At 36.6% G+C, this 72,089-nt stretch overlaps 1 long non-coding RNA gene and 1 pseudogene across 1 annotated transcript; both read left to right on the plus strand.

Moving 5' to 3' along the window:
- Positions 1-24,362: 24,362 nt before the first annotated feature.
- On the plus strand, positions 24,363-27,022 carry LOC131231415 (uncharacterized). Its single transcript, XR_009164348.1, has 3 exons — positions 24,363-26,479; positions 26,638-26,688; positions 26,789-27,022. It is a non-coding gene; the product is annotated as an uncharacterized LOC131231415 (long non-coding RNA).
- A 138-nt stretch (positions 27,023-27,160) lies between these two features.
- Positions 27,161-29,224, plus strand: LOC131230472 (uncharacterized; annotated as a pseudogene).
- Positions 29,225-72,089: the final 42,865 nt, after the last annotated feature.

Genomic DNA, 72,089 nt, shown 5'->3' on the forward strand with positions numbered 1-72,089 from the left:
TGTCAAGCTTCTAAATGGGACCAAAATTACTTAATTCAGAGACCGTTCAATATCCCAAAAGCACGATGGAACTCTTCGATCGTCATTTTTCAATATGGATTTCTAATCTTTGCAAATTGTGAGATCTAACGAAGATGCCTATTACTCCATCCTTTGATGTCATCATCTGAATGGTACTTTACTGCTCTTTCACTCCTTACTGGAATCGTCGTATTCCAAGGCCATTTGGGCATCCATAAGTGGGATCGCAGTTGTTGGCCCTCAATGTTTCCTTCATCTCTTTATCCAATCGTAACCTTATAACTCTCTCTTCAGAGGTCAAATTTTGACTATTTCAGGTCATTGGAATGGTAACTTGTCAAGCTTCCAAATGAGACCTAAATTACTTAATTCAGTGACCATTCGATATCCCAAAAGCACGTTGGAACTCTTCGATCGTCATTTTTCAATATGGATTGTTAGTATTTCCAAATTGCGCAATCCAACGGAGACGCCTATAACTCCATCCTATGATGTCGGATTTGGTCGATCTTTGGTCATTTGAATGGTAGTTTAGTGCTCTTTAATTCCTTACAAGAATCATCATATTCTGAGACCATTTGGGCATCCTTAAGTGGGATCGCAGTCGTTGGTCCTCAATGTTTCCTTCATCTCCTTGTCTAATAATAACCCTCATAACTCTCTCTTCAGAGGTCGAATTTAGACTATTTCAGGACATTGGAATGGTAACTTGTCAAGCTTCCTAATGGGATCAAAATTGCTTAATTCAGCGACTGTTCGATATCCCAAAAGCACGTTGGAACTCTTCGATCGTCATTTTTCAATAGGATTGCTAATCTTTCCAAATTGCGCGATCTAACAGAGACGCCTGTAACTCCATCCTTTGATGTCGAATTGGGTCAGTTTTTAGTCATCTGAATGATACTTTAGTGCTCTTTCATTCCTGAGTGGAATCATCATATTCCGAGACCATTTGAGCATCTTCGAATCGCAGTCGTCGGTCATGAATGTTTCCGTTATTGCCTTGTCCTATAGTAACCCTCATAACTCTCTCTTTAGAGGTCGAATTTAAACTATTTCATTTCATTGGAATGGTAAGTTGTCGAGCTTCCATATGGGACCAGAATTGCTTCATTCATAGACCGTTAGACATCCTAAAAGCACATTGGAACTCTTCGATCATCATTAGTCAATATGGATTGTTAATCTTTCTAAATTGCGCGATCCAACGAAGACGCCTATAACTTCATCCTTTAACGTCGGATTGGGTCAATTTTTGAACATCTAAATGGTACTTTAGTGCTCTTTCATTCCTGACTAGAATCATCATATTCAGAGACCATTTGGGCATCTGTAAGTGGGATCACAGTCGTCGGTCTTGAATATTTCCTTAATCTCCCTGTTCAATAGTAACCCTCATGACTCTCTCTCTAGTGGTTGAATTTTGACTATTTTAGGTCATTAGAATGGTAACTTGTCAAGCTTCCAAATGGGACATGAATTGCTTAATTCAGAGACTGTTCGATATCCCAAAAGCACATTGGAACTCCTCGATCGTCATTTTTCAATATGGTTTGTTAATCTTTCCAAATTGTTAGATCTAATGAAGACACCTATAACTCCATCCTTTGATGTCGGATTGGGTCAATTTTGGTCATCTGAATGGTACTTTACTGCTCTTTCACTCCTTACTGGAATCGTCGTATTCCGAGACCGTTTGGGCATCCGTAAGTGGGATCATAGTCGTTGGTCCTCAATGTTTCCATCATCTCCTTGTCCAATAGTAACCCTTATAACTCTCTCTTTAGAGGTCAAATTTTGACTATTTCAGGCCATTGGAATGGTAACTTGTCAAGCTTCCAAATGGGACCTGAATTGCATAATTCAAAGACTGTTCGATATACCAAAAGCACATTGGAACTCTTTGATCATCATTTTTCAATATGGATTGTTAATCTTTCCAAATTGTGCTATCCAACGAAGACACCTATAACTCCATCCTTTGATGTCAGATTGGGTCAATTTTTGATCATCTGGATGGTACTTTATTGCTCTTTTTCTTCCTGACTGGAATCATCGTATTCTAAGACCAATTGGCCATTCGTAAGTTTGATCACAGTCGTCAGTCCTGAATGTTTCCTTCATCTCCTTGTCCAATAGTAACCCTCATAACTCTCTCTTCAGTGGTCAAATTTAGACTATTTTAAGACATTGGAATGGTAACTTGTCAAACTTCTAAATGGGCCCAAAATTGCTTAGTTCAGAGACCGTTCGATATCCCAAAAGCACATTGGAACTCTTCGATCATTACTTTTCAATATGGATTGCAAATCTTTCTAAATTGTGCGATCCAACGAAGACACCTATAACTCCATTCTTTGATGTTGGATTGGGTCAATTTTTGGTCATCTGAATGATACTTTAGTGCTCTTTCATTCCAGACTGGAATCGTCGTATTCCGAGACTGTTTGAACATCTATAAGTCAGATCGCAGTCGTCGGTCCTGAATGTTTCCTTCATCGCCCTGTCCAATAGTAACCCTCATAACTCTCTCTTCAAAGGTCGAATTTAGACTACTTTAAGTAATTAGAATGGTAACTTGTCAAGCTTCCAAATGGGACAAGAATTACTTCATTCATAAACCATTCGATATTCTAAAAGCACATCGGAACTCTTCGATTGTCATTATTCACTATGGATGTTAGTCTTTCCAAATTGCGCGATCCAACGAAGACGCCTATAACTCCATCATTTGATGTTGGATTGGGTCAATTTTTGGACATCTGAATGATACTTTAGTGCTCTTTCATTCCTGACTAGAATCATCATATTCCGAGACCATTTAGGCATCTGTAAGTGGGATCGCAGTCGTCGGTCTTGAATGTTACCTTAATCTTCCTATTCAATAGTAACCCTCATGACTCTCTCTCCAAAGGTCGAATTTTGACTATTTCTGCACATTTGAATGGTAACTTGTCAAGCTTCCAAATGGGACCTGAATTGCTTAATTTAGAGACCGTTCGATATCCCAAAAGCACGTTGGAACTCTTCAATCGTCATTTTTCAATATGGATTGTTAGTATTTCTAAAATGCGCGATCCAACGGAGACGCCGATAACTCCATCCTTTGAAGTCGAATTGGGTCAATTTTTGGTCATCTGAATGGTACTTTAGTGCTCTTTCATTCCTGATTGGAATCGCCATATTCCAAGACCATTTGGGCATCCTCAAGTGGGATCCCAGTCATCAATCCTGTATGTTTCATTCATCTCTTGTTCAATAGTAACCCTCAAAACTCTCTCTTCAGCAGTCAAATTTTGATTATTTTAAGTCATTGGAATGGTAAATTGTCATACTTCCAAATGGTACCTGAATTGCTTTATTCAGAGACCATTCGATATCCCAAAAGCACGTTGGGACTCTTCGATCGTCATTTTTCAATATGGATTTCCAAATTGCAGGATCCAACGGAGACGCCTATAACTCCATCCTTTGATGTCGGATTGGGTTAACTTTTCATCATCTGAATGGCACTTTAGTGCTCTTTCATTCCTGACTGGAATCGTCGTATTCCAAGACCATTTGAGCATCTATAAGTCGGATCGCAGTCGTCGATCTTGAATGTTTCCTTCATTGCCTTGTCCAATAGTAACCCTCATAACTCTCTCTTCAGAGGTCAAATTTAGGCAATTTAAGGTCATTGGAATGGTAACTTGTCAAGCTTCTAAATGGGACTAGAATTGCTTCATTCATAGACTGTTCGATATTCTAAAAGCACATTGGAACTCTTCGATCATCATTATTCAAAATGGATTGTTAGTTTTTCCAAATTACGCGATCCAATGAAGACGCGTATAACTCCATCCTTTGATGTCAGATTGGGTAGATTTTTGCACATCTGAATGGTACTTTAGGGCTCTTTCATTCCTGACTAGAATCATCATATTCCAAGACCATTTGGGCATCTGTAAGTGAGATTGTAGTCGTCGGTCTTAAATATTTCCTTAATCTCCCTATTCAATAGCAACCCTCATGACTCTCTCTCCAGAGGTCGAATTTTGACTGTTTTAGGTCATTGGAATGGTAACTTGTCAAGCTTCCAAATGGGACCAGAAATGCTTTATTCAGAGACCTTTCGATATACCAAAAGCATCTTGGAACTCATTGATCGTCATTTTTCAATATGGATTGTTTGTATTTCCAAATTGCGTGATCCAACGGAGACACCTATAACACCATCCTTTGATGTCGGATTGGGTCAATTTTTGGTCATCTGAATGGTACTTTAGTGCTCTTTCAGTCCTGACTGGAATTGGCATATTCCGAGCCCATTTGGGCATCCATAAGTGCGATCGTAGTCGTCGGTCCTGTATGTTTCCTTCATCTCCTTGTTCAGTAGTAACCCTCAAAACTCTCTCTTCAGAGGTCTAATTATGACTATTTCAAGTCATTGGAGCGGTAAATTGTCATGCTTCCAAATGGGACCTGAATTGGTTTATTCAGAGATCGTTCGATATCCCAAAAGCATGTGGGAACTCTTAGATCATCATTTTTCAATATGGATTTCCAAATTGTGTGATCTAATGGAGACGCCTATAACTCCATCCTTTGACGTCGGATTGGGTCAATTTTTGGACATCTGAATGGTACTTTAGAGCTCTTTCATTCCTGACTGGAATCGCCATATTCCGAGACCATTTGGGCATCTATAAGTAGGATCGCAGTCGTCGGTCTTGAATGTCTCCTTCATCTCCTTGTCCAATAGTAACCCTCATAACTCTCTCTTCAGAGGTCGAATTTAAACTATTTCAAGATATTAGAATGGTAACTTGTCAACCTTCCAAATGGGACTAGAATTGCTTAATTCAGAGTCCGTTCGAATTCCTAAAAGCATGTTGGAACTCTTCAATCGTCATTTTTCAATATGGATTGTTAATCATTCCAAATTGCGCGATCCAATGAAGACGGCTATAACTCCTTCATTTGATTCAGATTGGGTCAATTTTTGTTCATCTGAATGGTACTTTAGTGCTCTTTCATTCCTAACAAGAATTGTCATATTCCGAGACCATTTGGGCATCCGTAAGTGGGATCGCACTCATTGGTCCTAAATATTTCCTTCATCTCCTTATCCAATAATAACCCTCATAACTCACTTCAGAGGTCGAATTTATACTATTCTAGGACATTGGAATGGTAACTTGTCAAGAATCCAAATAAGACCAGAATTGCTTAATTCAGAGACCGTTCGATGTCCCAAAAGCATGTTAGAACTCTTCGATCGTCATTTTTCAATATGGATTGTTAATCTTTCCAAATTGCGCGATCCAACGAAGATGCCTATAATTCCATCATTTGATGTCAGATTGGGTGGATTTTGGTCATCTGAATGGTACTTAGTGCCCTTTCATTCCTAACTGGAATCGTCGTATTTTGAGACCATTTGGGCATCTGTAAGAGGGATCACAGTCGTCGGTTCGGAATGTTTACTTCATCTCCTTGTCCAATAGTAACCTTCATAACTCTCTCATCAGAGGTTGAATTTTGACTATTCCAGGACATTGGAATTGTAACTTCTTAAGCTTCCAAATGGGACATGAATTACTTAATTCAGAGGCCGTTCGATATCCCAAAAGCACGTTAGAACTCCTCGATCATCATTTTTCAATATGGTTTGTTAATCTTTCCAAATTGCGAGATCTAACGAAGACGCCTATAACTCCATCCTTTGATGTTGTCATCTGAATGGTACTTTACTGCTCTTTCACTCCTTACTGGAATCGTCATATTCCCAGGCCATTTGGGCATCCGTAAGTGGGATCGTAGTCGTTGGCCCTCAATGTTTCCTTCATCTCCTTATCCAATAATAACCCTTATAACTCTCACTTCAGAGGTAGAATTTTGACTATTTTAGGTCATTGGAATGGTAACTTGTCAAGCTTCCAAATGGGCCCTAAATTACTTAATTCAGAGACCATTCGATATCCCAAAAGCACGTTGGAACTCTTCGATTGTCATTTTTCAATATGGATTGTTAGTATTTCCAAATTGCGCGATCCAACGGAGATGCCTATAACTCCATCCTTTGATGTCGAATTTGGTCGATTTTTGGTCATCTGAATGGTACTTTAGTGCTCTTTAATTCCTGACAGGAATCATCAAATTCTGAGACCATTTAGGCATCCTTAAGTGGGATGCAGTCGTCGCTCCTGATTGTTTCCTTCATCTCCTTGTCCAATAGTAAACCTCATGACTCTCTCTTCAGAGGTCGAATTTAGACTATTTCAGGATATTGGAATGGTAACTTGTCAAGCTTCCTAATGGGACCAAAATTGCTTAATTCAAAGACCGTTCAATATCCCAAAAGCACGTTAGAACTCTTCGATCATCATTTTTCAATATGGATTACTAATCTTTCCAAATTGCACGATCCAACGGAGACGCCTATAACTCCATCCTTTGATGTCGAATTGGGTCAATTTTTGGTCATCTGAATTGTACTTTAGTACTCTTTTATTCCTGAATGGAATCGTCGTATTCTGAGACCATTTGAGCATCTATGAGTCGAATCACAGTCGTTGGTCCTGAAAGTTTCCTTCATCGCCTTGTCCAATAGTAACCCTCATAACTCTCTTCAGAGGTCAAATTTAGACTATTTCAGGTCATTGGAATAGTAACTTGTCAAGCTTCCAAATGGGACCAAAATTACTTCATTCATAAACCGTTCGATATTCTAAAAGCACATTGGAACTCTTCGATCGTCATTATTCAATATGGATTGTTAGTCTTTCCAAATTGCGCGATCCAACGAAGACGCCTATAACTCCATCCTTTGATATCGGATTGGGTCAATTTTTGCACATCTAAATGGTACTTTAGTGCTCTTTCATTCCTAACTAGAATGATCATATTCCGAGACTAATTGGGCATCTGTAAGTGGGATCGCAGTCGTCGGTCTTGAATGTTTCCTTAATCTCCCTATTCAATAATAACCCTCATGACTCTCTCTCCGGAGGTCGAATTTTGACTATTTCAGGTCATTGGAATGGTAACTTGTCAAGCTTCCAAATGGGACATGAATTACTTAATTCATAGACTGTTCGATATCCCAAAAGCACGTTGGAACTCCTTGATCGTCATTTTTCAATACGGTTTGTTAATCTTTACAAATTGTGAGATCTAACGAAGACGCCTATAACTCCATCCTTTGATATCAGATTACGTCAATTTTGGTCATCTGAATGGTACTTTACTGCTCTTTCACACCTTACTGGAATCGTCGTATTCCGAGACCATTTGGGCATCCGTAAGTGGGATCGTAGTCATTGGCCCTCAATGCTTCCTTCATCTCCTTGTCCAATAGTAACCCTTATAACTCTCTTCTAAGGTCGAATTTTGAATATTTCACACCATTGGAATGGTAACTTGTCAAGATTCCAAATGGGACCTGAATTGCTTAATTCAAAGACAGTTCGATATCCCAAAAGCACGTTGGAACTCTTTGATCGTCATTTTTCAATATGGATTGTTAATCTTTCCAAATTGCATGATCCAATGGAGACGCCTATAACTCCATCCTTTGATGTCAAATTAGGTCAATTTCTGGTCATCTTAATGGTACTTTAGTGCTCTTTCATTCCTGACTGGAATCATCGTATTCCAAGACCATTTGGGCATCCGTAAGTTAGATCGCAGTCGTCGGTCCTGAATGTTTCCTTCATCTCCTTGTCCAATAGTAACCCTCATAACTCACTCTTCAGAGGTCAAATTTAGACTATTTGAGGACATTGGAATGTTAACTTGTCAAGCTTCCAAATGGGACCAAAATTGCTTAGTTCAGAGAACGTTCAATACCCCAAAAGCACGTTGAAACTCTTCGATCATAATTTTTCAATATGGATTGTTAATCATTCCAAATTGCGCGATCCAACAGTTACACCTATAACTCCATCCTTTGATGTCGGATTGGGTCGATTTTTAGTCATTTGAATGGTACTTTAGTTCTCTTTCATTCCTGAATGGAATCATCGTATTCCGAGACCATTTGAGCATCTATTAGTCAGATCGCAGTCGTCGATCCTGAATGTTTCCTTCATCGCCTTGTCCAATAGTAACCCTCATAACTCTCTCTCCAGAGGTCGAATTTAAACTATTTCAGGTCATTGGAATGGTAATTTGTCAAGCTTCCAAATGGGACCAGAATTACTTCATTCATAGGCCGTTCGATATTCTAAAAGCACATTAGAACTCTTCGATCGTCATTATTCAAAATGGATTGTTAGTCTTTCCAAATTGCATGATCCAATGAAGACGCCTATAACTCCATCCTTTGATGTCGGATTGGGTCAATTTTTGCACATCTAAATGGTACTTTAGTGCTCTTTCATTCCTGACTAGAATCATCATATTCCAAGACCATTTGGGCATCTGTAAGTGGGGTCGCAATCGTCGGTCTTGAATGTTTCCTTAATCTCCCAATTCAATAGTAACCCTCAAAACTCTCTCTTCAGAGGTCGAATTTTGACTATTTCAAGTCATTGGAATGGTAAATTTTCATGCTTCCAAATGGGACCTAAATTGCTTTATTTAGAGACCGTTCGATATCCCAAATGCAAGTTGGGACTCTTCGATCATCATTTATCAATATGGATTTCCAAATTGCGCGATCCAACGAAGACGCCTATAACTCCATCCTTTGATGTCGAATTGTGTTGAATTTTGGTCATTTGAATGGTACTTTAGTGCTCTTTCATTCCTGACCGGAATCGTGATATTCTGAGATCATTTTGGCATCCCATTTGGGCATCCGTAAGTGGGATCGCAGTCGTCGGTCCTGAATGTTTCCTTCATCTCCTTGTGCATTAGTAACCCTCATAACTCTCTCTTCAGAGGTCGAATTTAGACAATTTTAGGATATTGGAATGGTAACTTGTTAAGCTTCCAAATGGGACCATAATTACTTAATTCAGAGACCGTTTGATATCCTAAAAGCACGTTGGAACTCTTCAATCGTCATTTTTCAATATGGATTGTTAATCTTTCCAAATTGTACGATCTAATCAAGGCGCCTATAACTCCTTCATTTGATGTCGGATTGGGTCAAATTTTGTTCATCTGAATGGTACTTTAGTGCTTTTTCATTCTTGATAGGAATTGTCACATTCTGAGACCATTCGGGCATCCGTAAGTGGGATCGCAATCATCGGTCCTGAATATTTTCTTCAACTCCTTATCCAATAGTAACCCTCATAACTCTCTCTTCAGAGGTCAAATTTAAACTATTCTAGGACATTGGAATGGTAACTTGTCAAGCTTCCAAATGGGACTAGAATTCCTTCATTCAGAGACCGTTTGATATCCAAATAGCACGTTGGAACTCTTTGATTGTCATTTTTCAATATGGATTGTTAATCTTTCCAAATTACGTGATCCAACGAAGATGCCAATAACTCCATCCTTCGATGGCGGATTGGATCAATTTTGGTCATCTGAATGGTACTTTAGTGCCCTTCCATTTCTGACTGGAATCATCGTATTCTGAGACCATTTGGGCATCTGTAAGTGGGATCACAGTCGTCGGTCTGGAATGTTTACTTCATCTCCTTGTCCAATAATAACCCTCATAACTCTCTCTTCAGAGGTCAAATATTGACTCTTTCAGGCCATTGGAATGGTAACTTGTCAAGCTTCCAAATGGGACCTGAATTGCTTAATTCAGAGACCGTTCGATATCCTAAAAGCACATTGGAACTCTTCGATCGTCATTTTTCAATATGGATTGTTAATCTTTCCAAATTGCCCGATCCAACGGAGACGCATATAACTCCATCCTTTAATGTCGGATTGGGTCAATTTTCGGTCATCTGAATGGTACTTTAGTGTGCTCTTTCATTCCTGACTGGAATCGTCGTATTCCCAGACCATTTGGGCATTTGTAAGTTAGATCGCAATCATCGGTCCTGAATGTTTTTTTCATCTCCTTGTCCAATAGTAACCCTCATAACTCTCTCTTCAGAGGTCGAATTTAGACTATTTCAGGTCATTGGAATGGTAACTTGTCAAGCTTCCAAATGGGACCAGAATTTTTTAATTCATAGACCGTTTAATATTCTAAAAGCACATTGGAACTCTTCGATTGTCATTATTCAGTATGGATTGTTAGTCTTTCCAAATTGCGTGATCCAACAAAGACGCCTATAACTCCATCCTTTGATGTCGGATTGGGTCGATTTTTACACATTTGAATGGTACTTGTGCTCTTTCATTCCTGACTAGAATCATCGTATTCCAAGACCATTTGGGCATCCGTAAGTGGGATCGCAGTTGTTGGTCCTGAATGGTTCCTTAATCTCCTTGTTCAATAGTAACCCTCATAACTCTATCTTTAGCAGTTAAATTTTGACTATTTCAGGTCATTGGAATGGTAACTTGTCAAGCTTCCAAATGGGACCTGAATTGCTTAATTCAGAGACTGTTCGATATCCCAAAAGCACATTGGAACTCTTCGATTGTCATTTTTCAATATGGATTGTTAATCTTTCCAAATTGCCCGATCCAACAGAGATGCCTATAACTCCATCGTTTGATGTCGGATTGGGTCAATTTTTAGTCATCTAAATGGTACTTTAGTGCTCTTTCATTCCTGACTGGAATTGTCATATTCCAAGACTATTTCGGCATCCGTAAGTGGGATCGCAGTCGTCGGTCATATATGTTTCTTTCATCTCCTTGTTCAATAATAACCCTCATAACTCTCTCTTCAGAGATCGAATTTTGACTATTTCAGGTCATTGGAATGTATCTTATCAAGCTTCCAAATGGGATTGGTATTGCTTAATTCAGGGACTGTTCGATAACCCTAAAGCACGTTGGAACTCTTCGATCATCATTTTTCAATATGGATTGTTAATCTTTCCAAATTGCACGATCCAACGGAGACGCATATAACTCCATCCTTTGATGTCAGATTTAGTCTATTTTTGGTCATTTGAATGGTACTTTAGTGCTCTTTCATTCCTGACTGGAATCGTCGTATTCCGAGACCATTTGAGCATCTGTAAGTCGGATCACAGTAGTCGGTCTTGAGTGTTTCATTCATCTCCTTAACCAATAGTAACCCTCATAACTCTTTCTTCTGAGGTCAAAGTTTACTATTTCATGTCATTGAAATGGTAACTTGTCAAGCTTCCAAATGGGACCAGAATTGCCTAATTCAGAGAGACCGTTCGATTTGCCAAAAGCACGTTGGAAACTCTTCGATCAACATTTTTCAATATGGATTGTTAATCTTTCCAAATAGCGTGTTCCAATTGAGTCGCCTATAACTCCATCCTTTGATGTCAAATTGGGTCAATTTTTGGTCATGTGAAAGGTACTTAGTGCTCTTTCATTCCTGACTGGAATCGTCATATTCCGAGACTATTTGGGAATTTGTAAGTGGGATTGTATTCGTCGGTCCTGAATGTTTCCTTCATCTCCTTGTCCAATAGTAACCCTGATAACTCTCTCTTCAGAGGTCGAATTTATACTATTTCAGGACATTGGAATGGCAACGTGTTAAGCTTCCAAATGGGACATGAATTGCTTAATTTAGAGACCGTTCGATATCCCAAAAGCACATTGGAAGTCTTCGATCATCATTTTTCAATATGGTTTGTTAATCTTTCCAAATTGCGTGTTCTAAGGTAGACTCCTATAACTCCATCCTTTGATGTCAGATTGGGTCGATTGTGGTCATTTGAATGGTACTTTACTGCTCTTTCATTCCTGACTGGAATTGTCGTATTCCAAGACCATTTGGGCATCCGTAAGTGGAATCACCGTCATCGATCCTAAATGTTTCCTTCATCTCCTAATTTTATACATAACTTTCATTTGATCGAGTTGGTTCATAGTGGTCAATATTTCTCGATTCTAAGGCCCTTATTCATTGCTATAAACTATTTAAATGATTGGACATGTTTTCAATCCAAACCATTCATTCGATTGCTTCATTAATGTAATCCAAACCATCTATAGAGTTAGTCTTGTGCTCAACAAATTAATTTTTGGGTGCCTCATGTATAAAAAATCATTAGTGATTCAAATTATTCATATGATAGGCCTTGTTTTCAGTCACACAAAACTTTGAGATGAGTGCACCTATAACCTATTCACAAGATTAAAGTCATTCCTATACTTATTTGTTTTAAGTGATCTAAGCCCCTTCGTTTGATTGGAGTAAACTTAGGTCTTGTTTACTAAGCCAATGAATGAAAGTTTTATACTCTTTTGTTGGATTGCACAAGTATAAAAATTCATTATGGGAGGAGTAATCTTGTCAAATCATTGTGCTCATTTTCAACAACCCTGCTAATCATACGATTGAGAAGTTTTTGCTGATTTAAGTTGTTAATATGGTTAAGTCTGTTTCCATCAATCTACGTCATTCATCTAGTTTGCTTATTTTATGACACAACCCTTGGTGGATCTATAATTGCGGTTTCACTCATTAGAGACAATTGAATGCATGAGTCATGCACTAAGGGCCCATTTTCAATTATTCAAGCCATTAATCTCTTGTTCCATTTTTCTAGTAGAAACCGTTCTTATGGTTGGATCCCTTTGTAGTGACCTAAACCATTAATCATGTAGCTCGCTTCTAGTGATGCAAACTATTTATAAGCAGGTCCCATTTTTGCTAACCAAATCATTTATAAAGATGAGCCTATCTTTTTGAAATGCTTGGGCCATTTGAAGTTATCCAATTGAGCTAACCTTCTAAAATGCTTGGGTTGGTTGGAGTCAATCAAATCATTCATATTGCTGGCTCTTTTTAAGTGATCCAATCCCTCTATATAATTCGTGCCATTGTAGTGATCCACACCCTTCATATTATTGAGGCTATTTCTAGTGATCCAAATCAGTTAATATCCTAAGGTCCATGGTTCAACAATCCAAGCAGACTTATCCAAACCCTTTACATAATTTGACCCGTTTTAGTGATCCAAACTCGTCTTATTGTTGGGGCCCTTTTTAGTCATCTAAATTAATTGACATTTTAAGGCTTATGTTCATTAACTAAGAAAATGATCTATAGCCCATGTTGGTTGGAGTGGTACGCCGCTAATGTCAATCGTGAATATTAAGCTAAGGCCCATGTCTAGCGATTCAAATAGGTGGTGCGTTACAAAACTTGACGGATCTATAATGGTGTTTCACCCATTTGAGACAAGTAAGTGCATGAATCGTACACAATGAGCCTACTTTCAATTATCCAAACCTCTAATATCTCTTGCTCCATTTTTACTAGTAGAAACCATTCTTATGGTTGGTTCCTTTGCAATAATCCAGACCGTTAATCACTTGCTTCTAATGATGCGAGCTACTTATATGAATGGCCCCACTTTCATTAACCAAACCATTTATAGGATAATCTAACCTTTTGAAATGCTTAGGCCATTCAAAGTGATCCAATTACGCTAAACTTTTATAATGCTTAGGTTGTTTGGAATGATCTAAATTGTTCATATTAGTGGTTCTTTTTAAGTGGTCTAAATCAATCTTTAAATCATCATTGATTTATCTATGTTAAGTCAAATTGAGCGGTTGCCATTTCTCTTTTTTTAATATATAGGTTGGGAAATTTTTTTTAGCATGTTGGATGATCTTTGCAAGCTTTGAATCAACTTAGCAATTTTGCAACCTGAGGGAACTAGTTTGTTAAACTATTAATATTTTTTCAATTAAGTGATGTGTTTATTAGTGTTTAGGAAGGAATGTAACTTTTTTCTCTAATGAAACTTTGTAAGCTCGAAGTTAGCAATTTGCAACATGAGGGAACTAGCTTGGCATATTTTCTATATTTTTTAGGTTATAGTGATATGTTTATAATTAGATCAGAGGATAAAATGCACTTTGTTTCTTAATTAATCCTTTTTCTTGGCATGTTCCTAATGAAATTTGTTTCTTTTTCATCTAGTTTTGATAGGTACCTTAGCGGTTTATGACAATTGTTCTTTTATGCTTAATATATCTCCAAAAGAACTCAATTAGGCTCTTCTTTTGTCTCGTGCCTTGTCTATGGTTTTAATCAGACCAATTTTTTATTTTTAGTTTTTGGTGTTTCAGCTTCTTTGCATTCAAGCATTTTGTTAGATTTACTAAGAGAGCGATGAATCTTGTTGGTTTCCATCATATTCACCGTGTTTTTAATTCTTCTATGAGTGAGATTTTTCTTAACACTTTTCTTGTTATTAATTGATCATGGAATTATTGTTTTGAATTTTAAGGATCTTATTTGATTATATTGGGGTTTGATATGTGGAGATTCTATTCGTCCCTTTTGGTTATAATACCATGCAGTTACCATTTGTGATGGTTCAATATATGTACTTGCTATTTTTTTATACTCATCCATTATGTTTGTTTGCCTCTGCTTGTTTCAATGGTTTGCTAGTTTTAGTTAATTACGTTAAAGATACACTATTAGAATGATGTGAATAGTTTTTCATTTCTATGAAGGGGAATAGTTTCTATGATAATGTTACATTCAATTTATTAGTTGTAGTTGTAGATTGTAAGTTAAATTTTTATGGTACACTAGATTAAATTATCCAATTAGTTGAGGTGGTTAGGTGTACCTTGGGAGATGTAGAATGGCGACTTCTCTTTTTAGTGGCTTTAGTAAAATAGTCGGCTACATTCATTTATTTTATGTGACCTAATCTATTGAATATCATGCGGACCATTTCTAACGATGCAAACTATTTGCATAATTTGGTCCAATTTGAATGGTCCATCATTGATATGAGTAGGCTCATTTTATTAAATTCAAACTATTCTTGTGGTTGGCCTGTATTAAGTGATCCAAATTGCCATTATGGTTGCATTCTTTTACAATAATCCAAATTGTTCATAGGATTTAGCTCGTTTCTACTGATCTTAACCTCTAATTTGCCTGGGGCGTTTAAGTATTGGAACCTTTGCCATAATTGGGCCATTTTAATTGATTAAAACCATTCATATGATTGAGTGATTCGGTGATCCAAATGCTTCATATGTTTGGATATGCTTTTAATGATCCAAACTCTTGATATGATTGAGCTTGTTTTTAGTGATCCAAGCCAATGGATATGTTAAGTTGATCCTTAGTTGCAGGATCGCTACTCCTACTTAAAATCCTCATTTTTATATCTATCACTAGTGCTCTCACTTCCCACCTATTCATACTTGCTCACATTTTGAAAGAGATGCTTCCCTGCTCTTGCACCTGAATTTTTGTGCCACTGCGCTCATGCTTCATGCAACTATAAGTTGATCCATATCATTCATATGATTGAGGTTAGTTCTCAATGATCTATACCATTAATATAATAGGGCCCAATTCAATTTTACAAAATATTGAGATGATTGGTCAGTTTTCAGTGATCTAAGCCATACATATGGATTTCTTGTTACCACGATGCAAACCATCAATGTAATAAGGCATATACTTAACAAATCAATCAGTGAATGTCGTATGAACCAAAAGTTATTAGTGATTCAAATTTTGCTAATGATTGGGATAATTTTTAGTGGCACAAACGTTTGATGTGCTTGAACCATTTCAAGTGATCTCAACTATTCATATGCTTAGTTTTGTTTTATGTGATCCATGCCCTTCATATGATTAGAGTTGTTTCTGACATGTAAACCCCTCATTAGTTGGGGCCTTTTTTAGTGATGCAAACCAGTTGGTGCTTCTTTTTACCAATACAATAAGTTCATGTTTAATACCTAGGCCTATATTCACCAATTCGGTATGATTGTGCTTAATGCTAAGACTTTTGTTCCCTTCATATGTGAGGGAACATTTCAGTAATTGGAACCCTTCATCTGATTGGATCCAAACTAGTTGATGTACCTAGGGAATCCATTTACCAGGTCAATGAATGAATGTTTTGTACTCTTTCTTGGTTTGAACCGAGCACAGAAAATCATTTGGAGAGGAGGAATCTTGGCATATATCTTGCTAATTTTCAATAATCCAAACTACTCATGTGATGGGCTTTTGTTCAGTGATACAAGAAGTTATTATGGTAGTGTGTGTTGGGTTTCTAAACCATTCATACGATGTGGCTAGTTTTCATTATCTCAAACTTTTAATTTAATATGCATGGATCATTTCAATTGATCCTACCCATTCATGTGGTTGGTTTGTGGTGATCCAAATCCTTAATACGATTGGGGCCATTTTCAGTTTATCCAAACTCTTCATATGATTTAGGTTGTTTCTAGTGAGTCCTATGATTTAGGTCATTTCTAGCAGTGTTTTAAATATCGACGATATCGGCCGATATATCTCACGATATATCTTGTATCCCACTAGTACGATACTAAACACACGAGTAGTGCGATATATCCCACATGTTCGATCTAGTGAGCATTTTCGAATTTTGATCCTTTTATTTTCTATAAATCATGTTAAATTGGTGTCAAATTGTTACAAATCCATGATTTTTCATGTTTTGTATGAAAAATCATGGATTGGGAGCTTCAATTTTGAAATTTGGAGTGGGGCGAGTTGTGAAAAATTGAAAAAAGTAAAAAATTCTCAATTTATTGCAAGTCATTTGCAATCTGTGTCCAAACATCAAATCAAACATGTATGTAACATAATCTAGTGATTCTTCTTTTGCTTTTGAATGCATTACTTATGTTTCCAAATATCTTCTTACATTTATAAATTATATGAATAGAAATTGAATATATTTGCATCAATTCAATTAGACAACGCATAAATTAGGACCCCATACAAAGAAAACCTATTGTGTACTTGTTTTTTGAAATGTTTTGATTTATAAGTGTGAATTGATGTCTTTTTTAACAATCACCGAAGTTTCATCGAAAAATTCAACCAATTTCCCAATGTTTCCCCATGTTTCCAACAACGATGATACATTACACAATACAACCGATATATCCCATGCGATAACCGATACGTATCCGTATCCCAAGAATGCGATACGTAACGTGATACCAATATTTCAAACACTGGTTTCTAGTGATCTGAACCAAATGATATAATAATACATGTGTTCAACAATCAAATCCCTGACTAGTCACATGATTGAGTTTTTTTTCAATGACGCAAGTTGACTGATTTGTTAAGCTAATAATCTGTATCATTCACATGATTGACTATTTGTAAGCTTGTTTAAATGATTGTGCCAATTTTCAATGATCCAAACTATCCATACAATTGTTTCATTACCATGATTGTGTACATTTTTAGTGATCGAAACCGTTGGTATGGTTGGGAACTTATTTAGTATTCCAAACTGTTTATGTGATTGGGCCATTTTTAGTTCCAAACCAATTGATATGTTGTATTTTGTTTTCCGCAATTGAATCAGTTAGTTCATGTTTTGTAGCCTAGGTGGATGCCATAGACAGCGAAGTTCTTTTAGGGAGGAGGAAGCTAGACATAAAATTTGTTAACATTTTGCAATTGAATGTAGATTATTTAGGTATTCCAGTTCTTAAGTATCTATTTGTGAGCTGCTTATTCTATAGTTTCGATATTTCTTGTTTGTGATACTTGGTGCATGGGTAACCGTGCCTATGATTGATTCAAATCTCAGAGATCCTATATGTGATTGGGGCCTTGTTCAGTGTTTCGAGCCTTTCATATAATGGGGCATGTTTTAATGGTCCAATTATTATGATTGGTTTGTTTCCAATGAATGATTTGTTAAGACATGTTTTTAGTAATCTAATTGGTTGATGTGATATATCCCATGATGGATGTTGAATTGTGATTTTTCACATGTAAGAGATCGGTACATGAATCATCAACGGTGGACCATTTTCAATTATCTAAGCTAATGTTTCCTAGCCCACTATGATTGCTACAAATTGATCGTATGATTGGGTGCATTTTTAATAGTCCAAATCGTTGAAATTATTGGACTCATTTTAATTATCTAAGCCATTCTTAATGATTAGGCCTACATTTTGTGATTCAAATCGTTAATATTGTAGGGTGCCTACTATCATTATAAAAAAAATTAAGGTAGGGCCTATTTTCAATGATCTAATTAATATGGTAGGGCTTGTTTTCAATTATCCAATGGTTAATATTAATTAGGAACATTTTCACCCATACGAATATTTGATATGGTTAGGCCATTCGAAGTGATTGAAATTGTTCATTTGATTGTGCCCATTGTAAGTGATCCAAACCCTTTATATCATTGTGGCCATCTTAATGATCTGAACCAATATATGTTGAGGCCTGCGTTCACCAATCAATTTTGTTGATTATTAATAACCCTCATTGGATGTGGTAAGGACAAAAATTGTTAGTGGAGCAATCTTGACATATAATATTTTGATCTTTTATAGTTAAGTGTGGAGTGTAGCTATTTTTCTTGACTACAACGGTTGATCTAACTAGCTTATATTCAACGATCCAAATCATTAATATGATTGGCTTATACTTACTAATCCAACACTTAATATGATTGGGGTTGCTTTTAGTGACCTATGCTCTAAATATCATTAAAGTCATTTTTGGTGATGCATTATATACAATGATAGTGCCTTTTAGTTGTTCATTGTGATGGATGTTTTTAAATGGCAGTTAATTTCAATGAACGAGATGTATGAAGATATACATGAATATATTAATGAGGTCTACCAAAAATTCCAATAGGTAATACAGTATTTACAATGATAATGCCCTTTAATTGTTAATGGGGAAGAAACTATGGGGAAGATGATCAATTACCACGTCTATTCTTTTTTATATGGTCATACAAAGCTCCACCATGGGCGATAACATTCCCATACCCTTCCTAACATATGTATAATGTGTATGGGAGATGCAGAGTCAATTAATCACCTCTTCATTCATTGTGTGTTTGCTTGAAAGATGTGGGACTACTTTCTCAATGCTCTTCATACAATCTTAGGTGAAGCCAAATTTTGTTGTGGACCTTCTGTGGTTTGGCATTTAGGAGGGGTGGGAAAAGTGGGGAAAGCATTGTGGAGATTACTTTTATATAGGAGATGTTTTTAGAATAGGAGTTCGTCACATGTTGTGGCCATTAGGAAAATTAAATGTATTTTTTGGGTCGGGCTTCTTATGTAAAGCTAGTTAATCCTGCTAATCTCTCATATGTTTTTCAATTATGTAGGTGGGTTGTTTTCTTTTGCGCATTTTATGGGCTTTTATGGAAGCTCTCTCAAGAAGGGGGGGAAAAAGACAATTTGAAATGAGTCATAGCTAAATTCTTTTGTTGTTTTTAGGTTTTACTAGAAAAAATACAAAATGAAAAATAAATAGGAAGGATATGAATAAAGAAGAAATGTAAAAAAAATAAGTATGAAGAATCTAAACTAAAGATAATTTTTGAGCAAGATTTCCTAGTAAGTGAAAACTAAATGCCCCAAATTTGTTGTTGGAATGACCTTTTATCAATAAATGAAACTCCATATATAGATTAACTTCTTGATCTCTAAAAAAATGATTATTTGAAAATACCACTTATGAATAATATTTTTGTTCGAGACAAACTAATCTTCATGCTAAGTATCTTTCCTATTTTGGGATACTATTGATCTTAGTTGGGTTTGACAGTTTACACATATAGCTAATTACACCCTAAGCACACAATACACAACTTCACTAAATGTTGAATATCATTCACCTCCAATAGAAGGATAGTCAAATACATACTCAAGGATGAGCCTACCCCAATCCTTTTTTCTCATTTTACTTTGATCTTTGATAGATATGAGGTTTCGCTTCCCAAAAGGGACGGGGACAGGGACACCCTGTTGTTATTAATTTTTTTTTAAAAAAAAACTTTCCAAAACCCATCACGAGTTTGGGTGAATGGCTTTGGTCGTGGGTTTGCTCCCCATAACACTAAGTGTGATTCCCCCCTTCCCGTGAATTACCTATCATGAGTTGGGGCGAACGACTTTGGTCATGGGTATGCTCCTCATGGACACGAGTTTGATTCCCTTCCTGTGGATTACCTATTATAAGTTTGGGTAAACGACTTTGGTCGTGGGTTTGCTCCTCACAGATAAGAGTTTGATTCCCCTCCTCGTGGATTACTCAATGCATGCAGTGTTACTAGGATTTTTTTTTTTGTAATCCCCACATCTGGAGACTCGTTACACCTGACCCGACGCAGTGCTGACTCTACTCGACTCGGTACCTGTTATTGGATCAGACTTAGTCTAGATTAGTCCAGGCCAGACCTGAACTCAGATCTGGTCAGGCATGCTGGTCTTGGTACCAAGTTGAGCGAGTCAGGTCAACCCTTCAGCCCTAACTTGGTCTGACTCGACTCGTTACCCTGTTCTTCACCCTATTTAGTAGGGAAAGTTTTTGTTTTTAATTCTCACATTTGGATATTCTTGAAATTTTAACCTTCAATTTCAGTGTTCAGTATTAGGCCTACACATGTCCATTCCTTTCAAGCTTGATCCTGCCCCCATAGGCATATGCTCATGATGCTTAACGACTGAGTTCGATTTCCTCCCTATGGATTTTTCGATGCACGTAGTTGGCGGGTGATTACGTGCATTTGTAAGGAATGGTCTCACCTTAAAGGGACGGGGTTTTTTAAAAAAAAACTTCCCAAAACCCATCATGAGTTTGGGCGAATGGCTTTGGTCTTGGGTTTGCTCCCCACAAACACGAGTTCATTTCCCCTCTTCGTGGGTTACCGATCACGAGTTTGGGAGAACGACTTTGGTCGTGGGTTTGCTCCCCACAGACATGAGTTTGATTCCCTTTCCCCATGGATTACCTACTATGAGTTTGGGCGAAGAACTTTGGTTGTGGGTTTTCTCCCCACAGGCATCAGTTTGATTCCCCTCCTCGAGGATTACTCGATGCAGGTGGTGTAATAAGGGAAGTCTTTTTTTAATCCTCACATCTAGAGACTCATGAAACCCTCAATTATGCGTTCACTATTAAGCCTATGCATGTCCATTCCTTTCAAACTTCATACCGCCTTTATAGGTGTAAGATAGTGATGCTTAACGACTGAATGAGAGCTTCGTTTGTCAATGAATAATGGATTGACTCCATTGTTGGCATTACTTTATTTTTCTCTCATTTCCTATTAGCGAGTTCTGATGCACGCTGTCACTAATAGGGAGACGTAATATCTACTGAAAAATAGAGTCTCAATCTAGTAGGGTGCACTATAGCGCACTCCGGGTGGCCTAGCTTCTAGCTCTCTTGATTAGGTTGTCGTATTTTGCAATATGGGAGCTACTCATAGACCAGCAGAATTACAGGAACAGCATGGCATTTCCAGTCAAAGCCTTCAGCCCAAACTTCAATATATAGATCTCATTTTTCTTCAAAGTGGATCTATCAAGGACCAGGCTAGCCCGAACCCCCGAATGGGCTTATCATCGGGCGTTGGTTAACCTACTTTGATTGCCTTTCAGTTGTTCACTCGACCAAAAAGTCCATCTACATCCCAAATTCAAATTAGAAATCTTGCCTTGCCTCTTATCACTTCACTCCTTCCCCATGATCATTTTCAAGTTTTGGTTTGTCCTGGACGATGGGGTAAGCTCCCATGAATGTGCACATGACTTAACTTTTTATTGGACTATCTTTAATAGGCAAAATCTCACACCACTTTACACAAGGATTGATTAGCCGTGGAATCAAAGTAATAACTGTCAATCGTTAATTACGATCAAGACAAATAAGAACAGTCAGACTCTTACCCGAAGATGAAGTTAGGCTTGGATAAGGACACTATTTGGATTAGGAAGTCACTCATACCAAATGTTTTTTTTGTTTTTTTTGTTTTTTTTAAAAGCTGAAAATACTGGGGTATCATTTAAAATAGACATTTTATGCATCATCTTCAAAAGGATTCTATGCCAAAACAAACGCTAGGAAAATTTTAATGATTAAGAAATAAATTGATAAGAAGAATACCAAAGGACGATCTACACTAAAATAAAATGAATACATCAAAGCCTTTGATCCTTAGATTCCAATATTTACTTTCTATTGTCAAAGTGGCTAGGGGAAAAAATTTAGAATTCGAGTAAGAGGATTGTGGTATCTATCAATAGTGGATTAAATATTAAACTAGAATTCTATGAGCAAATTTAGATCAAATTAGTTAAAACATTGTTAGTATCGAAGTCCTCATAGGGGTAGGCGATATGACCTTGTATAAAAATTGCTTACTCTAAGTTTGATTCCCCTCCTTGTGGATTACCTGTCGCGAGTTTGGGAGTATGGCTTTGGTTGTGGGTTTGCTCCCCTTCCCGTGGATTACTCGATGTACATGGTTAGCAGGTGATTGTGTGCATTCATAGGGAATAGTCTCACCTTAAAGGGGGTGGGGACACCATGTTGTTATAAAAACAAAAGAAAATTCCAAATTCGCAAGTGTGGTATTTGTCATCATTGCTATAGCAAAATTAGAACGGTAAGAAAGAGTACAAAAAAGAGAAAAGAAAAGGCTTGAAGGAGCTTAGAAAATGAAGATAGCATAATGGGAAGTTTTTAAATACTGAACTTTACATAGAGCTTAGCTTTAAAGAGAGCTTAGAAAATATATTACTTTTGAAACTAAGGAATCCAATGGTTTGTTGGTTATTTCACATCATAATGATGTTTTTTTTTTTTTTTGGCCAATTAACTTGAAGGGCGTATAGTTCTAATAGTAAGGGTGCTTTTTTGAACTCCTTTGAAGGTTATTCTCTTTGAGAGTCCTTACGGCTCATTGGTTGTGACCTTAAGTATGTCGTAGAAAGTTGTTTATCCTGTCAGCTGAAGGCTCACTTAGTAATTGCTTCTATATAGTAAGGGTACTTTTCTGAACTCCTTTCTAATTGTGTGTTAAAATCTCATCAAGAAATATTTTTGATTTCAAGGTCAAATCAATACGGCGACCAATCTAACCTTGATGTAGTCACCTTGCTTCCTTAACTATTTGTGCACATGGTGGCAATACTGCTCTTGTTAAGCAATTGTTCATTTTTTGAATTAAGTTCATTCTCTTATGTTTTAATTTTTTTTTTCTTCCATGCACTCTCATGCTTTTGATGTTTTTCATGTGCTCTCATGCTTTTAATGTTTGTGAAAACAACTAACATCCTATAACTTGTATCACTAAGCAATTGTTTCTATTTTGGTTACGCATGTGCATCGTTTTGTTTGTTTGACCCAAATATCAAGAAGAACGAGCATCGTTGGAGCCTTTGATTCTTATGGGGTGTTTCCAAATGTTGGACTTTTGAAACTAAGGAATCCAATGGTTTGTTGGACTTTACATAAAGCTTAACTTTCAAGAGAGTTTAGAAAATATTTTACTTCTGAAACAATGGAATCCGATGGTTTGTTGGTTTTTTCACATCATAGTGATGTTTTCTTCTTCTTCTTTTTTTTTTTTTTGGCCAATTAACATGAGGGATGTCTAGTTCTAATAGTAAGGATAATTCTCTAAACTCCTTTGAAATTTATTCTCTTTGTAAAGCTGAGGATTTGAAAGTAAGACCATGACCAATCTAACTTCGATATTGTCACCTTGCTGCATAAACATTTTATACAAATGGTGGCACTCTTCTTAAGCAATAGCTTGTTTTTTTGAATTAGGGTAATTTTCTTTTTCACTTAAATTATTTTTTTCGGGCCCTTTTGTGCTCATAATGCCTATGAAACCATCATCACAACTATGATCACCCTTTCATGATCATATGGCATTTTCAACAATTGCTCCTACTATAACTTATCTGTAAGCAATTGATATGTATTGTCTTTACTTGTTTGAGATGAATCAAGAGAAGAAATAACATTTTTAGAGCCTTTAACACTTCTGGAGTAGATCATAAAGACCCAAATAAAGGGAAAAAATAAATATCAACTTGATCCAAAGCTTTTATGGCTCCCAAAACGTTTTTAATGGTCAACGTTCATTTAACACTGTTTCTTTAATGTGGTCCACTTTATATTTTGGTATACCTCAATTTTTCTCTCATAACATAAAATGATCTATAAAAATAGGTGGACATAATGGATGAAACACATACATCATGGTGGGGCCCAAACCACTAGCCATTGGCTGGTGCTCGTTGGAGTAGCCAATCCGTTTCCTCCGCGTGGCTCACTCAGTACCCCACGCATACTGTGTGAATTTTGTAGGGTCCACTGTGATTTATGTATTTTATCCACTCCATCCATCCATTTTACCAGATGATTTTGGGGCTTTAACAGAAAAATGAAGTATATATAAACCTCAAGTGGACAACACCATAGGAAATAGTGTGAATTGAACATCTACCGTTGAAAATTTCTTGGGAGCCACATAAGTATTAGATCAAGCTTGTATTTGTTGGCGCAAGTGAAGATGGTGTCAAAGTGTTTCAACTTAAATACCATATGTTGGGTTCTAAGCCTTTGTTAACTGTCTTGGGAGACTACATGGTTGATTCTTTTCTGTGGTAAGAATCATGTGAATTTGCATATTACACGATGTGTATCATTTGTTTTAATGGTATACGATAACTATTCATAGTGATAGAAAGAAATTAAGTAAGAAATACTAGTTATACATGCAAGGTATGTGATTTGATGGATGAATATAAAACATTGTGTTGTTATGGATAAGGGTGTCTCTGACCCTTATAATGCCTGGTTTGATGTATTTATCATTATATGTCATCTCTTCATATGCATTCTTTTGTTTTTGCACTAGTATTTGCGATTGCTGGAAAGGCCTCTTGATCTAACTTACAAACTTGGTGTCATCGACTAGGGGACTTCAACTGCAAGTAAATGCACTCATGGAATTTTATTTTATTTTTCATTTTTTTCATTTTGAATGATTGGGTTTGAACTTCAAAGCCAATGCTCTTTGCTAGAAGCCTCATTATGTCAATTGTGTTTTATAATGTTTACTTTTGAGGTTTGTAGCAATTTCTCACCATCACTTATGAAGACTTGTCATTCATATCCTTATGTTCGATAGTTTCTATTTATTTGTTACTATGAATAATTAGACTTCATTAAAGAAGAGGAATCCTTTAGAGAGTATGAAGAAACCCGCAACCAATAGAGGGAAATATGCCCCTTCTTGGCAAGCAAAATGTCTATGCCATTTAGACGTTATTTACCAAGCATGTTGTCTCTATAGTTCATAAAGATAACACCAAATAAAATGTTTATAGTTCTCTCTACAAAAGCCAAATGAAGTATGTAAAAAAGTAGCAACATATTTTTCAAAACATCCTTCGGGCAAGATTTTTTTTTGGAATAAGCATAAGGTAAGAGCAAAGAGCGATGGCTTCTGCTTATGCAAATGAAACACATCAACTAAACTGGAGAAAGTGGTGATTTATGTCGGTTATTTTGGCATAGCCACTTACAGTACAAAGATAATGAGTAATATTGGGCTAGGTTATTGAGAAAATGGTTAATCTCCCTCCAATCTTCCATATTTGAAACTAAGAACATTGATCATGATGGATTACAATTCAATCTTACATTATACTATGAGAAGATATTAATTGGTTCGAATACTAAAACTTCTGACTCTTTTTGCGGGATAAAAATTGTGTCAAGTTATCTTTCAAAAAAAAAGAAAGAAAAAAGAATCGTGTCAAGCTGCATGTTGCAAGGCATGCGTAACTAGCTAAGACTACAGAAGTTTTGGATCAAGCTGACATTTGTGTTTTCCCTTCATACATGTCTATGTGACCTTATAAACAGGTTGGATAGAAAATAAACATCATGGTGGGCCCTAAGAAGGTTTCAATGGCGGGCTCATTATCACCACGACTTTTTGTGGTGTAGTCCTGGATCTGCCTCATTTTTGGGCTCATGTCCTAAAATAATCTTTAAAAATGGATGAAAAGTATGGATAAAACCCATAAATCACAGAGGCCCCAGCGAGCCCCTGCCTAAATTGAATCTTGTATTTGAGATCTTGGGTGTCATCATCACAACCATCACCATGTTTATGCATGAATCGCCCTGGCCATTGGCTTTTTCTTGATACTTATTTACTTCTGCTGTTAGTTATTTCTCTCCTGAAATATTGGGCTTTTGATGAAATGTGGTTAAAATGTAGGTTTTGTTCACGTTATCTAGAACTTTAGTATTATCTAAGACCAGGATCTCGACCGGGTCCTTTTTCTCTATTTTCCCTTTCTATTCATCATCTGAATTACTTTCCATCCCATAACCACTTTTCTCCCTTTTCTTCCTTGAAAGAAGAATATCATGTGGGTTGATTGCATCGTGGAGCTATTAAATCTACTAGTTTCAAATCTAAAATTAATATAACTTGCTTTCTTAAGGTTTGTTATCGTTTTATTGTAAAATAATCATAAGAAATTGTCATCCATTACAAATGATGACTTCTGTTTGTGCTTTGACTTGGACCTTGGAAACTATGAAAGGTTCCTATATATTAAGTTGACTCATGACAACAATATCACCACTAGGAAGATTTACCAGGTATAGTTCCCATAAGAAGAAGAAAAATCTTGAAGCATATAGAGTGGAAACATTGAGATCATGCTTGGGTTTATTAAATTTGTTCTATCATTTGACTTCTTATATTTTCTAAGTTTAATCATTTTCTTTTTTCTTGGTGTATCTAGTTGATGATATAGTCTGTTATTAACAAGGAGTGAAGGGGAGATTACTTGGGGAGAACTATCTAGGTGCCTGTCCACACCATTTCTCTTACTTGTCGTTGTCTTAACATCCTTTGATGTATGATTTTGAACTTAGTATCTATTTTTTTTCTCTACCTTCCTTTAGGTTGTCCCCCACATTACAGATGTTATTCAAGAGTAGATTGAGCATGTAGCAGTTATTCTTGTGATGGTAAAGAAGGCCCAGCCGCCCAGCTGACATATGTGTCATAGAATTGGACGGAACGATAGGTAAAACTGACTTTGAAGTGCTAATTTTATGTTTGTCCTTGCATGGGATAAACAGCTCAGCATGTGGACTATCATCTTTGGTGGTATTACAATGTTGGCAATTTTTTGTGTAAGGGAGATTTTGCAACCTGATCATATTGGACCCTGATGCTTCTAGAGCTCTAGATCCATCATGCAATTAATCTTCTTCCCATTCCAGGCACTAGCAACTTTTGTCTCATTCATGTCAGTCTCGTTCCCGTTTTGAATGTCATTGGTGAACAGGTAGATAACAGTGGCTTCTGCTAGTTATTTGCACTGGTGGATACATAATCTATTCCACTTATAGGAATAAGAATTAACTCAGCTGTATGCAACCTCTTGAGTTATAACCCAGTATTGGGGCTTGACTGGTGATGCTATTGTTTTCCACCTTCAGAAAATAAAGCCAACTCATCGCAGTGTTCAGGGACTGCGAGGACTGGGATTGACTCTGCATATCTTAGCTTGTAGCAGTGCTACGGTCTCGACCTCTCTCTATGTTTCTGTTGTGCATTTTTTGTTTGTTTGTGTGTGTCAGTGCATGTAGGCACGCACATATATCGTATCTTTCATCTGATGCATATTTTCTAATGTCTTGGACAGGCACTGGATGAAAATGTCAAAGAAAAACTGTCACAGTTTTGCCATGTCCTGGTAATGTAACCAGAATATTGATATTATCACTTCTTTAAAACTGTTTTGTATTGGGTATGAGAAATTTTAACCATTCGAATACAATTTTCTTTCAGGCGGCAAACATCATCACCCTTCATGATGTTTCAAACATTTGGCACATTCTTTTGCTATTAAGGGTAGGTGATATCTTTTTCAGAGTTTGTATACATTTCTAATGAAACTTGGATACAGACGTGTGGTGGTGTCTCTTGCTTGTTAGATGAGCTGGTAGAGATAGTGTAGTGTTTGTGAGTGATCCAGGGTTCAATTCCTAATAGCTCTGTGAGGCCCACCATCATGTGTGATGGACATCCAGGCCATGCATTTGGTAGGTCCCCTCTGGGCTATTGGATGTGTGAAAAATCAGTTGTATCGAGAACTCAAGTGGGCCACACCATCTAAAACCATGGGAAATCATGCCTAAAACATCTAGAAGCACTTGATGGGGCCCATCTGAGTATTGTGATGGCCTGAAATTTGATGTGACCCCTCAACCAAGTGAGACACAATGGATGGGCTGGATGTCTAAACCACATCTCACTGGGCTCTATATACTATTAAGAAGGTTTCAATAGGCGAGCATCCACTCTCAACCGTTATCTGTGTGTGACTCACTCACCTAAGTCATGGAATGGCTTGATTTTTAAGCCCGTGGCTCATTGTGGAAGGGTGCACCTGATTGATGGGATGGATGTCTGTCACACATGGTGGTGGGGCCCACAGAGCTTGACCTCATTATATATATATATATATATATATATATATATATATATATATATATAATCAGTTTTTGCATGAGACGTGCCTAGGAGAGTCAGGCATGCTGACATGGCAGGCATATGACACAACACAATTTCAAACAAGTGTCGTGTCCTTGTTGTTTATGCATAGAGTAACGTGGAAATGAGTTGTTTTATAGTTTTACCGGTATCTTTCCTTGTGATACCTAACCACTCCAAGGATTATGTTCAACAAATTGTATATCTTCTAACAACAAGCATGTGGTTCTTTGTCTTCATAGAACCAAAAGGCACATGAGCAATTTTGAAAGTGCTGAACCTTCTATGGTTTTTCTACTGAACTCATCTCGTCTCATGTATCAACACGTTTTGCTTGGTGCTAAACTATGTCATGAATATTTACCATATGATAACATTCTCCTTGACTATGTCATTCATTACAATAGAGTTACTAGGGAGCCCATATTGGAGGAATAGACCAGCAGGGCTGAACTCTGTGACAGGTTACATGATCCTGTACGTCTCAGGCATTTTTCATGTTGGTAATCTTTGCTATAGTTTCATGTTTGGATTATTGCAAGTCAAGCACTAACATACAACAAGATCTGTAGGTCAGAATTGCCATGGTCAGAAAATATACTGGCCTTTCAGATTCTTACCTCTCTCTGTTGAAGGTGAATGCTTTTGTCACTCTATATTTCCACTTTCCAGAGCATTGAGGCAGTTGTTGTTCATGCCTTATTTCCATACGCAGTTGTCCATCCCATTTTACTATAAATTGCTGTCAGTGCGTTGGCTGTCCATCCCTTAAAATTGATTGTTTCCAGGTACCTGATCCAGTGGTTGTTGGAAGGTGTTAAAACATTGTTGGTTTTGTAAATATTATAGTAGAATATTGAGGATAGGAACCCACATAAATGCATTGCATTTATATCTAATCTAAGTAGTTTACAGCCTTTTTCATTCCAAAAGAATGACAGAAGATAGTCCGTTGTGTTCAAGTAAGTTTCACGCTTAAAATGATTGTTCTTCTTCCTTGAGAATAAATTTCAACATAGACCAAAGGAAAAGTGCATCAAGCAACTACAAGCGGAACATGATCCGTTACTCCACAAGGTTCCAATGCCTTATTAGTTTTTAAATCCTTGTTCACATATCCCTTTCATCCCATTAGTCTCACCCCTTTCAGTACCTTATCTCGCATCAAGCCCCAACAAGCCCCAACTTGAAAACATCTACCACATGAGTGGGTTGAACCTCCTACGTAATATCGTCTGAACTCCACGTCACATCCACCTCATCACACCCTCCAAAGGAATCAAATCCAACATTTTAGCATCTACCCACCCACTTGTTGAATCTATTAGGATTAGGGTGTTAAACCAACTTTTTCGCCATGAACAATTTTTCTAGGATCAACTACAGCAGGTGTATGCATGTTTGTGCTCTGTATATAATAAGAACATATACTCAATATCTAAATTAGTCTCTTTTTCTTTGTGTAGTACAAGATGATGTAGTGCTTCAGTTTCTAATTTATATGTGCAAGACCTTTTGCACGCTTCTATTGTTTGCCATAGGAAACTTATAGTGGAGTGGGTTCCAGAGACTGACTTGGAAGAAACAACTGCAAAAGAGGTTTAACGATTATAACTTCAAGCCATCTACTTATGTTTATCATAGTCACTTGAGTTGACACAATTTCCAACATTTTCTCTTTGCAGGCGCCTGATGTTTATATTGTTGCATGGAGGCCGTTGAGGGTGAGCATTTTTCTTTGGATTGAATTTTCTAATTTCATTCTTGCACTGATTTTCTTAGGATGTTGGACACTTTTATTGCCTTCATCTATCATTCACAGTTTGTTTGCTAGTCCTCTGAATAGTTTTTCAGTTCAAGGTGCAGATGGCGTTTTAGTCCTGGGGGCTTTGGTGATCGAGGGGTGCAAGGGAAAATCCTAGCTATAAAATAAGCACGAGAAAACAATAAACCATTTTTCAGCATTTGTTTAGGGATGCAAATTGCTGTGATTGAGTACTCATGTTCGTTCTTGGTCTGCAAGATGCAAACAGTACAGAGTTTGATCTATATACAAAAAACCCATGTGTTATTTTTATGCCAGAGGTGGATTTGGGTTTTATCCCCTCTCATTCTTTAAGTCTTTTATTTCTGTTGTTTTATTGCACCTAGTAAGCTGTGTTATGTAACAGAGAATCATATCATACACAAGGTTCGAAAAATCATATGGGATGGACCATGCGTCTTGGATCAAGAAGAACATATTTCGAGATCACTGATTACAAATCTGCAAAATTGTGAGGACCAACATATCACTTTATTAACTGTATCTTGTATTTGTATCCCTCTGTATGTCCTTTGTGCTGGTTGAGCATCAATGTAAGGGTGTTTTATAATCTTTTGCCAATAGGAATTATAGTCTTGATGCATCAGGACATCTATAGGGTCCTGATGTGCCCAGTCAGTAGGGTACTGATTGCAACATAGAATCTAAATATTTTCTTTGCTATCTAAAAATAGTGAAAATGTCAAGTTATGGGAAAGTGCTTCATTTTCCTTTCCTTTCCTTTCTTTTCTATTCTCACTATCTAGATAAGCCTAATTGTGCAGTGGGTCTTGAAGTCCTTGTCAGAAAGGTGAATATTGTCATTCCTTCTTATGGTGGTTGAATTATGGACCGCCAAACCACTCCAACATTTTGGGGGTTATAACTTTGACTCTTTTGTGGGGTAAGACTCGTGTGAATTTTGACTTATGTCAGTTATTTTAGCATAGTCACTTACAGTACAAAGATAATGAGTAATATTGGGCTAGGTTATTGAGAAAATGGTTAATCTCCCTCCAATCTTCCATATTTGAAATAAGAACATCGACCATGATAGATTACAATTCAATCTTACATTATACTATGAGAAGATTTAATTGCTTTGAATATTAAAACTTTTGACTCTTTTTGTTGGATAAGAATTGTGTCAGGTTATCTTTCAAAAAAACAAAAAAAAAAAAAAAGAAAAAAAAAAAGAAAAAGGAAAAGGAATCATGTCAAGTTGCATGTTGCAAGGCATGCGTAGCTAGCTAGGTATTGTCCTTGAAGCAAATAGGTTTTAAGATTTCCCCAAGTTACCATATATGAAATAAGAACATTAATTAAGTTAGATTGTTTAAGATTATAAATTATGATTATTTTGTGTAAAGCTCAATACTTCTAATATTGAATGGTTTTGTATGAATTGACAATACTTTATATGCTATATACCTTGTTTTTACTAAGAAATTGCCTAAGTGACTATCTAGTGTTGCTTGGGTATCCATGAGGCTTGATATTGGCATCAGTTAGAGGAACACAAATAAAGTCATTTGTTTTAATGGTATATGGTTGCTAGTTGTAGTGATCAAAATAAATTGAGTAATATGGATCTAGGTTATTTAGAATGAGAAAATGATTGATGGGAAAATGATTACTTTCTCCATGAACTACCATATTTAAAATAAGAACAATTGTGTTAGATTTTTTAAGATTATAAATTATGATGGAATGTTTTGTATGAAATTTAATACTTTTTTTTATTGAACTGTCATGCCTTTTCATATCCCCCTTTGATAATAAACAGCCTAGGAAAACTGACTAGGTAAACATTTCCATGAAGTTTGCCTTATTCTCAATTTTGATAAGGTGGGGGTACTATGTGTGTCTTTCTCTTTCTGTTGTTTTGTTTTGTTGAACCCATGATAATGTTCCACTTAAGTTTAAGTTGAGGTGCAAATTTTTCATATTTCATATTTTATCTTATTACATACTCCTCGACTGTATTTGGTGCAGTACACTTGCCTCTGAACGACATTAGGGAAAGCTTACAAACTCTTCAGGTACAAGATCAAACCAATTTTATTATGCAGTAATTCATTTCACAGCCAAAATTGTTGTTTGTCGTGCCACTTTGATATTACTTTTTAACTATTGATGGATTGATGAGTGGGATGCAAGTACCCTTTTACATCCCAAGGTGAGGAAAACATCAACACTTAGGTACTTACCAAATTTATAGAAATAATTTGTTCCAGTTGTAAAACAGTTCTGAATGATGTTTAGTTACTTTTTTGTATTGTTATTGTCTTTATTCAAATTAATTCTTTTGCAAATTGTATACCACGATTTCATAAAACATTGGTGAAATTTTGATGAGTTTAAACTCATCATCATTTCATTATATGCATTGTGTAATCATATCCTTTTTTGTGAATGTGCTCAAACATAAAAGGATAGAAATAATATAGGACCAAATTGCTAAAAACCAATAGAGCTAGTAATAGCTACATGAGACTGGACCCACTACTACTCCTTGATAGAATTTTATGATAATAATATTTCTTTTGTGTGCTAGCTCTAGCAAAATCATTTGTAATTAGAATTTGCTAAGCAGTGCACATGGTAGAATTTCGAAAAGTTCCAACGTTGCTGGACTTGTTCTTCGCTCGAATCCAATGAGCGTCTAGTGAGTTGACTTCAATAAGTTAAAAAGGAAAACTACCCAATTCTAGGCTTATGATAGGAATAACATTACATTAAACACTCACTTGGATTGTTGATGCTGGCTAATCGACTCCGCGCTAAGACCCTACCCGATTCAAGAGGAAGACTAGCAAGTTGACTCGAGTCAACTCAGTTGATCCTGTTTCTTCTCCTCTTTTCTTTCCTAATTCTTCTCACTCTCTCCTTTCTTCCTGGTTAAGACTCGGTAAACAAATTTTCTCTTACTATCCATCACTTGTTCTCTTTCTTTTTCATTCCGTTTTCTCTCTCTATTTGATGTGGATGGTTTCATATCACAAGGAATGATTATATATGTTCAAGGCTTTTGAAAGGGTCCTTGTGTATGGAAGAATGTCAAGTCAATGTGGTGAGTTGTTTACGCATGGATTTCACCTAGTGAAGGGTTGTTACAAGATTTCTTTTGCGCGGAGGAATCTTGGAGTGGTTGGGTGGTTGAATGATGGTTAAGAGGGCCAATGAATGGACAATTTCAATCCATGATTAGAGCACTTGCGTGAACAACCATTTCAAGCTTTTATTGAGGAAGACAATGACCTCCAATGATGTTTTTGGATCTAAGGGGTATCTCTTTAAATAGTAGCTTGTGGATCGTTTAGATGGGTCACACGAAGCTTGTGGGGCCCGCAGATCAGAGCTTTATAAACCTTTCACTAAAGGGTTTAGGTTTCAAATGCTTTCATAGTTTTGCCGCACTCGGCTATTGAATCGGCGTAAAACATAGACATAGTTTGTGTTTCCGATTCCTTGCATGGTAAGAAACACTAATGGGCAGTTTGGATTAATTTAGAATTCAAATTTTTGAAGGAAAAGATCTCCAAGATCTTCTCCTACAAAAATGCGGTTTCTATGTTGTAGGCTAACTTGAAATCGAGTTGGGTTAAGTCGCACCCATTATGTAAGATGGGGTCCACCGTGGTGTTTTGAGATATCCACATAGTCCATCAGCTTCTACGTTTTTTTGTTTGGATAGGCCTCCAAAATGGGGTAGATCTTAGGTTGCAAGTGGCCATGTCGGTGTGGTTTGGGACAAGAAATGCCTACCAGTGAAAACGTCCCTAGTGATGGCTTTTAATATAAATGGTTTGACTCATCTCCTTGGATGTGGAGTAGAGGAGAAAAGGAGAAGACAATTGATTTGACAATGTCACAAGCTTTGTCTATTTCCCTTGCATACCTCCATGGAAATTGGTGATTCACCTTAGCATTTTTTACGTTGCACATGTAAAAGAGATGCAATAATTGAGTCAACATAGTCACAAGCTTCCTCCATTTCATTTATGAATGTACATGGAAATTGTCAATCCTTGATTCATTTGATCGCGTTCTATGAATTTCTTTCGACATCAATTGGGATGTTATAGTGGATAGTGGCATGCTTAACCCATGAAGCAAGTTAGCAGAATTAGTGGCACTAGAGTCACATTCCTCACTAGACCTGGAACTCTAGGATAGTGAACCCTTGGCTATTATTTGATAGATTATCTATGCCTTCTAGCCACAGGTTCCCTAGGGAAAAACAATTAAAATTCTATTTGAAGCTTCTCATATGGGGATAGCGCCACCTTTTAAGAAACTTGTTAAGCAATCCATTGCTTTATAAAACCTCCCTAGTTGGAAGGGATAATGGCACTAGGAATTCATTCTGAGAACTTATTCTACTTGCCACGTTGCACGATCAACTAAAGGATTTTCTCCAAACTAATCCCCTCTTAGCTATTCTTTTCTTTGAAAATCCTTTTATTCCTTTCGAATCAAATGCTCTAAAGAGTGGTGTTGATGACAAATTTCCATAAGTGACCCAAAGTAGAAAACAACCAACCATGCAATCTCCTCAGCACATCTGAAATAATCTATAGGATTCCAAGCTTGTACAAATTTAAGGATTAAATTCTTTGAGAAAACCGACAATTGAGCAAATGTGTAACATTGTTTTGTTGCAAAAAACATAATGCACCAATAGGGAAAGTAGATTCTGATGCCTTGGCCATGTGTAATGAAGATAAGGAACTACATGCTTTAAAAGAGTTTGTAGGTTTCAAGTTGAATGCTCTAGAAAGTGTCAAGGTAATTATCGATGGTTTGATTGAAAATGCAAAACTTAGATTAGTTGGGATAACGCTTAGATGATGATTAATGATATACATACATACATATATCATCATCCTCGTCTCAGTCTCATCACCATCATCAAAGCATTGTACTAATTGATTGTGATCAACCACATGAATCCCTTTATGTTATGCCGTCACATACCATATCTTCAAACTATAAGTCCATCAATCATTTCCTAGTACATCCACCATTGTCCTTTTGAGCGTTAGCTTAGCCATTTTAGAGATTTTCAACTAAAACTGACTAACTCTTTCGAACTAGTGTATTCCTTATCTCCATTACACATGGCCAAATCATTTAAGTCTACTTTCTTTCCTCATCCTCATTTCGACCACGTTCATCGTATGAATGTGTTGTTCCTCGTCTTCTCACACATTCTTCTCAATCACTTCATCCTGGTTGGGCTTATGAAATAAGTGGCATGGAACATCCAATATTGTAGACCTGATGAAACCTTTGAGATGATTTTTTTTTTTTTAGCTACACATTCCAATTGTTCTTTATGATGTGGCCTTCTTGAGTTTCTATCTGGATTGATTATTAGTTCCAAGGGTCTTTAAAAATGCTATTACCATTTGTGGATGTATATAAACATCAATACAACCAAGAAGAACATGGTTGGTTTAAGTAGGAGGTATTAAGAAATGACTTGAGAAATTATGATTTAGGAGTGTGTTAGTACTAGTTAAAGGTTTTAAACGAGCAAGTGATAGTCTTAAAAGGAAATGAATGGAGCGAAGGATATTGCTTGTAAGATTTAGCGCATGGTGAATAAAGTTGAAAAGTGTTCCTCTAGAATTTTATGAAATTGCCTCAAGTACCTTTCTAAGCCACTCATCGGATAAATCCGACTAGGATGAAGTGATTGAGAAAAATGTTGCTTGTATATTTAAAGCATGGTAAATAAAGTGTATGTGTCACTCTAAAAATTTGTAAAATTGCCTTATGTAACGCCCTGAAATTCGAGGGTCGAGCATACCTCAGCTCCTGAGTTCCAAAACATCACTTATGCAACATATTTAATGATGGATGTATGTTGACTGTATTAGTACATAAAACATGGAATAGATTAAGCCAAAACACAGATATAATTTAGGGATAAGTGAAGAAAGCAAGCGGAAGACTTATAGAAATATATGTGTACAAGTGCAGATCCCTAAAGTACATATACAAACCAGTTCGTATGAAAGTGTTACTTATCGAAATTACAAGTATCAAGTTACATCATTTAAATCCCAAAAATAATCCCAGAATCCCGCGCATCAGAACAAGGCTCGCTAGAACCCGTCTGAAAACTGCATATAAGAGAAAGCAGCCTCGTCATCATCCATCTCCCGCTCTGCCTCAGAAGTCGCATCAACATCTGCAACATCAGAACCTAAGACAGAGTCTGGTGGGTGTTTAACACCGCCCCAGAACATGGAAGTGAGTGATCAACTCGGTGGAACAATAAGGCACTGGTTAACATGTTATCAGTTCAATCAAGCAGTAATGATAAAGAAGAACAATTAAACATAACCTAAGTACTCTTATTAATGCAATGATGTATGCAAAATGATGCGTGCCCTCACGCGTACACCCTCAGCATCTTCATCTTACATTACGCATGACACCACCTCAAAGTGCGCCACATCTACAAAGCACATGCAAATGCGGTGCATGTTTATGATTACCAAGTTGTTATTAGTCCATTTCATACAGTAGGATTGGGAGGATAAGGTACTTTCCTCATATCACCATCCAAACAGTGATCCATTCTAGGGTCGTCAGTCCTAGACATCTCATACGATCATATGTTTTCAGGTCATTGCAAAGGGCTCGTCACCAATCAATGCATGCCTATTATACCTTCGCTACTACACCAAGGCTCGTCACCTCAATGCGGTATCCAGGCATGCTCGAGGTCACTACAAAGGGCTCATCACCAATCAATGTAGGCCGACAGCATGAATATAGTGTCCCATACCACCATAATCAGCTCACGAGTTTAGTTGCTCAATGGTCACTACGGGGAGGCTCGTCACCCCAGCGTAGGTCGACAGCTCGACCACGGTGTCTCATACCACCATGTCCGGCTCATGAGTCTTAGCGGATCAAGGTACCATGGTTAATAGGATTTCACTGGTAAGTTCGGTACTCTAGATTCAAACAGTAGCGTCCAATACATGGTGAACATACATCGGACAATCGGGTTACTTGACGAACTCGACTAACACGAGCGCACGTTGAGTAGAACGACATAGAGTGCACAAACACTCCGCATGGCCAAACCACTGTCGCCAACTCTAATACGGCTCGGGTTCGTCTAATTACATCCGTTGTGGCGAAAGCAATCTCAGCCACAACCTTAAGGCAGATTACCGATTTTCTGGACTATTCATAGTCCCAAACACATTACGCTACAACAGATGTTCGTATTAAATGTAGGACAGTAATGGAATAACAACTTCAATCATGTGGTACTCAAGCATTTGAAGAATATCAACTTAACATAAATGTAAGCATAAGTAATGCTTGAACTTAAACAACAAGGAATGCAACCAGCAAGAAGGAAATCATACATACTAGTGGGAGAGTTGAGAATCGTTTCTCAATGCCCATACTAGGTCGAAACATCACACTTTAGATCATTCAGACATTTCTACAAACACTTAGAATACATAAAACAACATACATGGCGTATGTTGAAATACACACATTTGGACAATTCCTTTTGTCAAGGAGTTGTCGCACATACCATTAGCATAAGTACACGACAGATAATCATGGCAATCACATGTTCATATTTTATACGCATACGATACTTTATACATACATATAGAATACACAAATCTCAATATAACACATGCATATCAGGAACGCAAAGTAAACACAACATTTGGCATGTGAAATCTCATCCATAACAAGAATAAATCATTAACTGGCATTGAAAGCCTTGAAAACCATAACCTATACGCTTAAAGTTCGCACCTTAAGCCAGAAAAGAACACCGAATTGATTTCAGACGAGTTGTCTTCGTCAACGGCGACAGAATACCCTAAAGCAAGGATAGAAATGAGATACAACAACACCAAGACTATTCTAAGCTCTAACATAGATTAGGGTTAGGTTAACTTACCCAAAGATGAACTCAGAATCGTCAGAATAACGATTCAAAGTGAAGGTTCAAGGATGAAGAAGAACAGGAAAGAATCTAAGATGATTCACCAACTTCTCTCTCACTTTCTCTCTCTTTTCCACTCTCTTTCTTAGCTAGGGTTAGAGAAAATTCGTATGGAAAAGAGAGCTAGGGTTTAAGGACTATAAATAGGCTTAAAATTGATGAAAATAACCCCAGGGCCAAGGTATACTTAGGGTATAACCAAAACCTGCCTCTCACGATCCAACGAAGCACTTCTGGTGGGCCTATAACCATGAAAGGTCGGACTTAAGCTCACTGACCATGGATCTAGGTCAAGCTGAGTTTTCGTACTGACAGGATCTTCAGATCAGCCGTGGCAGACCACACTCGATTCAACAGTCACAGAATCTCGATCAGGTACATAAGCACAAGGACATGCCTAGGCCACCTTCCCTGATCAGTGGGTGAAATTGGGTCAGAATCCAACGGTCAGATAGCTTAAAATCATCGTGCAAGCGACACGACTCAAATTTCATAAAAGCTTATTAAATTTCCAATCGTTCTCACACTCTTCACTCCGAACTCAATCAAATCGACCCAGAACATCACATGGACTTGATTTTCGAGGTGATGTCAAGCCCAACATGGTGACCGCAGCAGCCTAAGATCATCGCTATCAGACTTTCGACGCGCAGTCCAGGTCCGATCCAGATCTTTCAAAAATTCTCCAAAACAACTGGGTTTAGCGATGGATCCCAGATTTTAAGAGTAACATAGCGCTAACTAATCTACAAGTTTTGAGCCATGCAGATACAATTTAAAGTGATTGATGCAGATTTCACAAGCAATCGAGTATAGCGCTAATTACCCCAAAAACAACTACTTAAGGAAAGATTAGCACAAAATTTCCAAGGTCATTACACCTTATGCTAATAAAACTAAAAGAGAAATTCTATATGATGGGTAAAAGACTGGTCATGACACATGGGGCAAAATGTTGGATAGTTGAGGAATAACAAATTCATAAGATGAGCAAGGTTGTTAAATCAAATAAAATCACATAAATTATAACCCTGGGTTGATCGCATAAGCAATTTCTCAAGTTGATAGTTTTTTTTTTAATTAAAAATTGAAAAAATGGTTAGTACAAGAAAGAAGAAAATAGAAAAGTTTTTTTAAAAAAAAATCTAAAAATTATCTAATTACTATGTATAAGAACAGTAATGATAAATGAGTTAAAATTTTGGACAGTCACAAAATGACATATTCATACGACGTGCATCACAAAAGAGGAATCGAAGATAAATGTGTGGGAAGATAAGGAATGACAAAATTAGAAATGAATGCTTTAAATGAAAGTTAAGAGTAACACCAAAGATAATAAGATTGAGATGATTTGGCCACGTGCAATTAAAAGTTTTAAACGAGCAAGCAATAGTCTTAAAAGGACAAATTAAGCGATCGAGAAAGATATATTACATATAAATTTATAGCTAGGTGAATGTATTAGAGTTATAGTTTTGTGAAATTTTTGTCTAAGAAGACAAGGAATGACATAACTAAATACAAATAATTCAACGAAAGTCATGAGTAACACTAATGAATAATAATATAAGGTAAAGTCTACCGGGATGATTTTCAAATGTAAAATCAAAAAAGAAAAGAAAATAAAGGCCAAAGGTGCAAATAAAAGGCCTTTAGGTATGTGGGTGGAGGTAGTAACAAAAGATTTAAGATTTAATAGTGTTAGTTGGTTTAAGTTGAAGGTCGTAAAAGGGCAAATAAAAGGTCTAATGGGACATGGGTGGTGGTATTAACAAAAGATTTAAAAACATATAAAGTTTAACTGATAATATAGTTTAGTATTGAGTCAGTACAAGTTAAAAGTTTTAAACAAGCAAGCGATAGTCTTAAAAGGGCAAGAGAGAAGGATATTGCTTTTTAGATTTAGAACATGGTGAATAAAGTGGAGATGTGTTCCTCTAGAATTTTGTTCATTTACCTCAAGTACCTTTTTAAACCACTCATCGAATAAACCCGACCAGGATGAAGTTATTGAGAAAGATGTTTCTTGTAGATTTAGTGCATAGCGAATAAAGTGTAGATGTGTGAGACGACCCACCCCACCGTTGTGATATTGTCCGCTTTGGGGTCTCCCCCACACGGCTTTAAAATGCGTCACAACATTTAAGGGAGAGCCTCCACATATAGCTAGGACTTTGAACGACTGCCCAAGCAATGTGGGGCAAAGTTCCGTCCACAGTCACCTGCAACAGTAGCTCGCCCAGGCACCCAGCCCCACCCACATCACGCCCGCCCACATTGGAGGAGGGACCGAGGCGTCACAATCTCCCACCATTGGAAAAGAGTCGTCCTCATCTCTGATACCAAATGAGACAACCCGCCCCACCATTGTGATATTGTCCGCATTGGGGACTCCCCCGCACGGCTTTAAAATGCGTCACAACATTTAAGGGAGAGCCTCCACATATAGCCAAGACATTGAACAATTGCCCAAGCGATGTCGGATAAAGTTCCGTCCACAGTCACCTGCAACAATAGCTCGTCTAGCGCGGTAGCTCGCCCAAGCACCCAACCCCGCCCACATCATGCCCACCCACATTGGAGCAGGGACCGGGGCGTCACAATGTGGCAGTCAAAAATTTTATAAAATTACCTTATACTAATAAAAATGAAAGAGAAATTTTATATGATAGGTAGAAGACCGGTCATGACTCATGGGTCAAATTTTTGGACAGTTGAGGAATAACAAATTCATAGGATGAGCAGTGTTGTTAAATCAAATAAAATACATAAGCCATAACCCTGTGTTGATTGCTTATGCAATCACTAAAGATGATGATTTAAAAAAAAAATTTAAAATTTTAAAAAATGGTTAATAAAGGAAAAAAATCTAATTTTTTTTGAAAAATGTCTAATTACTATTTAGAACAGTCATGATATATGGGTTAAAAAAAATTACAGTCACCAAACGACATATCATATGATGAGCATCACAAAAATGAGGAACCAGAGATGAATGTGTGTGAATACAATGAATGACAATATTAGGAATGAATCCTTTAAATAAAAGTTAGGAGTGACACCAAAGGTAATAAGATTAAGATGATTTGGCCACGTGTAATGAAGATAAGGAATTAAACGGGTTTAAAGGAGTTGATTAGTTGGTTGAAGGTTTAAAAGGGTGTATGTTCTAACAGAAGATTTAAGCGCTAATAATTTAGTTGATGAAATAACTTGGATGGATTGGAGGGACATAACATAATTATAAAGCTTAAATTAGTTGGGATAGTGCTTAGATGACGATGATGATATACATACATACGTCATCCTCATCCTCATTATCATCATCAAAGCATTTTATCCCAACTGATTTGGTCAACTACATGAATCCTATTATGTCACGCAACTCCACCAACGACCATATCATCAGTTAAACTATCGACGTTCAAGTCATTTCTTTCTACCTCCACTCTCACATGGTAATAGTTTTTTTTAAAAATTTTTAAATACCCATTGAACTAAAAATTAATCCAAATGGAAACTCAAATGGACGAGACTATAGAGAACAATTGAGAAGGGAGCAAAACCAAAAAAGTTAAATGTAGACAAATTAAGCGAATGAGAAATATATTACACATAAATTTATAGTTACGTGAATGTAGTAGAGTTGTATACCGCTATAGTTTTGTGAAATTTTTGTCCATGAAGACAATGAATGACATAATTAAAAACAAATAATTCAATGAAAGTCATGAATAACACTAATGAATAATAATATGAGGTAAAGTCGACCAGGATGATTTTCAAATGTAAAAACAAAAAAGAAAATAAAATAAAGGACAAAAGTGCAAATAAAAGGCCTTTAGGTACGTGGGTGGAGGTAGTAACAAAAGATTTAAGTTTTGATAGTGTTAGTTAGTTTAAGTTGAAAGTCATAAAAGGGCAAATAAAAGGCCTAATGGGACATGGGTGGTGGTATTAACAAAAGATTTAAGAACATATATATTTTAACTGATAACACAGTTTAGTATTGAGTTAGTACAAGTTAAAAGTTTTAAACGAGCAAGCGATAGTCCTAAAAGGGCATGCATGGAGCGAAGGATATTTCTTGTAAGATTTAGAACATGGTGAATAAAGTGGAGATGTGTTCCTCTGAAATTTTGTTCATTTACCTCAAGTACCCTTTTAAACCACTCATCGGATAAACCCGACCAGGATGAAGTGATTGAGAAAGATCTTTCTTGTAGATTTAATGCATAGCGAATAAAGTGTAAATGTCGCAGTCTGAAATTTTATAAAATTACCTTATACTAATAAAACTGAAAGAGAAATTTTATATGATAGGTAAAAGATTGGTCATGACTCATGAGTCAAATTTTTAGACAGTTGAGGAATAACAAATTCATAGGATGAGCAGTGTTGTTAAATCAAATAAAATCATATAAGCCATAACCTGTGTTGATTGCTTATGTGATCACTAAAGATGATGATTTTTTAAAAATAAAAATAAAAATTGAAAATATGGTTAATAAAGGTAAAAAAAATCTAAAATTTTTTGAAAACTGTCTAATTACTATATATTAGAACAATCGTGAGATATGGGTTAAAAATTTTTACAGTCACCAAGTAACATATCGCATGATGAGCATCACAAAAATGAGGAACCAGAGATGAATGTGTGAGAAGACAATGAATGACAAAATTAGGAATGAATCCTTTAAGTAAAGGTTAGGAGTAACACCAAGGTTAATAAGATTGAGATGATTTGGCCACGTGCAATGAAGATAAGGAACTAAACGGGTTTGAAGGAGTTGATTGGTTGGTTGAAGGTTAAAAAGGGTGTATATTCTAACAGAAGATTTAAGCACTAATAGTTTAGTTGATGATACAACCTGGATGGATTGGAGGGACATAACATAATTGTAAAGCTTAAATTAGTTGGCATAGTGCTTAGATAACAATGATGATATAGATACATACGTCATCCTTATCCTCATTATCATCATCAAAGCATTTTATCCCAACTGATTTGATTAACTACATGAATCCTATTATGTCACGCTACTCCGCCAATGATCATATCTTCAATTAAACTATCAGCGTTCAAGTCATTTCTTTCTACCTCCACGCTCACATGGTAACAGTTTTTTTTTTTTTTTTAAATACTCATGAAACTAAAAATTAATCCCAATGGAAACTTAAACGGATGAAACTACAGAGAACAATTAAGAGGGGGAGCACAACCAAAAAAGTTAAATGTAGACAAATTAAGTGATCGAGAAAGATATTACGTAAAATTTATAGTTAGGTGAATGTAGTAAAGTTGTATACCGCTATAATTTTGCAAAACTTTTGTCCATAAAGACAAGGAATGACATAATTAAAAACAAATAATTCAATCAAAGTCATGAGTAACACTAATGAATAATAATATGAGGTAAAGTTGATTGGGATGATTTTTAATTATAAAAATAAAAAGAAAATAAAATAAAGGGCAAAAGTGCAAATCGAAGGCCTTTAGGTACGTGGGTGGAGGTAGTAACAAAATATTTAAGCTTTGATAGTGTTAGTTAGTTTAAGTTGAAGATCGTAAAAGGGCAAATAAAAGGCCTAATGGGACATGGGTGGTGGTATTAACAAAAGATTTAAGAACATATACAGTTTAACTGATAATACAATTTAGTATTGAGTTAATACAAGTTAAAAGTTTTAAACGAGAAAGCGATAGTCTTAAAAGGACATGCATGGAGCGAATGATATTACTTGTAAGATTTAGAATATGGTGAATAAAGTAGAGATGTGTTCCTCTGGAATTTTTTTCATTGAGCTCAAGTACATTCTTAAACCACTAATCGGATATACCTGACCAAGGTGAAGTGATTGAGAAAGATGTTTCTTGTAGATTTAGTGCATGGCGAATAAAGTGTAGATGTGGCAGTCTGAAATTTTGTAAAATTACCTTATACTAATAAAACTGAAAGAGAAATTTTATATGATAGGTAGAAGACCGGTCATAACTCATGGGTCAAATTTTTGGACAGTTGAGGAATAAAAAATTCATAGGATGAGCAGTGTTGTTAAGTCAAATAAAATCACATAAGCCATAACCTTGTGTTGATTGCTTATGCGATTACTAAAGATGATGATTTCTTTTCAAAATTAAAATTTAAAAAAATGGTTAATAAAGGAAAAAAATCTATAATTTTTTGAAAACTGTGTAATTACTATGTATTAGAATAGTCGTGATATATAGGTTAAAAAATTTTACAGTCACCAAACGACATATCATACGATGAACATTACAAAAATGAGGAACCAGAGATGAATGTGTGGGAAGACAATGAATGACAAAATTAGGAATGAATCCTTTAAATAAAAGTTAGGAGTAATACCAAAGGTAGTAAGATTGAGATGGTTTGGCCACGTGCAATGAAGATAAAGAACTAAACGGGTTTAAAGTTGTTAATTGGTTAGTTGAAGGTTAAAAAGGGTGTATGTTCTAACAGAAGATTTAAGCACTAACAGTTTAGTTGATGATACAACGTAGATGGATTGGAGGGACATAACAAAATTGTAAAGCTTAAATTAGTTAGGACAGTGCTTATATGACGATGATGGTATACATATATATGTCATCCTCATCTCATTATCATCATCAAAGCATTTTATCCCAATTGATTTGGTCAACTACATGAATCCTATTATGTCACGCTACTCCGCCAAGGACCATATATTCAGTTAAACTATCGGCATTCAAGTCAATTCTTTCTACCTCCACGCTAACATGGTAATAGTTTTTTTTTTTAGTCCAAGTAGAATTAAAAGTTAATCTAATTGGAAACTCAAATGGACGAGACTACAGAGAATAATTGAGAGGGGGAGCACAACCAAAAAAGTTAAATGTAGACGAATTAAGCGATCGATAAACATATTACGTATAAATTTGTAGTTAGGGGAATGTAATAAAGTTGTATACCTCTATCATTTTGGGAAATTTTTGTCCATAAAGACAAGAAATGACATAATTAAGAATAAATAATTGAATGAAAGTCATGAGTAACACTAATGAATAATAATATGAGGTAAAGTCGACTGGGATGATTTTCAATTGTAAAAACAAAAAAGAAAATAAAATAAAGGGCAAAAGTGCAAATAAAAGGCCATTAGGTACGTGGGCGGAGGTAGTAACAGAAGATTTAAGCTTTGATAGTGTTAGTTGGTTTAAGTTGAAGGTCATAAAAGGGCAAATAAAAGGTCTAATGGGACATGGGTGGTGGTATTAACAAAAGATTTAAGAACATATATAGTTTAACTGATAATACAATTTAGTATTGAGGTAGTACAAGTTAAAAGTTTTAAACGAGCAAGCGATAGTCTTAAAAGGACATGCATGGAGCGAAGGATATTGATTGTAAGATTTAGAACATGGTGAACAAAGTGGAGATTGGAATTTTGTTCATTTACCTCAAGTACCTTTTTAAACCACTCATCGGATAAACACGACCGGGGTGAAGTGATTGAGAAAGATGTTTCTTGTAGATTTAGTGCATAGTGAGTAAAGTGTAGATGTGGCAGTCTGAAATTTTATAAAATTACAATATATTAATAAAACTGAAAGAGAAATTTTATATGATAAGTAGAAGACCGGTCATGACTCATGGGTCAATTTTTTAGACAGTTGAGGAATAACAAATTCATAGGATGAGCAGTGTTGTTAAATCAAATAAAATCACATAAGCAATAACCCTGTGTTGATTGCTGATGTGATCACTAAAGATGATGATTTTTTTAAAATTAAAATTTGAAAATATGGTAAATAAAGGAAAAAAAATCTAATTTTTTTGAAAAACTGTCTAATTACTATGTATTAGAACAGTCGTGATATATGGGTTAAAATCTTTTACAGTCACTAAACGAAATATCATACGATGAGCATCACAAGAATAAGGAACTAGAGATGAATGTGTGGGAAGACAATGAATGAAAAAATTAGGAATGAATCCTTTAAATAAAAGTTAGGAGTAACACCAAAGGTAATAAGAGTGAGATAATTTGGCCACATGCAATGACGATAAGGAACTAAACGGGTTTGAAGGAGATGACTGGTTGGTTGAAGGTTAAAAAGGGTGTATGTTCTAACAGACGATTTAAGCACTAAAAATTTAGTTGATGATACAACCTGGATGGATTGGAGGGATATAACATAATTGTAAAGCTTAAATTAGTTGGGATAGTGCTTAGATGACAATGATGATATACATACATACGTCATCCTCAATCTCATTATCATCATCAAAGCATGTTATCCCAACTGATTTGGTCAACTACATGAATCCTATTATGTCACGCTACTGCGCCAAGGACCATATCTTCAGTTAAAATATCGAAGTTCAAGTCATTTCTTTCTACCTCCACGCTCACATGGTAATAGTTTTTTTTTTAAATATCTATAGAACTAAAAATTAATCCAAATGGAAACTCAAATGTATGAGACTACAGAGAACAATTGAGAAGGGGAGCACAACCAAAAATGTTAAATGTAAAGAAATTAAGCGATCAAGAAAGATATTACGTATAAATTTATAGTTAGGTGAACGTAGTAGAATTGTATACCTCTATAGTTTTATGAAATTTTTGTCCTTGATAGCAAGGAATGACATAATTAAAAATAAATAATTTAATGAAAGTCATGAGTAACACTAATGAATAATAATGACGTAAAGTCGACCGGAATGATTTTTAAATGTAAAAACATAAAAGAAAAGAAAATAAAGGGCAAAAGTACAAATAAAAGGCCTTTAGGTACGTCGGTAGAGGTAGTAACAAAATATTTAAACTTTGATAGAGTGTGTTAGTTAAAGTTGAAGGTCGTAAAAGGGCAAATAAAAGGCCTAATGGGACATGGGTGGTGGTATTAACAAAAGATTTAAGAACATATATAGTTTAACTGATAATACAGTTTAGTATTGAGTTAGTATAAGGTAAAAGTTTTAAACGAGCAAGCGATAGTCTTAAAAGGACATGCATGGAGCGAAGGATATTGCTTGTAAGATTTAGAACATGGTGAATAAAGTGGAGATGTGTTCCTCTGGAATTTTGTTCATTTACCTCAAGTACCTTTTTAAACCACTCATCGGATAAACCTGACCAGGATGAAGTGATTAAGAAAGACGTTTCTTGTAGATTTAGTGCATAGCGAATAAAGTATAGATGTGGCAGTCTGAAATTTTGTAAAATTACCTTATACTAATAAAACTGAAAGAGAAATTTTATATGATAGGTAAAAGACCAGTCATGACTCATGGGTCAAATTTTTGGATAGTTGAGGAATAATAAATTCATAGGATGAGCACTGTTGTTAAATCAAATAAAATCACATAAGACATAACCTGTGTTGATTGCTTATGCGATCACTAAAGATGGTGATTTTTTTAAATAAAAATAAAATTTGAAAGTATGGTTAATAAAGGTAAAAAAATCTAAAATTTTTTGAAAACTGTCTAATTACTATCTATAGAACAATCGTGAGATATGGGTTAAAAAATTTTACAGTCACCAAACAACATATCGTACGATGAGTATCACGGAAATGAGGAACCAGAGATGAATGTATGGGGAAAAAATGAATGACAAAATTAGGAATAAATCATTTAAATAAAAGTTAAGAGTAACACCAAAGGTAATAATATTGAGATGATTTGGCCACGTGCAATGAAGATAAGGAACTAAACGGGTTTGAAGGAGTTGATTGGTTGGTTGAAGGTTAAAAAGGTGTATCTTCTAATAGAAGATTTAATCACCAACAGTTTAATTGATGATACAACCTGAATGGATTGGAGGGACATAACATAATTGTAAAGGTTAAATTAGTTCGCATAGTGCTTAGATGATGATGATGATATACATACATACGTCATCCTCATCTTCATTATCATCATCAAAGAATTTTATCCCAACTGATTTGGTGAACTACGTGAATCCTATTATGTCACGCTACTCTGTCAAGGACCATATCTTCAGTTAAACTATCGGGGTTCAAGTCATTTCTTTCTACCTCCACGCTCACATGGTAATAGTTTTTTTTTTCATTTTTTAAAATTTCCATAGAACTAAAAATTAATCCAAATGGAAACTCAAATGGACGAGACTATAGAGAACAATTGAGAGGAGGAGCACAACCAAAAAAGTTAAATGTAAACAAATTAAGCGATCAAGAAAGATATTACGTATAAATTTGTAGTTAGGTGAATATAGTAGAGTTGTATACCTCTATAGTTTTGTGAAAATTTTGTCCATGAATAGAAGGAATGACAAAATTAAAAACAAATAATTCAATGAAAGTTATGAGTAACATTAATGGATAATAATATGAGGTAAAGTCGATCGGGATGATTTTTAAATGTAAAAACAAAAAAGAAAAGAAAATAAAGAGCAAAAGAGCAAATAAAAGGCCCTTAGGTATGTGAGCGGAGGTAGTAACAAAAGATTTAAGCTTTGATAGTGTTAGTTAGTTTTAATTGAATGTCGTAAAAGGGCAAATAAAATGCCTAATGGGACATGAGTGGTGGTATTAACAAAAGATTTAAGAACATATATAGTTTAACTGATAATATAGTTTAGTATTAAGTTAGTACAAGTTAAAAGTTTTAAACGAGCAAGCGATAGTCTTAAAAGGACATGCATGGAGCGAATGATATTGCTTGTAAGATTTAGAACATAGTGAATAAACTGGAGATGTATTCCTTTGGAATTTTGTTCATTTACCTCAAGTACCCTTTTAAACCACTCATCGGATAAACCCGACTAGGATGAAGTGATTGAGAAAGATGTTTCTTTTAGATTTAGTGCATAGCAAGTAAAGTGTAGATGTGACAGTCTGAAATTTTGTAAAATTACCTTATACTAATAAAACTGAAAGAGAAATTTTATATGATAGGTGAAGACCGGTCATGACTCATTGGTCAAATTTTTGGACAGTAGAGGAACAAGAAATTCATAGGATGATCAGTGTTCTTAAATCAAATAAAATCACATAGGCCATAACCCTGTGTTGATTGCTTATGCGATCACTAAAGATGATGATTTCTTTTCAAAATTAAAATTTGAAAAATGGTTAATAAAGGAAAAAAATCTAAATTTTTTTGAAAACTATCTAATTACTATGCATTAGAACAGTCATGATATATGGGTTAAAAATTTTTACAGTCACCAAACGACATATCGGACGATGAGCATCACAAAAATGTGTAACCAGAGATGAATGTGTGGGAAGACAATGATTGAAAAAATTAGGAATGAATACTTTAAATAAAATTTAGGAATAACACCAAAGGTAATAAAATTGAGATAATTTGACCACGTGTAATAAAGATAAGGAACTAAACAGGTTTGATACATACGTCATCCTGATCCTCATTATCATCGCTAAGCATTTTATCCCAACTGATTTGGTCAACTACATGAATCCTATTATGTCACGCTACTCTGCCAAGGACCATATCTTTAGTTAAACTATCGGCGTTCAAGTCATTTCTTTCTACCTCCACGCTCACACGATAAAAGTTTTTTTTTTTAAATACCCATAGAACTAAAAATTAATCCAAATGGAAACTCAAATGGATGAGACTACAGAGAACAATTGAGAGGCGGAGCACAACAAAAAAAGTTAAATGTAAACGAATTAAGCGATCGAGAAAGATATTATATATAAATTAGTAGTTAGGTGAATGTAGTAAAGTTGTACACCTCTATAGTTTTGTGAAATTTTTGTCCATGAAGACAAAGAATGGCATAATAAAAAACAAATAATTCAATAAAAGTCATGAGTAATACTAATGAATAATAATATGAGCTAAAGTCGACCGGGATGATTTTCAAATGTAAAAACAAAACAGAAAAGAAAATAAAGGGCAAAAGCGCAAATAAAAGGCCTTTAGGTACGTGGATGGAGATAGTAACAAAAGTTTTAAGCTTTGATAGTATTAATTTGTTTAAGTTGAAGGTCATAAAAGGGTCAATAAAAGGCCTAATGGGACATGGGTGGTGGTATTAACAAAAGATTTAAGAACATATTTAGTTTAACTGATAATATAGTTTAGTATTGAGTTAGTATAAGTTAAAAGTTTTAAATGGAGCGAAGGATATTGCTTGTAAGATTTAGAACATGGTGAATAGAGTGGAGATGTGTTCCTCTGGAATTTTGTTCATTTACCTCAAGTACCCTTTTAAACCACTCATCGGATAAACCTGACCAGGATGAAGTGATTGAGAAAGATGTTTCTTGTAGATTTAGTACATAGCGAATAAAGTGTAGATGTGGTAGTCTGAAATTTTGTAAAATTACCTTATCCTAATAAAACTGAAAGAGAAATTTTATATGATAGGTAGAAGACTGGTCATGATCATGGGTCAAATTTTTGGACAGTTGAGGAATAACAAATTCATAGGATGAACAGTGTTGTTAAATCAAATAAAATCACATAAGCCATAACCTTGTGTTGATTGCTTATGCGATCACTAAAGATGACGATTTCTTTTAAAATTTAAAATTTGAAAAAATGGTTAACAAAGGAAAAAAAATCTAATTTTTTATTTAAAATTGTCTAATTACTATGTATTAGAACAGTCATGATAATGAGGAACCAAAGATGAATGTGTGGGAAGACAATGAATGACCAAATTGGGAATGAATCCTTTAAATAAAAGTTAGGAGTAACATTAAAGGTAATAATATTGAGATGATTTGGCCATGTGCAATGAAGATGAGGAACTAAACGGGTTTGAAAGAGTTGATTGGTTGGTTGAAGGTTAAAAAGGGTGTATCTTCTAATAGAAGATTTAAGCACTAACAGTTTAGTTGATGATACAACTTGGATGATTGGAGGGACATAACATAATTGTAAAGCTTAAATTAGCTGGCATAGTGCTTAGATGACGATGATGATATACATACATATGTCATCCTCATCCTCATTATCATCATCAAAACATATTATCCTAGCTGATTTGGTCAACTACATGCATCCTATTATGTCACACTACTCCGTCAAGGACCATATCTTCAGTTAAACTATCGGCGTTCAATTCATTTCTTTCTACCTCCATGCTCACATGGTAATAATTTTTTTCCATTTTAAAAAATTCCCATATAACTAAAAATTAATCCAAATGGAAACTCAAATGGATGAGGCTATAAAGAACAATAGAGAGGGGGAGCACAACCAAAAAAGTTACATGTAGACAAATTAAGCGATCGAGAAAGATATTACGTATAAATTTCTAGTTAAGTGAATGTAGTAGAGTTGTATACCTCTATAGTTTTATGAAATTTGTGTCCATGAAGACAAGGAATGGCAAAATTAAAAATAAATAATTCAATGAAAGTCATGAGTAACACTAATGAATAATAATATGAGGTAAAGTCGACCGGGATGATTTTCAAATGTAAAAACAAAAAAGAAAAGAAAATAAAGGGAAAAAGTGCAAATAAAAGGCCTTTATGTACGTGGGTGAAGGTAGTAATAAAAGATTTAAGCTTTAATAGTGTTAGTTGGTTTAAGTTGAAGGTCGTAAAAGGGCAAATAAAGGGTTTAATGGGACATGGGTGGTGGCATTAACAAAAGATTTAAGAATATATATAGTTTAACTAATAATACAGTTTAGTATTGAGTTAGTACAAGTTAAAAGTTTTAAACGAGCAAGCGAGTCTTAAAAGGATATGCATGGAGTGAAGGATATTGCTTATAAGATTTAGAACATGGTTAATAAAGTGGAGATGTGTTCCTCTGGAATTTTGTTCATTTACCTTAAGTACCTTTTTAAACCACCCATCGGATAAACCCAACCAGGGTGAAGTGATTGAGAAAGATGTTTCTTATAGATTTAGTGCATAGCAAATAAAGTGTAGATGTGGTAGTCTGGAATTTTGTAAAATTACCTTATACTTATGAAACTGAAAGATAAATTTTATATGATAGGTAGAAGACCGGTGTGACTCATAGGCCAAATTTTTGGACAGCTGAGGAATAACAAATTCATAGGATGAGCAGTATTGTGAAATCAAATAAAATCACATGAGCCATAACCCTGTGTTGATTGCTTGTGCAATCACTAAAGATGATGATTTTTTTTTTAAAAAAATAACATTTGAAAATATGGTTAATAAAGGTAAAAAAAAATCTAAAATTTTTTAAAAACTGCCTAATTACTATGTATTAGAACAGTCATGATATATGGGTTAAAATTTTTTTACAGTCATCAAACGACATATCCATATAATGAGCATCACAAAAATGAGGAACCAGAGATGAATATGTTGGAAGACGATGAATGACAAAATTAGGAATGAATCCTTTAAATAAAAGTTAAGAATAACACCAAAGGTAATAATATTGAGATGATTTGGCCATGTGCAATGAAGATAAGGAACTAAACGGGTTTGAAGGAGTTGATTGGTTGGTTGAAGGTTAAAAAGGTGTATCTTCTAATAGAAGATTTAATCACCAACAGTTTAGTTGATGATACAACTTGGATGGATTTGAGGGACATAACATAATTGTAAAGCTTAAATTAGTTCGCATAGTGCTTAGATGACGATGATGATATACATACATATGTCATCCTCATCCTCATTATCATCATCAAAGAATTTTATCCCAACTGATTTGGTCAACTACATGAATCCTATTATGTTACGTTACTCCGCCAAGGACCATATCTTCAGTTAAACTATCGGCGTTCAAGTCATTTCTTTCTACCTCCACGCTCACATGGTAATAGTTTTTTTTTCATTTTTTAAAATTCCCATAGAACTAAAAATTAATCTAAATGGAAACTCAAATGGACGAGACTATAGAGAACAATTGAGAGGAAGAGCACAACCAAAAAAGTTAAATGTAAACAAATTAAGCGATCAGGAAAGATATTACATATAAATTTGTAGTTAGGTGAATGTAGTAGAGTTGTATACCTTTATAGTTTTGTGATATTTTTGGCCATGAAGACCAGGAATGATAAAATTAAAAATAAATAATTTAATGAAAGTTATGAGTAACACTAATGGATAATAATTTGAGGTAAATTTGACTAGGATGATTTTCAAATTTAAAAATAAAAAAGAAAAGAAAAGAAACGGCAAAAGTGCAAATAAAAGGCCTTTAGGCACGTGGGTGGAGGTAGTAACAAAAGATTTAAGCTTTGATAGTGTTAATTGGTTTAAGTTGAAGGTCGTAAAAGGGCAAATAAAAGGCCTAATGAGACATGGGTGGTGGTGTTAATAAAAGATTTAAGAACATATATAGTTTTATTGATAATATAGTTTAATATTGAGTTAGTACAAGTTAAAAGTTTGAAACGAGCAAGCAATAATCTTAAAAGGACATGCATGGAGTGATGGATATTGCTTGTAAGATTTGGAACATGGTGAATAAAGTGAAAATGTGTTTTTCATGCCCCAGACTCGGTAACCGAACTCACAAGGAACCCGATGACTGGTTCTGGCTGCAAATGCCTCTGTAGTACCTTATTCTCGGCTCTTGAGGCAGGTTTCGATCCTGATATCCTACAAGGAGGATTTTCATAACAATATAATCATTTTTAATACAAGCATACCTAAGGTTACAACAATTATATCTGAGAATAACAAAGGAACATATCACAAAATCCACTATGAATTTGAACTTTTACAAATATTCATAAGGTCCAAAAGGACATACATAAATTAATAGAAGGAGGAGAGGAAAGGACAGTCTGCAACACTGAGTCCTCAAGCTCAGCGCTACTCCAATCTCTGCCACTACGACGCCTGCCTGAGATCTCCTGCACGCATCAATCATGCATAAGCTTTTAGAAGCTTAGAGGGTGGTGAAAGTGTGTGATAATGGTGTGCAGAAGAATAGGAGTTACAGGAAGAGGAACATGCTTAATGACAATATCACTAGCCTTGCCAAGGGTTCTCATGAATACGATGCAATGAGTACTGACCGCCATACCAAGGTAATGCATGAAGAGGCTTATGCAGCCAATGCTAATGCGATGCAAAGTAATGCGAGTGCTCATATCCAATCCACATATCAAGTACATGTCCAATCATAAGGAAATCACCGGGGTCCATTACACTACTGGATGACTGCCGCTCTACAGACCCCGCACTATCAAACAAGCGTAAGAGACCTCACTACCCGCATGTGGATAGTCAATCACCAATGGGGCTCGATGAGGCCACATCCCTACCCAACCGCGGACCCGTTTCACGAGCTGGTCAGACTCAGCTTAATAATGCCCTCCCTCACAGGCGGATAAGGCCACATCCCTACCCAACCGACTACAAGACAATGAGAGTTGTGGCCTAACGGTATAAGGCCCTCGTGCGCTCATAGTTTTCACTCGGTCACGGCATTGAGGCAGTCCCTTGGTGTCATGGAAGTTTTGAGAATTTTACCCATGGGCATCCTATGCACCCGGTATGCTTAAGTAATATTTCCAGTGTCCACACATACGGCCATCCACGAACATCCCTGTGGAGGCAGGGACCTAATGAAGCAAGGGTGGTATCATCATGAAATGTGATGCCAATGCATGAGTCACACATACAGATCATGCACAAGCTTCGGACACTCAACGTGCACAAGGGGAGAAACTTCGTCCCTCTATGACCACCATACAACGCAATCAATTCACACAAATGATGCATATGGGTCATAACGACATAAGTTTGCTGCCTGTAGAATGTATGTATTCCTCCTTCCCAAGGAGGGACAATGACAAGATATATATAAACAGGTACTCTAAGGAGAAATGAAGTTCTCTTAGTGAGGCCCCAACAGTTTGGAAAGACCCACAAGGTAGGGGAGTGCTAAGGCCTCAGAAAGGAAACGGGCCTAACAAGGTCCAAGGTAGGCCTTCAACCACCTATAAGGGTCTTATGGGCCTACCTTAGGGCCACCAAGGAGGACATCTAACCTCAACTGTGTCCCAAAAGGTAGCCTGCTACGTATGTAAAGTAAGGTCTAAGGCCCAAGCAATGCGTGGCCTAATGGGGTATACATAAAGCCCAACCATAGGCAATATAGTGGGCCCTCAAGTAAGGTTTGGGCCCAACCATAAAGGTCATAAATCCATATATTGTGGTAGGCTTCATGGGCAGCCCAGTAGTTCATTCTCATGGGCAAATTTCATATTTTACACAAGTGAGTTGGCCCCACTTTTTGGCCCAAGTACAGGGTCAACTTAGTGGGTAGCCAAGGGCCCAACTACTTGCATATTATAGCCCTTAAATCCATCATAATAAATAGGAGAATATAGGCCCAAGATCAATGGACCTATCTAAAAGGATTTAGTTCACAAGGCCTAAGGAACTAGTCTTTCAATCACATACAACATTCCATTAAAACTTAACTTGGGTGAGCCTCATATGGGCTCTAATTACACTCAATAATACTAAAAAATGGTAAGATAACTGATTTAAATCCTTCTTAACTCTAGTGGGCCATACTGCCCTAAAACAAATATTTATAGGCAATAATTATTGGGCTCATTGCCAAATTCTAGCCCACCCATTTTCTAAGTTGGTTGGAATCCAATAACAAAAATTATTTTATAGTATATGAAATTTCTGATGACCCACATACATAACAGTGGGTTCCACCAGATGAGAGGGGAACATACAACTCATATATCAAGTGGGCCGTGCCGTTGGAGTGCAGGCCTAGCAACAGCCCAAGACAGGGATGCCTAATGTGTAGGCAGCCCTATGGGCCCGGGTATTTAGCCCAAAATCTCATCCAAATGGGCCCCAATTGGAAACTACCAGAAGGGAAGATGATTGAGTCCCCTAAGGACCCCACATGGATGAATGATGGGATATACAACACATCTAAGTGGGCCCACAAAGCAGGCTGGACGCCCCAGCCTAGGCGTCCCTGCCTGATGGGCCACTCCAGGCCACACTGCGAGTAGTACAAGGGCCCGATGGCACTGAAATTTTTCAGGGTGATACTTCCTTGGATGGGCCACACCTTCACAAAATTTCATGATTTTTGAATATTCATAAGTATTTTAATTTATTTACGGAAAACAGTCTACCCAAAAATTTGGATCATCCTGTACGTCCCAATGTGGTCTGCTAGTCTGACCCTTACCACGGCGTGCACAGGGATCCATTGGCCCCAAAAAAAATTAGGTGGGTCCCAACATGGGTGGGACACCTTATTGTAAATTTTAATAATTTTTGGATACTCAAAAGTGTTTTAATAAATTTTGGATTTACAATCTATCCAGAGTGAAATATTGCTAGAAATATAACTGTCTTAAATTTGGGCCATCCAAATGAGTGGGTTCTGGGCCTCCAAAATTCCTGAAATTTAGACCCAAGGTCCCTCATCAAGCCTAAAACAAGGTGGGACCCAGAAAGATGGCCCAACTTCTGAGAAAATATTTTTAAAATTCTGTTTTTATGGGACTATGCTGCTGGACTGCACAGCAGAAATTTCTAGCAATCCACTATGTTGGCCCAACTTTTTGGATGCCCAAATGGGGTCTATTGGCCCTAAAATTTTGCAAGTAGGTCCTACCATTGGTGGGACACCTTTCTGCAAAATTTTAGAATTTTTGGGATGGTAAAATTATTTTATTTAATTCATGCAATTTATGGATAGCAAAGTATATTGCTGCCTAAAACAGCCCATAAATAGAAGTCCAGCAAGAAAAATCCTCATATACATTAAGGTGGGGCCACCTAAATGGGCCACACACATCCGGAACATGCTCCCAACCGATCCGTACCTTGCATGTACAAGTGGACAGCAAGATGGGCCTCCATATGTCCAACATATGGGACATGGGGGCATCCCATCAAGTGTGGACGATTAGATGTGCCTTGCACATCAGGTGGGCCACCATGATCAGCAACATTAGAGAGAAAAAGGGGGAGAAGGAGATTAATAAAGAGAGATTGGCCATTCAAGAGGAATTTCGCCACTATAAATCCCTATGCACAAATAGAGAATCAACCATACAATACTCATCTTATAGATTATGCATGCATGGACCTTCATAATAAAAATCTGAGGTAGATAAAACAAAGGTCTAGATAACCATATAAAGGCTGAGATTATGAAATGCATCATGATGGGGTCCATGGAGAATGGCCCCATCATGGAGTGACACATGCATGAAGGATGGCCAATGGCCTCATCTAAAGGGTTAGATGGGCCCCCCACCATGGATTGGTGGGTCCCACATATCCCAAGCATGAAGAAACAAAAGAAATAAGAGAGAGAGAGAGAGGAGATCAGCAATTGTAGGATCACCCACCTTAAGATCACTCCTTCCTTCTTCAAGGACTAACTCTAAAGCTTCAAGGGAAGGCCTCTAATGGTGGTGATGAGGATTAGAAGGTGGGATTGGGAGAGAGAAGAGGGAGAAGTTGCTGGAAAATGGGGAAGATAGTGGACGTCCCACCTTGCAAGAGAGGAAAATGAGAGAAATGAACGAGGAGAGAGAGGAAGGGAGAGTTGTAGAGGGGTAATCATGAGCTCTCTTGCCTTGGGTGGAAAAAATCATCATGGTAATAGGGTGATATAAACAAAGTTGTAGACTTATAGGTTTGGGTGGTGTCCAGAATAGGTGGTGTTTGTTCCATGAAATTTGTAGTGTGTATGGGTGGTGTGCATGGGAACTTGTTTCATGGGAGGTCCATATGCTTTTGTACAAAAAGTTAGCCACATGATGAAATACTCATAACTTTTGATCTATAAGTCAGATAAACACACAAGACATGTCGTTGGAACTACAACGACGATACGAACGAGATGCCATAGGTCTAGGGTCGATCCAAGTCAGGTCTACGTGACCGGACTCAAGGATGACCGCAAACACAATCCAAGGGTCGCAGGTCACCGAAATTTGACCGATAGGACCATGGGACCAAAATGAATGAGATGCGTACTCATACACACACATGCACACATGGGAACTAGGGTCGGGTTTCATAGTGTTCCTCTAGAATTTTGTTCATTTACCTCAAGTACTTTTTTAAACCACTCATCAGATAAACCCAACCAGGATGAAGTGATTGAGAAGATGCTTCTTGTAGATTTAGTGCATAACGAATAAAGTGTAGATGTGGCAGTATGAAATTACCTTGAAATAATAAAACTGAAAGAGAAATTTTATATGATAGGTGAAGACAGGTCATGACTCATTGCTCAAATTTTTGGACAGTTGAGGAATAACAAATTCATAGGATGATCAGTGTTGTTAAATGAAATAAAATCCCATAAGCCATAACCTTGTGTTGATTGCTTATGCGATCACTAAAGATGATGATTTTTTTAAAAAAAAATTGAAAAAATGGCTAATAAAGGAAAAAAATCTAATTTTTTTTGAAAACTGTCTAATTACTACTTATTAGAACAGTCATGATATATGGGTTAAAAAATTTTACAGTCACCAAATGACATATCGTACGATGAGCATCACAAAAATATGGAACTAGAGATGAATGTCTATGAAGACAATGAATGACAAAATTAGGAATGAATACTTTAAATAAAAGTTAGGAATATGACCAAAGGTAATAAGATTGAGATAATTTGGTCATGTGCAATGAAGATAAGGAACTAAATGGGTTTGATATATACGTTATCCTAATCCTCATTATCATCATCAAAGTATTTCATCCCAACTGATTTGGTCAACTACATGAATCCTATTATGTCACACTACTCCGCCAAGGACCATATCTTCAGTTAAACTATCGATGTTCAAGTCGTTTCTTTTTACCTCTGTGCTCACATGGTAATAGTTTTTTTTTTTTTTTAAATACCCATAGAACTAAAAATTAATCAAATAGAAACTCAAATGGACAAGACTACAGAGAACAATTGAGAGGGGGCACAGCCAAAAAAGTTAAATGTAAATGAATTAAGCGATCGAGAAAGATATTACCTATAAATTTAGAGTGAGGTGAATGTAGTAGAGTTGTATACCTCTATACTTTTGTGAAATTTTTATCCATGAAGACAAGGAATGACATAATTAAAAACAAATAATTCAATGAAAGTCATGAGTAACACTAATGAATAATAATATGAGGTAAAGTTGTCACGCCCCCGACTCGATAACCAGACTCACAAGGAACCCGATGGCCAGTTCTGGCCGCAACAACCTCCTTAGTACACCATTCTCGGCTCCTGAGGCAGGTTCCGATTCTGGGATCCTACAAGGAGGATTTCCATAATAGTATAATCATTCCAATACGAGCATACCCAAGATTACAACAAGTATATCTGAGAATAGCAAAGGGCACACATCATAAAATCCACTAAGAATTTGAACTTTTACAAGTTTACAATAGGCCCAAAAGGACATACATCAGATAATAGGAAAAAAGAGAGAAATTAGCAACACTGGAGTCCTCAAGCTCAACTATACTCCATGCTCTACCTCTATAATGCCTGTCTAGGATCACCTGCACGCATCAATCGTGCATAAGCTTATAGAAGCTTAGAGGGTGGTGAAAGTGTGTGTCAATGGTGCACAGAAGAATAGTAGGAGGTACAAGGAAAGAACATGCTCAATGAGAATATCACTAGCCTTACCAAGGCTTATCATGAATACCATGCAATGAGTACTGGACACCATACCAAGGCAATGCATGAAGGGGCTTACATAGCCAATGCTAATGCGATGCAAGTAATGCTAGTGCTCATATCCAAACCATATATCAAGTATATTTTCAATCATAAGGAAATCACCGGAGTCCAATACACTACTGAATGACTGTAGCTCTACAGACCCTGCACGGTCAAACGGGCGTAAGAGACCTCACGACTCGCTTGTGGACAACCAATCACCAGCAAGGCCCGATGGTAGCGGACCCATTTACGAGCTGGTCGAACTCAGCCTAGAAATGCCTCCTCACACCAGGCAGGTAAGGCTATACCCCTATCCAACCGACTACATGACAGTGGGAGTCGCGGCCTAATGGTATAAGGCCCTCGTGCGCTCATATATTCCACCCAGTCATGACATTGGAGTAGATCTGTGGTACCATGAAAGTTTTAGAAATTTCACCCACGGGTATCCTATGCACCCGGTATGCTCAAATAATATTTTCAGTGTCCACACATATGGCCATACACGAATGTCCCTGTGGAGGCAAGGCCCTAATGAAGCAAGGGCGGTATCATCATGAAATGCGATGGCAATGAATGACAGTCATACACACAAATCATCCACTAGCCGCAGGCACACAATGTGCACGAGAGGAGAAACTTTATCCCTTAATGACCACCACACAATGCAATCAATTCATATAGATGATGCATATGGGTCACGAAATGTAAGTGGGCTACCTACGGAAATTATGGAATCCTCCATCCTAAGGAGGGTCAAGGTCTAGGCATGTAAACAGGTATTCTAAGAAGAAGAGAAATCCTCTAGTGGGGGCCTAGTAATTTGGGATGGCCCACATGCTAAGAGAGAATCATGACCCTAAAGAGGGACGGTCCTAGTCAACCCAAGGTGGGCCTTTAACCACCTATAAAGGCCTCTATGGGCCTACCTTAGGGCCACCAAGGAGGACATCCAACCTCAACTAGGTCCCAAAAAGGTAGCCCGCTACGCACATGATAAGAGATCTAAAGTCTAAGCAATGTATAGTCTAGTGGGCCATACCCCAAGCCCAAATCATAGGCTATGAAGTGGGCCCTCAAGTGAAGTTTGGGCCCAACCATAAAGATCATGGGTTCACTCATTGTGGTGGGCCCAATGGATAGCCCATTTTCTTAACATATGAGAAATCCTTATATTTAACACAAGTAAGTTGGGCCTCACATCTCAGCCCAAGTATAGATTTATTATAATAGGCAAGAGCCCAACTACTTGAGTATATGGCCCATAAGACCCATCACAATGGCAAGGTAAATATAGGATCTAAGGCCCCAACGGGCCTATCAAAAATTCCAGCCCAACCAAGGCTATAAGGCTGTAAGTGCTATAGTTTCTATCCCTCTTTGTTGTCAAATTTGTAGTGCCAAAATCACTATTATACTCTGTTATATATAACTTGCATAAGTGAAGCTCTCTCAAGGATCAACATTCATAAACAAGCTAAGCTCACAACAAGCAAAGCTCTCAAGTACAAGACTCAAGATCTTGAATGAAAGAACTGCTCACAAGACAAGACTCTGGAATGAAAGAACTGCTCACAAGGCAAGACTCAAGCTGAACTCAAGACTCAAGCTGAAACTCAAGCCACTTTCAAGATTGAGTTACATGAAGAGTTCAACTACATCAAGACTTCAAGATTGATACTTCAAGGTCACTTGTTCCTAATGTTTCAATGTCCATACTTCATAGTTGAGGTTTGATTGACCATAGGTTGACCTTAGAAGTAGGTCATTTCGGATACATAAACCGAATGTTTATTTTACATGTGATTGGTCTGTTCTTCGACTAGTCCTAGACCTTCTTCGACTAGTCCTAGACTTGCTTCGACCAGTCTAAGAAATTCCTCGACCAGTCGTGAGTTTGTTACAAACTCCGGATAAAATCTGTTAGCCTTCGACTAGTCCAGGAATCTGTTCGACCAGTCGTAGGAACAGTGTCGACTGATCTTCGTCCAGTCGTACATTCTTCGACTCGAAGTCCAGCGAAGATATTCAGGACCTATGACCAGTCGAAGGAAACCTACGACCAGTCGTAGGTGACCTATGACCAGTCGTAGAACGGTCAGAGCATATCCCGCCGGATTTTTCAAATATCTGTTGTTGCTTCGACTAGTCGAAGAGCACTCTAGACCAGTCGAAGACCCGATCTTCTCACCTATAAATAGTGCACGAATCTCAGAAGAAATTATCGAATTAATTAAAGTATTCAAGCCAATCTTCGTTGAACTTCTGAGAGATAATTCTGTGCTCCATCTAAGCTAAGTGTGCTTATTTAATATTATCTTTCCTTAGCTTTATTTTAATTGATTTTGTTTCTTATATTCCAATCTGATTTGATAAAGAGGAATTATTATTCCCTTTCTTTGGAATCAAAATCAATTAAGGCAAGCCCTATTTTGGTTTAATTTAAAACCTATTAGAACTAGAACCATTGTAATCGAGTACTGGACATTGAACTTGGACATTCAATCATCTACTTTGATTTGGTTCTACCGGGCTGCTACAACGAAGGAGATTTTCAGGTATTTTACATATTGTAAATTCCTTTCTATTATTTTGGTTTCTTTCAAGATTTGCCAGAAAAATCTTGTTATATTGGTTATCTGAGGAAAGCCAGGAAAACTCAGAAGTGGGGTTTTTTTTTTAATTGTGTAAGCCCACATACAAAGACACAATTGTAAGGGTTTTGGGTGAACTTGGGAAAACCTATTTTTAGTGAACGCTAATCCCCTGTGTGAGGATATTAGGAGTGGAGTAGCATTTTGTGTGGCTGTTGTTTAACAGTTGGTAAACACACAGGCGAACCACTATAATCCCTTGAGTTGTGGTTGATTGTTTTATTCTTCTAATTTTTTATTCTTTTTGTGGGATGTATGTATGGTGGTGAATGTTGTAATTATTTTAAGCTTTGTGAGAATGTTGTAATAGCTTAGAATTTACTTTCTGCTATTCCTTTATAAGCTTGATTTTCAATTTCATTTGAAAGTTGTTCCAGCAAGGTTGCCCTGCCATTTTTATGGTGTATGGCTGTCCCTAGAACAATACATCTTTAATTACAAGTTATTTCAATTCAGTTTATATTTATTTTTGTATTCCTCTTCGATTTGAGACTTGATACAAAGACCTTTCTAGAAATAAGGTTGTCCTACCATAAACTCTGTTTTTGGTGTAAGGTTGTCCTTAGAATAACGTTTGTATCAACCTCTCAAGATCTGAATTTTGAGGTTGTTTTTCTTTCCTGCATTGTTATTTAATTTGGCTATCATTTTCTTTATTATTCCGCTGTTATAAGTTTTTATTTGGCATTGTCCTATTCACCCCCCCTCTAGGACATATAGCTTGGCCTTTTGAAAGGCCCATTAACTAGAAGACTAGCCCGAGAAGAATCTAATTGGAATGGGCCTTTAATCATGCACTAATTAAGCCCAAAAATAAAATTAAAATTGTAAGATAACTGACTTAAATCTTCACCAAATCTAGTGGGTCATACTGCCCCAAAACAGACATTTATGGGGCGGCAACTTAGGCCCATTACTGAATTTCCAGCCCACCCGCTTTCTGGGTTTGTTGGAGTCCGGCAAATAAATTGATTTATAGTATTTATTTTCTATTGACCCACACACATCACTGTGGCTCCCACCAGATGAGAGGGGAATGCATAACACAGATTAGAAGTAGGCCGTGCTGCTGGAATATAGGCCTAACAACAACCCAAGGTAGGGGCGTCCCATGGTGGTTAGTCCTACGGGCCTGGGTATTTGACCCAAAAATGACCTAAATTACAAGCCATACAACGGTCAGTACAGGGGCCCGTTGGCCCTAAAAAGTTTTAGAGTGGTCCTTCCATAGGTGGACCACACTTTCACAAAATTTCATGATTTTTGGATAACTAAAAATATTTTAATTAATTTAAATAAATAATCTATCCAGAAAATCAGACAGACCTGGATGTCCCAATGTGGTGGTCCAGTCTGGCCTTTGCCACGGTGTGCATAGGAATCCATTAGCCCCAAAAATTTGTAGGTAGGTCCCACCATGGGTGGAACACGTCTTTATAAATTTTCATGATTTTAGAAAACCCATAAATATTTTAATTAATTTGAAAAATACAATCTATCCAGGGTGGAATATTGCTGGAATACAACTGTGCTGAATTTGGGCCATCCAATGGGTGGGTTCTAGGCCTCCAAAATTCCTAGAATTTGGATCCAAGGTCCCTCATTAAGCATACAACAAGTTAGGACCTAAAAATATATCTCAACTTCTTAGAAAGTATTTTTAAAACTTTATTTTTCATGTGACTATGCTGCTAGACTGCACAATAGAAATTTCTGGCAGTCCAGTATGTTGGCCCACCCTTTTGGATGCCCAAATGGGGTCCATTGGCTTTAAAATTTTTCAGGTAGGTCCTACCATGGGTGGGACACTCCTATAAAAAATTTTAAAATTTTTTAGGATGGTAAAAATATTTTATTTAACTCCTACAATTTATGGACAGATAGGTATTCCTAAAGAAATCTACTGCTAAAAAAATGTTGCTGGAAATGTGACTGTCCCTATGTTTGGGACCACATGGGGTGGGCCTGGACCCACCCAAACCCTTGGAAAATTGGGAAAAAGGTGGCCTTACATCTGGACAACAAGTGGGGTCTACTAGGGTGGCCCACTTATTTCAGAAACTCAGGTAAAAATGCTCATTTCCAACTTATAGTGTTGCTGAACTGGACAGTTAGCCCACTTTGGCCCATCCCATGGGTCTCAATCATGGGGGAAATGGTGTGGGCCCCATTCCACATCAAAGTGGGGTCCATGCACTACAAAATCTCCAAGAAAATTTGGGAGAAAAGGGCATGTAAACTGATCCAAACATTAGCTCAAAAGTCATGTTTCAACTGGGTTTGAATTATGGACAGCAACATATGTTGTCCATATTTCAGCCCATATAAATAAATCCAAGGGTTTAATACCCTGATCCATTGAGTGAGGTCCACCTTGATGGGTTAGCAAAATTTCAGATCCATTAGTGCATTAAAATCTCCATAAAAAATCAAGTTTGGAGGCCACACAACCCATGCATGCATGGTGGGCTTGGACGTCCCATCTCCCTGATGGACTGAGATGTTGCTGACCTTCTTAGTGGGCCACACCACATTAGAAATAAATAGAAGAAAAAGGAGAGAAGGAAAAAGATTTGTCCATTGGTGGAAGGTCCCGCCACTAATGGACCTTCCATACTACAATCCATGCCATCCACATGTACATATGTTACATGCAAGCTATTATTCATCAAGAAAAGTTGCTAGAGGGTGGGGACATCTTTCCTTACTATGCATGCAAAGACCTAAATGGCTTATGAGTACTAGAATGAAGAAAAAGTACATCATGGTGGGTCCATGGAGAATGGCCCACCATGGAAGGAATGAGTAAGATCTAGGCCCATGACCTCCATCCTATGAGCTATGTAGGACCTCCACCATGGATTGGTGGGTCCTACATGCTTCCATGCAAGGAAAGGGAGAAAGGGAAGAAGAAGAAACACCCACCTTAATGGATCTTACCCCAAAGTTACATCAATCTACTCTTCATGCTCCAAGGGACATGTTTTAATGGGTGAGATGGATTGTTGAAGGTTAGATGGGAAGGGATTAGAGGGAGAAGGGGCTGGATAGAAGGAGAAGGTGGGGACATGTGGAGGTGTTGCTAGGAGAAGAGAGAGAAGAGAGTAGAGAGAAATGAGAGGGAGAGAAGAGAAATTTCTAGAAAAGAGAGAGAGAGAGAGAGAGACAGAGAGAGAGAGAGTCATCATGAGTTCTCTCTCCTAGGATAGGCAAATCCATCATGAAACTGGGATGATATAAATAATACTCATAGACTCATAGGCTTGGGGTAGGGATGGGTAGTGTGTGGGTAGTAGGTGGTGAAGAGGATGGGGTTTATGCAGTGTGTGGGTGGTGTGTGTTGGAATTTGTATAAAAGTGGGTATCCATCTTGAAAAACATGCCCTCCACACTAGGTGGGCCACATGATCATGATCAAGGGCTAGAAATGAAACGCCTACATATTATGATCTACACATCGGATGGACGTACAAGACATGGCGTTGGAACTGCAACGACGAAGTGGACAAGATGGCATAGGTCTCGGCTCGATCTGAGTTGGGTCTATGTGACCAGACTCAAGGATGATCATAAACACAATTTGAGGGTCGTGGGTCGCTGGAATTCGACCGGTAGGACCGCGGGACCACAAGAAATGAAATGCATACTCACACACACACATGCACATATGCGAACTTAGGTCAGGTCTTACAAAAGTCAACCAGGATGATTTTCAAATGTAAAAACAAAAAAGAAAGAAAATAAATTGTAAAAGTGCAAATAAAAGGCCTTTAGGTACGTGGGTGGAGGTAGTAACAAAAGATTTAAGCTTTGATAGTGTTAGTTGGTTTAAGTTGAAGGTTATAAAAGGGCAAATAAAAGGCCTAATGGGACATAAGTGGTGGTATTAACAAAAGATTTAAGAACATATATAGTTTAACTGATAATATAGTTTAGTATTGAGTTAGTACAAGTTAAAAGTTTTAAACGAACAAGCGATAGTCTTAAAAGGGCATGCATGAAGCGAAGGATATTGCTTGTAAGATTTGGAACATGGTGAATAAAGTGGAGATGTGCTCCTCTGGAATTTTGTTCATTTACCTCAAGTACCTTTTTAAACCACTCATCAGATAAACCCAACTAGGAAGAAGTGATTGAGAAAGATGTTTCTTTTAGATTTAGTACATAGCGAATAAAGTGTAGATGTGGTAGTCTGAAATTTTGTAAAATTACCTTACACTAATAAAATTGAAAGAGAAATTTTATATGATAGGTAGAAGACCGGTCATGACTCATGGGTCAAATTTTTGGACAGTTGAGGAATAACAAATTCATAGGATGAGCAGTGTTGCTAAATCAAATAAAATCACATAAGTCATGACCCTGTGTTGATTGCTTATGCGATCACTAAAGATGATGATTTTTTTAAAAAAATTAAAATTTGAAAAAATGGTTAATGAAAGAAAAAAATCTAAATTTTTTTGAAAACTATCTAATTACTATGTATTAGAACAGTCATGATATATGGGTTAAAAATTTTGCAGTCACCAAACGACATATCGTACGATGAGCATCACAAAAATGAGGAACCATAGATGAATGTGTGGGAAGACAATGGATGACAAAATTAGGAATGAATACTTTAAATAGAAGTTAGGAATTACACCAAAAGTAATAAGATTGAGATAATTTGGCCACGTGCCATGAAGATAAGGAACTAAACGGGTTTGAAGGAGTTGATTGGTTGATTAAAGGTTAAAAAGGGTGTATGTTCTAATAGAAGATTTAAGCATTAACAGTTTAGTTGATGATACAACCTGGATGGATTGGAGGGACATAACATAATTGTGAAGCTTAAATTAGTTGGGATAGTGCTTAGATGACGATGATGATATACATACACGTCTTCCTCATCCTCATTATCATCACCAAGCATTTTATCCCAACTGATTTGGTCAACTACATGAATCCTATTATGTCACGCTACTCCACCAAGGACCATATCTTCAGTTAAACTATCAGCGTTCAAGTCATTTCTTTCTACATCCACTCTCACATGGTAATAGTTTTTTATTTTTAAATACACATAGAACTAAAAATTAATCCAAATGGAAACTCAAATGGACAAGGCCACAGAGAACAATTGAGAGGGGGAACACAACAAAAAAAGTTAAATGTAGACAAATTGAGCGATCGAGAAAGATATTATGTATAAATTTATAGTTAGGTGGATGTAATAGAGTTGTATACCTCTATAGTTTTGTGAAATATGTGTCCAAGTGGAGGTAGTAACAAAAGATTTAAGCTTTGATAGTGTTAGTTAGTTTAAATAGAAGGTCGTAAAAGGTTAAATAAAAGGCCTAATGAGGCATGGGTGGGGGTATTAACAAAAGAGTTAATAAAATACAAAGTTTAACTAAGAATACAGTTTAGTAGTGAGTTAGTACAAGTTAAAAGTTTTAAACGAGCAAGCAATAGTCTTAAAAGGACATGCATGGAACTAAGGATATTGCTTGTAAGATTTTGAACATGGTGAATAAAGTGGAGATGTGTTCCTCTGGAATTTTGTTAGTTTACCTCAATTACCTTTTTAAACCATTCATTGGATAAACCCAAATAGGATGAAGTGATTGAGAAAGACGTTTCTTATAGATTTAGTGCATACCGAATAAAGTGTAGATGTGGCCGTCTGAAATTTTGTAAATTGTAAAATTACTTTATACTAAGAAAACTGAAAGAGAAAATTTATACGATAGGTAAAATACCAGTCATGACTCATGGGACAAATTGTTGGACATTTGAGGAATAACAAATTCATAAGATGAGCAATGTTGATAAATCAAATAAAATCAAAAAAGCCATAACCCTAGGTTGATTACTTATGCGATCACTAAAGCGCTGATGATTTTTTTAATTAAAATTTGCAAAAATGGTTAATAAAGGAAAAAATTCTAATATTTTTGAAAATTGTCTAATTACTATGTATTAGAATAGTCGTGATACATGGGTTAAAATTTTTTACAGTCATCAAACGACATATCCATATAATGAGCATCACAAAAATGAGGAACCAGAGATGAATGTGTTGGAAGACAATGAATGACAAAATTAGGAATGAATCCATTAAATAAAAGTTAGGAGTAACACCAAAGGTAATAAGATAGAGATGATTTGGCCATGCGCAATGAAGATAAGGAACTAAACGGGTTTGAAAGAATTGATTGGTAGGTTGAAGATTAAAAATGGTGGATGTTCTAACAGAAGATTTAAGCATTAACGATTTAGTTGATGATACAACCTGGATGGATTGGAGGGACATAACATAATTGTAAAGCTTAGATTAGTTGGTATAGTACTTAGATGATGATGATGATATACATACATACGTCATCCTCATCCTCATTATCATAATCAAACATTTTATCCCAATTGATTTGGTCTACTACATGAATCCTAATATGTCACGCTACTTCGCCAAGGACAATATCTTCAGTTAAACTATCGGCATTCAAGTCATTTCTTTCTATCTCCACGCTCACATGGTAATAGTTTTTTTTAAAAAAATTTAAATACATATAGAACTAAAAATTAATCCAAATGGAAACTCAAATCAATGAGACCACAGAGAACAATTGATAGGGGGAGCACAACTAAAAAAGTTAAATGTAGACAAATTAAGCGATCGAGAAAGATATTACGTATAAATTTATAGCTACGTGAATGTACTAGAGTTGTATACCTCTATAGTTTTGTGAAATTTTTGTCCAAGTAGACACGAAATGACATAAATAAAAACAAATAATTCAACGAAAGTCATGAGTAACAATAACGAATAATAATATAAGGTAAAGTCGACCGGGATGATTTTCAAATGTAAAATTTTAAAAAATAATACTAACAAAGAGCAAAATTGCAAATAAAAGGCCTTTAGGTACATGGGTGGAGGTAGTAACAAAAGATTTAAGCTTTGATAGTGTTAGTTGGTTTAAGTTGAAGGTCGTAAGATGGCAAATAAAAGGCCTAGTGGGACATGGGTGGTGGTATTAACAAAAGATTTAAGAACATATATAGTTTAACTAAGAATACAGTTTAGTAGTGAGTTAGTACGATTTAAAAGTTTTAAATGAACAAGCGATAGTCTTAAAAAGGACATGCATGGAGCGAAGGATATTGCTTGTAAGATTTAGAACATGGTGAATAAAGTGGAGATGTGTTCCTCTGGAATTTTGTTCATTTACCTAAAGTACCATTTTAAACCACTCATCGGATAAACCCAACCAGGATGAAGTGATTGAGAAAAATGTTTCTTGTAGATTTAGTGCATAGCGAATAAAGTGTAAATGTGGCAATTTGAAATTTTATAAATTTACCTTATACTAATAAAATTGAAAGAGAAATTTTATATGATAGGTAGAAGACCAGTCATGACTCGTGGGTCAGATTGGACATATGAGGAATAAAAATTCATAGGATGAGCAATGTTATTAAATCAAATAAAATCACATAAGCCATAACCATGGGTTGATTGCTTATGTGATCACTAAAGCTGATGATTTTTTTAATTAAAATTTGAAAAAATTGTTAATAAAGAAAAAAAATCTGAAATTTTTTGAATACTAACTAATTGCTATGTAGTAGAATAGTCGTGATACATGGGTTAAAAAAAATTTACAGTCACCAAACGACATATATGATGAGCATCACAAAAATGAGGAAGCAAAGATGAATATGTGGGAAGACAATGAATAACAAAATAGGAATGAATCCTTTAAATAAAATTTAGGAGTAACACCAAAGGTAGATTGAGATGATTTGGCCACGTGCAATGAAGATAAGGAACTAAACAGGTTTGAAGGAGTTGATTAGTTGGTTGAAGGGTAAAAAGGGTGGATGTTCTAACAGAAGATTTAACACTAACAATTTAGTTGATGATACAACCTGGATAGATTGGAGGGACATAACATAATTTGTCACGCCCTGAAATTCGGGGGTCGAGCATAACTCAGCTCTCGAGTTTCAAAACATCACTTATGCAACATATTTAATGATGGATGTATGTTGTCTGTAAGAGTACATAAAACATGGGATGGATTAAGCCAAACTGCAAACATAATTCAAGGATAAGTGAAAGACGCAAGCGGAAGACTTATAGAAACATATGTGTACATGTGCAAGTCCCTGAAATACGTATACATGCCAGGTCATACTTACAAGTGTTACTATCAAAAGTACAAGTATTAAATGACATCATCTATTACAATAACCCAGAATTCCCCGCACATCAGGACATGGCTCACAAGAACCCGCCTGAGAACTGCATAAAAGAAAATGTGGCCTCATCATCCTCGAACTCCTGCTCTGCCTCAGAGGTTGCGTCAACATCTGCATCTAAGACAGAGTCTGGTTGGTGTATACAACACCACCCCAGAACGTGGGAGTGAGTGATCAACTCAGTGGAACAATAAAGCAAAGGTTAACATGTTATCAATTCAATTAGTAGTAATGATTAAGCAGAACAATCAAACATGTCCTAATTACTCTTGTTAGTGCAAGGATGTATGTATAAATGATGCATGCCCTCGCCTTCCTCCCTCAGTGTCTTCATATTACGTTACGCATGACATCCTCTCGCAGTGCCAATGACTTCCACGCACATGCAAATGCGGTACATGAACATGATTACCAAGTTGTTATTAGTCCTTTTCATACAACAAGATTGGGAAGCTAAGGTACCTTCCTCATATCAAATTCCACACAGTAATCCATTCTAGGGTCGTCAGTCCTAAGCCATCTCATATGATCATATGGTTTTAGGTCGCTGCAAAGGGCTCGTCACCAATCAATGCACGCCTATCCAGGTATGCTCGAGGTCCCTATAAAGGGCTTGTCACCAATTAATGTAGGCCGACAGCACGAATATAGTGTCCCATACCACCATAATCGGCTCACGAGTCTGGTGTGCTCACTGGTCACTACGGGGAGGCTCGTCACCCCAGCGTAGGCCAACAGCTCGACCACGGTGTCCCATACCACCATGTCCGGCTCATGAGTCTTAGTGGATCAAAGCACAACAGTTAACGGGATTTCATCGGTAAGTTTAGTACCTTAGATTCAAGCAATAGTGTCCATCCATGGTTAACATACATTGGATAATCGGGTTACTTGACGAACTCGACTAGCACGAGCGCACGTTGGGTTGAACGATATAGAGTGCGCAAACACTCCGTGTGGCCAAACTACTGCCGACAACTCTAATACGACTCGGGTTCGTCAAATCACGTCCTTCGTGGCGAAAGCAACCTAAGCCACAAACTCAAGGCCGATTACCGATTTCCTGGACTATTTCATAGTCCTAAACACATTCCACTACAACAGATATTCATATCAACACTTAAAACAGTAATGGAATAACAATTCAAATCATACAGTATGTGAGCATTTGAAGCATATCAACTTAACATGAATTTCAACATAAGTAATACTTGAAGTTAAACAACAAAGAATGTGACTTGCATGTAGGAAATCATACACACTAATAGGAGAGCTGAGAATCGCTTCTCAATGCCCGCAATTAGGATAATATGCTACACTTTAGACCATTCAGACAATTTTACAAATACTTAGACTACATAGTTCAACATACAT

This window comes from Magnolia sinica, chromosome 17 (genome assembly GCF_029962835.1).
Source record: "Magnolia sinica isolate HGM2019 chromosome 17, MsV1, whole genome shotgun sequence".
Taxonomy (NCBI): domain Eukaryota; kingdom Viridiplantae; phylum Streptophyta; class Magnoliopsida; order Magnoliales; family Magnoliaceae; genus Magnolia; species Magnolia sinica.